This window comes from Arachis hypogaea, chromosome 14 (genome assembly GCF_003086295.3).
Source record: "Arachis hypogaea cultivar Tifrunner chromosome 14, arahy.Tifrunner.gnm2.J5K5, whole genome shotgun sequence".
In the NCBI taxonomy this organism is placed as follows: domain Eukaryota; kingdom Viridiplantae; phylum Streptophyta; class Magnoliopsida; order Fabales; family Fabaceae; genus Arachis; species Arachis hypogaea.
In genome coordinates this window covers 3,968,854-4,039,509 of record NC_092049.1, presented here as the reverse complement: position 1 = coordinate 4,039,509, position 70,656 = coordinate 3,968,854, and the positions used below count along the sequence as shown (strand labels likewise).

The window sequence follows — 70,656 nt, the reverse complement described above, 5'->3', positions numbered from 1 at the left end:
CATGGCTTCTACGCCATAGACTAGTCGGAAGGGTGTTTCTCCAGTGGCGGATTGGGGGGTTGTTCTGTAAGCCCATAGTACTTGTTGGAGCTCTTCAGCCCAAGCTCCTTTCGCCTCTTGTAACCTTTTCTTCAGCCCTGCCAGAATGACTTTGTTGGCTGCTTCGGCTTGCCCATTGGCTTGTGGGTGTTCCACCGAGGTGAACTGGTGTTTAATTTTCATACTGGCTACCAGGCTTCTAAAGGTGGAGTCGGTGAACTGGGTTCCGTTATCTGTGGTAATGGAATAAGGTATCCCATACCTTGTGATTATATTTTTGTAGAGGAACCTCCGACTTCTTTGTGCAGTGATGGTGGCCAGTGGTTCTGCTTCTATCCACTTTGTGAAGTAATCTATTCCCACTATTAGGTATTTAACTTGTCCTGGCGCCTGGGGAAAAGGACCTAACAAATCCATTCCCCATTTTGCAAAGGGCCATGGAGAAGTGATACTAATGAGCTCTTCTGGGGGAGCCACGTGGAAATTTGCATGCATTTGACATGGCTGGCACTTTTTCACAAATTCTGTGGCATCTTTCTGTAAGGTTGGCCAGTAGAATCCTGCTCGGATCACTTTCCTGGCCAATGACCTGGCTCCGAGATGATTCCCGCAGATTCCACTATGCACCTCCTCCAACACCTCGGTGGCTTTTGAGGTCGGTACACACTTTAGCAATGGTGTTGATATCCCCCTTCTATAGAGAACATTTTTCACCAAGGTATAGTGTTGCGCTTCCCTTCGGATTTTTTGGGCTTCTTTTTCCTCCTTAGGGAGGATGTCGAATTTTAGGTATTCGACTAAGGGGTTCATCCATCCGAGGTTTAATCCGACCACTTCAAAGACTTCTAGTGTGTCTTCCATTTTTACCACTGAAGGTTCCTGGAGAGTCTCTTGAATCAGGCTTCTGTTATTTCCTCCTGGCTTGGTACTTGCTAGCTTGGATAGGGCGTCTGCTCTGCTGTTTAGATCCCGAGTTATGTGTTTCACCTCGGTTTCTACAAAGCGCCCCAGGAGCTCCGAGGCTTTTTCCAAGTACCTTTTCATATTTGGGTCTTTTGCCTGATATTCCCCACTTATTTGGGAGGTCACCACTTGGGAGTCGCTGTATACCATCACTTTCATAGCACCGACCTCTTCAGCCAGCTTCAATCCTGCGATCAAGGCTTCGTATTCTGCCTGATTATTTGAAGCTGGGAATTCGAACTTGAGGGAAACTTCTATCTGGGTTCCCCTTTCATCTACCAATATTATGCCTGCGCCGCTTCCTATTTTATTGGAGGATCCATCCACGTAGAGTTCCCAGGTAGTTGGTTTGTCCTCTTGATCCCCTGCATATTCTGCAATGAAGTCGGCGAGGCACTGGGCTTTAATCGCCGTCCGAGTTTCGTACTTCAAGTCGAACTCGGAGAGCTCTATTGCCCATTGGACCATTCTTCCTGCAATATCCGTCTTTTGGAGGATTTGCTTCATGGGTTGGTTCGTGCGGACTCTTATTGTGTGAGCCTGAAAGTAAGGCCGTAGCCTTCGAGAGGCTATTACTAAGGAGTAGGTAAACTTTTCTAATTTGTGATACCTTAGCTCAGGGCCCTGTAGTACTTTACTGATGAAATAGATTGGGTGTTGACTGACCTCGTCTTCTCTTATCAAGGCTGCTGAGACAGCCTTGTCTGCCACGGATAGGTATAGGACGAGGTCTTTTCCGGCTATAGGTCGGGTCAAGATAGGAGGTTGGCTCAAGAACTTTTTGAACTCCTGGAACGCCTCCTCGCATTCGGGAGTCCACTCAAACTGGTGCCCCTTTTTCAGTAGGGAGAACAGTGGAAGGGACCTTAATGCTGATCCTGCCAAAAATCTGGAGAGAGCTGCTAGTCGGCCATTCAGCTGTTGGACTTCTCTCAAACAAGTCGGGCTTTTCATCTCTAGGATAGCTCTACACTTGTCGGGATTGGCTTCGATCCCTCTTTGTGTTAGCATGAATCCTAGGAATTTTCCTGCCTCCACTGCGAAGGCGCACTTTGCAGGATTTAGTCTCATCCCGTGCAACCTTATGGTATCAAAGACTTGTGAGAGGTCGGATAGGAGGTCGACTTCCTCCTTGGTTTTTACCAACATATCATCGACATATGCTTCCATTAAGCTCCCTAAGTGGGGGGCAAACACCTTATTCATCAGCCTCTGATATGTGGCCCCTGCATTTTTCAATCCAAATGGCATGACCACGTAGCAATAGTTGGCTTTGGGCGTGATGAATGATGTTTTTTCCTGGTCTGGTTCATACATCGGGATTTGGTTATATCCTGAGTAAGCGTCCATGAATGACAGGTATTGATACCCCGAGCTAGAGTCCACTAGGGCGTCAATACTTGGTAGTGGATAAGGGTCCTTGGGACATGCCTTATTTAAGTCGGTGTAGTCGACGCACATTCTCCATTTACCGTTTTGTTTTTTGACTAGCACTACATTGGCTAGCCATGTTGGATATTTGACTTCTCTGATGAAACCGGCTTCTAGGAGCGCCTGCACTTGCTCTTCTACTACTAGGGTTCGCTCTGGGCCAAGCTTGCGTCTTCTTTGTTGCACAGGTCGGGACCCTGAGTAGACCGAGAGCTTGTGAGACATGAGCTCGGGATCTATCCCAGGCATGTCGGAGGCCTTCTAGGCGAAGAGATCGGAGTTATCTCTTAGGAGCTTAGTCAACGCTTGTCTTAGGGTTTCCCCTAGGTTGGCTCCTATGTGAGTGTTTTTTCCTTCCTCTTCGCCGACCTGAATCTCCTCAGTTTTTCCCCCGGGCTGTGGTCGCAGTTCTTCTTTAACCCTTGCTCCCCCGAGTTCTATTGTGTGGACTTCTTTGCCTTTTCCTCTCAGGTTTAGGCTTTCATTGTAGCACTTCCTTGCCAGCTTCTGATCTCCCCTCACCGTTGCTATCCCCGACGAGGTCGGAAACTTCATGCAGAGGTGGGGCGTCGATACCACCGCTCCGAGTCGATTAAGGGTAGCTCTGCCGATTAAAGCATTATAGGCCGACCCCACGTCGATGACTATGAAGTCTATACTCAGAGTCTTTGATTTTTCCCCCTTTCCAAAGGTGGTGTGGAGGGGTAAAAATCCTAGTGGCTTTATTGGCGTGTCACCTAATCCGTACAAGGTGTCGGGGTAGGCTCTTAACTCTTTCTCATCTAAACCTAGTTTGTCGAAAGCGGGCTTAAAAAGGATGTCTGCTGAGCTTCCTTGGTCCACTAGTGTTCTGTGTAAATGGGCATTTGCCAGGATCATGGTAATTACCACTGGGTCATCGTGCCCGGGGATTATTCCTCGCCCGTCTTCCTTTGTGAATGAAATGGTCGGAAGGTCGGAGGACCCCTCTTCGACCTGGTGGACTCTCTTGAGATGTCTTTTACGAGAGGATTTTGTGAGTCCCCCTCCCGCAAATCCTCTTGAGATCATATGGATATGTCTCTCCGGAGTTTGTGGTGGTGGGTCTCTTCTATCCGTATCTTCTCACTTTCTTTTTCCATGACCGTCCGACCTTTCTATGAGATATCTGTCAAGCCGACCTTCTCTGGCCAACTTTTCTATCACATTTTTAAGGTCGTAACAGTCATTTGTGGAGTGCCCATATATCTTATGGTACTCACAGTAATCACCGCGGCTCCCCCCTTTTTTATTTTTAATGGGTCTGGGGGGAGGCAGCCTTTCGGTATTGCAAATTTCTCTGTATACATCCACTACAGGAATTTTCAGTGGAGTATAAGAGTGGTATTTTCTTGGCCTATCGAGGCCGAGTTCTTCCTTCTTCTTCGCTTCCCTCTCCCTCTCTTTCGTTGAGGGAGGGTGCCCGATTCGCAAACTCGGGTCTCTTAGCCTAGCGTTTTCTTCCATATTGATGTACTTTTCAGCTCTTTCCTGTACATCATTTAAAGAGGCGGGGTGTCTTTTTGATATGGACTGTGAGAAGGGACCTTCTCTAAGACCATTGACTAGCCCCATGATGACTGCCTCGGTGGGCAGGTCCTGAATCTCCAAACATGCTTTGTTGAATCTTTCCATATAGGCCCGTAAGGACTCCCCGACCTCCTGTTTTATTCCCAGGAGGCTTGGTGCATGTTTTACTTTGTCCTTCTGGATGGAGAACCTCATCAAGAATTTTATTGAGAGGTCTTCAAAACTGGTAATTGACCTCGGAGGGAGACTGTCGAACCACTTCATCGCTGCTTTTGACAAGGTTGTCGGGAAAGCTTTGCATCGCGTAGCGTCAGAAGCGTCGGTCAGATACATCCGACTTTTAAAGTTGCTCATATGATGTTTTGGATCGGTGGTTCCATCGTAGAGGTCCATATCAGGGCTTCTAAAGTTTCTCGGAACTTTTGCCCTCATTATGTCCTCGCTAAACGGATCTTTCTCTCCTAAGGGAGAATCTTCTCTATCGTCGTGGGAATTCCGACCTTTGAGGGAGGATTCTAACTTTAAGAGTTTTCTTTCTAACTCTTTTCGTCGCTCCATCTCCTCTTTTAGGTTCCTTTCAGCTTCCCTTTGTCGTTCCCGCTCCTGTTCTAGCTGCTCGAGGCGGCTATGGATTAATCCCATAAGCTCACTAGCGAGAGGGGGTCCTTCTTTTTCTGACTCGCGCCCCTCCGAGGAGTTCACCTTCGGATTTTTGATTCCGGAGGTGCCTTCCTTATTTTGATCATTGGCTTCCTGGTGGAGGTTCTGATCTGCTTCATTGTTTCCAGTGTTCAAATTCTCTTGATCAGAATCTGTCTCCACATGACCTTCTTCAGGGGATCTTTCCGCCATCACTGGTTAATCTCTCGGTTCCCCGGCAACGGCGCCAATGTTACGGTGGGTAACCAGAGATTAGTGGGCCGGATGACGTTGGTTGGCCCAAACGCGTGAGGGAGGTGACTATCGAGTGAACCTGAAACTCGGTGTTCCTCCGTCCGACTTGTGCGTGTGGAAGAATGGGGGGTGGTACCTGCAAAGACACTCCAATGCCTAAGTTAGCAAGAGTGTGAGCAAGTTGAGAATGTATTGGAACTTAGTGATACCTGAGGGAAGTCAGGGTATTTATAGTGGTGAACCAATAACCACCGCTGAAGTAGTGCCACCTTTTTAGGTGGATAACCGTTCCCATATCTTAGGGAGGTTAAGATATGGCTCTATGAAGTGGTTAGAGAGTTTCTAGGGGCAGTTACTCATTTGAATGAGTGTTATCTGCCAGCTAACCCTCGTATCCGACTTCTTTGGAGCAGGTCGTGTTTAGTACCGACTTCTGGGACGAAGGCTGGTACTGGAGGAGGGCCAACCCTTTGGGTTGGGCTTCTTTGCTTAGATCTTGGGCCCTATTTATTGGGCCAGGGTATGAACATTATTATTATTATTATTATTTATCTTTGAGAAAAATGATAAGCACATATAATAAAGATATTTATCATGCGAATGGTATAAATTTGCACACTATTCTCAAAATCAATATTTATTTTACTTATCTTGTATCAAAAGAAAAATGTCTTAATATTATTATTGACTCAAGCAATGTGATTGAAAGTTTTGAAAGAGCTATAATTTAATTTTCTGATAAACGAAATTCATAAAATATAATGCACTATTGTCTACTAAGTCTCTAAATAAAATTGTTGAGTTTAACAAGTATTTGCCGAAATGGATATTATGTGGAGACAATGAATGAGAAAAATGATAAGTACCTATATTTTACAACCTGTGATTCAAATAAAATGGTTATATTGAAAAAGTTGCTCTTACTTTCTTATGGTAACCAGTCCGAGCACATAGTTATACATATATAGATATATAGGAACAGCCCAAAAGAAAACCCAAAATACAGAGTTACAAAACCTGAGTCTCCAAAATAACCTCTAAGAGGAGTTGATACAGACTACATGTAAACAGTGGAGATAATAAGTATCTAAGAAAGTACATAAAACCAAAATAGAGTTCCAAGAGCTAAGGATCTTTGCTAAAACAGAAGTCTCCAGCATGCCTCAGCGAGGAGCCTCACGTCCTGCATCTGAAAACCACAAAATCTGCATGGGTGAGAACCGGAGGTTCTCAGCATGGTAACAGTACCCAAATATCTAACATATAATGTCCTGGGAAAGCCGAAGGCAATCCTAGAACTCCCAATTCATAATTAAAGCGTATAAACATAACTAAGCCAAGAGAAATGAAAATAGGCAACTAACTAAGGATCTTCAGTCTAACTAAATCTCCCCTTTCCAAATCCTTCAAACCTCCCAACCGCTATCGGTAATTTGTTATCGCAAACACAATTATATCAAGCAAGGAAATTCACAAATAGGAAGCAGATATAGCAGTTAGACAAATAGCAAGTAATTATGCAGTCGATTAGGCATTCCAAATAAATCACATATAATGCATATGATGTATGCCTGTCCTAGTGGCTGATGAGTCTCATCTGTCAGTTATAAAGCTAACCCGACAAGTCCTGGTAGCTAACCATTGGAATGTCCCTCTGTCGCACATCCCCAACTCGAGTTATACTCAATCATAACTATCAACACACATATACACAACACCCACACTGGTGTTTATTCACGGGGGCGAGCTCATCCGAAACTTTCACAGTGTCCGGCCACACTTACGACATAGGGTCAGCAGAGTATCGAGTCTCAACTTGGAGCACGTGGTGGCTAGCCACTGCTTTCACCCAGGAAAACTCGTATCTCAGATAAGTGGAAGTGCAACAATCACAATATCAATTAATCAGCATATATGCATTCATACTCAGCCATAAATCAACATTTATCTCAGCCATCCAGCTTATAATCACAATTCATAACCAGCCATAATCCATCATCACATACAGCCATTCGGCTCATATCATACACAACACTCCCACCATCCTCCTCAGTAACTCATGCCATAATCAATCATGATTCATCATAGATTTCCCTTTTACTTCTTTCACAAGTTACCTTTCTTACAGCCCTCACTAAGCTTCATAACCCTCTAACCACCTATTAGGCTTTAAACAAGAGAAAACAGGGTTTTGAACGCTGGAGGACTGCATAAAATCAGAAAGCATAGTTGCTGAGAAACAGGGGATCGCGTACGCGAGGAGCATAGGCAGTAGCATATGCTCGCATCGTGTGTTCCTTCTCACGTACGCACCCTGGCCAAGCTGAACTTCTCGCGTACGCATCACTGGTTCGCGTACGCGAACTTATCAACCCGAATTGTTTGCTCGCGTCGCGCGCCAGGTGGTCGTGTACGCAACCTCAAAAATGCCATTCTCGCGTACGTGACCCACACCATGCGTATGCGAAACCTTAAGGCAGTAGCCATTGGTCGCGTCGGTGGGCGTATCGCGTACGCGGACTTAGCAGAAACCTGAAAAGCTGCTAAGTCCTGAATGCTTAACTTTGCACACCAAACTTTGCACACCAAACTTTGATCGAGCATATCTTCTTCATTTTAAAACATTTTTCTACCGTTCTTCGAACGACATAAACATCTTGGATCCAATTTCATTTCTAAATAAATTTGACACAAATTGGGGTCCAGAGACCAAGTTATGCTCCTTCAAAGTTGGGCCAAAAACCACTATTTTCACAAAATTTGCAAAACCTCCAAATTTCAAAACACATAACTTCCAAACCCTTTTTAAAACAACCAAAACTCAGCCACTTAACATCAAGCATGTTCCAACATCCCATTCAATCCCCAACCCACCAATTCTTCCACTTTTAACCAAATCTCAATTCAATAAATTCAATTCATAATCAACATTTCACATCTCAATCTCCCAATAAATGTTTAATTTAACCAATCAATATATATATATATATATATATATATATATATATATATATATATATATATATATATATATATATATATATATATATATATATATATATCAATATCACATACAATTTTCATACTCATCAACAAGAGCCTCGACCTTACCAACAAATAGGAATATCATTCATATTACTTATAACCTTACATGGTTTATCAACATTTAGCACCACTCACAACCAATCAACCATTATTCATATATTCAAATTAATCCATATCATCCAACAACTACATCAATATTTCAAAATCCTATCCTAGGGTCACTAGCCTAAGTTTTCACATTACATTACATTTTAGATACAGGAAACTGAAACCATACCTTGGTCGATTCCCCGCTCAACCCGGAACACTTCCAAATTTCAACTTTCAACGTTCCAAAACCTCACCGACAGGTTTTCAAGCTTATAGCTCCACTCCAAAGCTTTCTAAAACCATCAATCAAGCTCCAATATACATATACACACTACCTGTTCCACAATAGCACATCTAAAACATAACAACTCAATAACTAAACACAACACTTCAAGCATTTCACTTAGGGTTGAGAATCTTACCAAGCCCAAGGATCAAAGAGGAAAGACTAAGCTTTTCCTTCAGGCTAATTGGATCCTATAACATCAAAGAAGCCAAAATCTCAACATTTTTACCCAAGAATTTTGAATTCAAGGGATGAGGAAACAGAAATGAAATAATGGCTTACCTCTTAAATAAAGTTATGGACTTTGTAGAGCTCGACACTGCGGTCGCATGGTCGCAAACGGTGCGATGATCGGAGCTCTGAATCAAAAGTTATGGTGGATTGAACAAAGAGCAAGGGTTTGAACTCAAGGTTCTCTCCCCAAGTGTATGTGCAGCGTGTGTTTCACTTTGGAGAAGAAGAGGAAGCTGGCTTCTATGTGTTTAATGAATTTGGGTTGGGCCAAGGGCCCAATACGGTCCCGGTTTGTCCACTTTGGCCCGTTCAGCCCAATTTTGGGCCGAATTCTTTAAAATTGGTATCAAAATTCTCGTTTTGATTTTTTCTATCATATTAAACAATAAAAATTACATTTCTAATTCTCTAGGACAATTTTTTTAATTTGTGGGTTAATTAGTCATTAATTAACCGGGTTTTACAAAAAAGGCATTTGATATTACAGATTCAAATACTACTCCTGTTGAAAACGATAAAGACATAGCAAAGACACCAGGAATTGTCCAAAATTCTGATATATTTTTAATGCCAAAAGACATCAAGTACTTGAAAACTCAGAAAAAATTGTGAAAATGATGAAATCTCGATAAATTATGGCTTTGCAGAAGAAAAATCGAAGTGAAATAAGATAATTGTCAATGAAATATTTACATATAATGTGGAATTATACATCATGCATGAAAATGAGAATCTTTAATCAAGTATAATTGAAGAATGTTAACAAAGAAATTATTAACCAAAATGGGAAGAAGCTATAAAGGCTAAATTAGACCACTTGAAGAATGTGAAATCTTTGGACCTGTAATCCGGGATTTTTTCTGTTATAAATTAAAAGAAGTTATTATTTCCCCAAAAAAATTCAATAGACTTTAATTTCCACAATGAGTTTTTTTTTTTGGGTTTAGGGTGAGATCACCGCTCCCCTGGCGAACTTCACTCAGACTTCTCTTTAAATACCAGACTGGCTAAGAACGAAACTCAATACTAGTAGCCCATTTTCTCTTTAACATTTATCCTCTTATTTACTCTCTACAATGTATGGAGTTCCGTTGTTATCCATTCATTATGATGGTGCAATAGTGTACGATAAGGAAGGTTCTATCGTATTTAAGCCTGCTCAACCAGTAATTGCATACATGGGACCTGAAGTCAACAGTGTAATAGTGTTGAAGAATTTGATATTACATTCCGTTGAGCAACAACACATGAAAAGAGTCAAGAAAATTTACTACAGATATCTGTCGGAAGTAAATAACTCTTTGTTTTACAAAAGGTAGACCATAGATTATTGTTGTGATAGTTATTTTTGTCTTATTGTTATTAGAGTTTCGATTTTGATAATCTAATATTTTATACTTTTTGAATTAGGTATTGGTTATGTAATGACGAGGACATATGTCATATAAGGGTGTGGCACAACCATTGAACAAATATCCAACAATTCCTTGTTGAGTTTGGTGGACGAAGATTATCTGCAGATACTACTGATGAGTCCCCTTTAAGTGGAGCAGTTAGAAAAAATATTGGATGCACAATGGTTGACTTAAATATGCCACCCAAAGGTAGTCAAAAGGGGTCAAACATTGAACATTCTAATGATGGTATGATGCAATCAGATATTGAAAGTCACGACGGGTTTGCTATCGGGGACCCGATGATCGATCCCTATCAAGTTAATCCCAATGGTAGCAAAGATGTTGAGTCTGAACCAACGAAAATCATGAGGGTGAGGAGGAAGAAGAGATGAACTACTACGGTGACACACAAATTACACTGACATAGCCTTCTATTTCTCGACTATATGATTGGCCGAATCACTTTTCCACCTTGAATCTCAAGGCAATGACTTCAGATTATTTGTTTAGTCATGGAGGCCTTGAAGAGGATCCCACGAATGAGTTTGAGATTAGAAAACAGTTTGAGAATAAGGAGAAAGTCATGTTGGCGGTTAAGACGTACATCATTAAGAGGGCTGTAGAGTATAAAATACTACAGAGTGACCTGTTAAAGTATGATGTACAGTGTATCCAATTTGGGTCCGGTTGTAGATGGAACATATGCATATCTTATCGCCAAAAACAGGAAAAATGGAAGGTGAGGAGGTATAACAGTCTTCATACTTGCATGCAAACATCAGTGGGACAAGACCATCGAAGGTTGGATTCGAAGATGATTGCTTGACACATATTCACAATGGTAAAAGTAGACCCAACCATCATCATAAAGGTTCTGCAAGGAGGTGCGGAGAGTCATTTCGGATACAAGGTGTCTACAGAAAGGTTTGGCTTGCAAAGCAGAGAGTCATTGCTAGGATATATGGAGATTGGGAGGAGTCGTACAACGATCTTCCTCATTGGTTATTCGCTATGCAGATGTACTTACCTGGTAAAATTCATCACATTGTCTTCAGTTGTGTATGCTTAATCAAGTCATCCCTTATATTTTGTAACATCTTTAGTTATATAGCTACTTGGGTCCAACTTGTGGCACAACCTTGGCCTGCTTTAGCTGATACTGTCATGTTTCATCGAGTGTTCTAGACTTTTCCGTGTGTTGAGATGTTCAAGCACTACAAACTACTTATTTCCATTGATGACACCCATGTGTATGAAAATACAGAGGCACGTTGTTGATGGCTATTGCTCAAGATGACAATTCAAACATATTGCCTATTGCATTTGTTGTTATTGGAGGTGAGACGAATGAAGCTTGGTCATTTTTTCTTTCGTATCTGAGGCAGCATGTCACACCCCAACTAGGGATCTTAGTGATTTCAGACAGGCCTAAATCCATAGCTGCTTCGTTGAACGCTAATGGAAGTGGTTGGAAACTGCTGGATGCCTTCCAGGCATTTTGTACAAGACATATTGCTGCCAACTTCATGAGTCACTTCAAGAACAAGGAGTTGAAGAAGGTTCTTATCAACACAGCATATTCAAAGTCTCATCAGGAGTTTGCGTACTATTTTGGTCATCTGAGGAGCAAGAATGTCACAATCACAAACTGTCTTGAAGAAATGCCTTGTTCACAGTGGACGCAATATGCAGATGAGGGCCGTCGGTATGGGCACATGACAATAAACATCTCCGAGTGCCTCAACTTTGTGATGAAGGGTTCTCGTAATCTGCCCATCACCGCTCTTGTTAAGTCAACTTATTTTTGTTTGTGTAAACTTTTTGCGAGTAAGGGTTCAGAGGCCTAGGCACAACTTCAAGTAGGCTCTGAGTTCTCACAGATGTTGATGAAGGCCATAGAGTTCAATTCAAAGCACGTCAATACGATGAATGTTAATCAGTTTGATTGGTCGAGGACCATGTTCACGGTTGAGGAGTTAGCTGCAGTGCTCGGGTCGCGGCAGCAAAATTACCAAGTACTACTTGATGAGGGTAAGTGTGGTTGTGGGTATTTTTAGGCTCTTTATATTCCATGTCGTCATGTTCTAGCAGCATGCTCTTATGCACGACTTGATTGGAAGCACTTTGTAGATCCCGTGTATTGCATGGAGACCGTATTTAATGTTTACAGATCCGAGTTCAGACCCATAGACCACGAGGATGACTGGGCATCATACGATGGGTCACGCATTCAGTCCAACCCTAGGATGATAAGAGTAAAGAGAGGCCGGCCCAGCAGCACCAATATCCATAACAACATGGATGATGTCGAGCCTAGCGGGGAGAAGAGGTGTGGATTGTGTCATTAGTTGGGCCACACGAGAAGGAATTGTACTACTATCGAGGGTGGTAGGGCCACGTCGAGTCGGCATTAGATATAATTGTCATATCAGTTCAATGTTTTTCATATGCTTAACATAGTTTAGTCTTAGTGCGTAAAATGTTGTTCTATGTATTTCATTGCATTTTTTATATTATAACTTGGATTACATAAGTTTAATATACTCTATTCCTTTAGTTAACTGACACATATGATAAGCATAACAACAACCAGGATTGACATGGTAATAATAACAAAGTTAACACTTTCGACTAGTAAATATAATTACAGAAAGCAACATCATAATAAAATACTAACAACCTTTACTGTCTGCCCTCGCCTACCACCACATGGTCCAGGCCCTTGCCTAGGGGGTAATTAATACTGACATCCACCTGTGCCACATGGTGGAGGTCTGTGCTTGCGCTATCCTCGCCCGAGACATGGATCCGAAGCAGGTGGATCTGGCATAATACCAGATCCAAACGTGCTCATCTTGCCCCTCATCCCGTTCCTCAGTGCCCCCTGTGATGCAGTCCAAGATGACCCACTAGATGGATCCCCGATATGTCATGGCTGGTAGGCAGATGGTGGTGGGTGGTGTGCATCTGTGAATAAGGCTGTGTTGCCTGTGGAGCTGTCACACCGTCCATGTACTACTAGGCCAAGTCTGCCTGCTATGTGGTCAACCTAATCCAGTCTATAAAGGCCATCCTCGTACCCCAACAACTCTTGCTCTATGAAACTCTGTACTAATAGAATAAATTACAATAAAATAATTTCAAATTAACTAAATTGTTATCAAACATATTCAAACTAAATCTAATTAACATAATTAGTTGGAATTAAACAATAATCTAAACTAAAATTAACTAAATTATCAAACTAATTAACCTTTACCTAATAACTTAATCAAACTAACTACTCAAACATGTTAAGCTAACATAATAAACAACAACAAATCATACAGTCAATAAAAATAGAAGAACAAAATTACCTGAAACCGACGAACTCAAGAGATTAAAGACTTCAAGAATGTCCAAAGTCACAAGATAAGAGAAGAGAGGATGAAAGTGAAAATGGTATGGAAAACAACCAAATGAAGTGGTCCCCTTCCGTTTTTATATTTGGGTGAACTTGGAGTGAGTTCACCGGGGGTACAACGAACTCTATAATATTATAGAAGTTCGCTGGGGGGTGCGACGAACCTTATAAAATTAATAAGGTTCTCCTGGGGGTGCGGCGAACTCATCCTAAACCGAAAAAAAAATTATTCCGTAAATTAAAGTCTGTTTAATTTTTTGGAAAAACAATAATTTCTTTTAATTTATAATAGGAAAAAAGCTTGTAATCTGTATACTAGAAAATGTAAAATCGGTTGGATACAATGAGTAGTTGTGAAAAATTGAAATGAAAAAAATAAAGTTGTGTGCTACAAAGCTTGACTTAGAGTATAAGATTTTTTGAAAGACTTGGTATAGATTATGAAAGAACATATTCCCTTATATTAAATGCAACTACATTGCGTTATTTGATTTGTTTATCCACATACCAAAAGCTATATATGAACTTAATTATAAAGATCTTTATATGGTCTAAAACAATATGGATGAATGTGGTATTTTCGTCTCACTGAGTATCTAGCAAAAAAGGGATTCAAGAAAGATGATATCTATCTGTATTTATATAAAGAAATTTGTATCTGGATTTATTATAATTGATATATATGTTGATGATTTAAATATTATTGGAATTCCTGAAGAGATTCTAGCAATTATAAAAGCTCTAAAAAAATTTGAGATGAAAGATCTTGGAAAGTCTTAATTTTGTCTTATCCTACAGATCAAACATACAAATAATAATGAGATCTTTATTCATCAAATAACTCACACAGAAAAGATCTTGAAAAGATTCTATATGGATAAGTCAAATCCATTAAGTACTATAATGGTTGTAAGATCTTTAGATGTGAAAAAAGATAAATTCTGCCCTTAAGAAGAAAATGAAGAAGTTTTTTGTCCTAAAGTACCATATCTTAATGTCATTGGAATACTAATGTATCTTGCTAATAATACACGACCTAATAGATCATTCGCTGTAAATTTATTTGCAAAGTATAAGCTCATCTCCAACCAGAAGACATTGGAATGTAATCAAATAATTTTTTTGATATCTTCACGGAATAATTGATATGGGACTATTTTACCCATATGAATCTAAGTCACAGTTAGTTGGATATGAAGATGCAGGATATTTATCTATTCCACACAAAACAAGATCTGAAACATGATATCAATTTACATATAATGATATAGCTATATCATGAGTGTCCACAAATAAACCATAACAACAATATTCTCTAATCATGCTGAAATACTTCTGATGCATGAAGCAAGTCACGAGTATTTTTGGTTCAGAAGGTTGATTCAATATATTCGATTATCTTATGGATTGTCTAAAATAGCTCCAACTATTTTGCATGAAGATAATATAGCATGCATTACTTAAGTTAAATGTGGATAGATCAAAGTGATAGAATAAAACATATTTTTTCCGATTTTTTCTTCACTTATGATCTTCAAAATCAAGGAACAATTGATTTTCAACAGATTCTTCAAGTGATAATTTAACAGATGTATTCACAAAGTCACTTCTGACGTCTTCCTATAAAAAATTAATACACCAAATCAGAATTTATTGATTTTGAGATCTTAAATGATGTTGTTACCAAGAGGGAGAAATACTATACTTTTTTATTGATTAGATTTTTATTTCTATTGAATTTTTTTGACAAAATTTTTAACAAGACAGTTCTTATCACAAAGGATATTATACTTTTTTTTCTTCACTATGATCTTTTCCCATTAAATTTTCTTTAATAAGATTCTGATGAGACATCATTCTAATGGACATCTAAAGAGAGTGTTATAATATGGATATCCATAATTAATGATCCATGACTTTTTCAACCATTCAATTTCATCTTGGGCAGCTTAAGTTTTCAAAGGTGGATGGTTTAAATTTTTTAAGTTGGATTAAACATTAATGATGATAGGAATTAAATTTGTATATGCACAAAGGCCAATTCTATGATGAAGTAACTTTTGCATGCACAAAGTAAAGAGAAGTACTTACTCTTATTTTAAAAATAAAAGTATATACACTACAAGAAAATTATTAGAATAGCGACTATTTTTAGTGACCAACAAAATTGGTTGCTAATAGCAACTGATTTGGCGACCGATATAGGATTTCTAGGACTAGAAAAAAATTAGTCGCTAAATCAATCACTCAATTTCATTTAGCGACTATTTTAGCGACCAACAAAATAGGTCACTAATAGTTACTGATTTGGCAACCGGTAGGTCTTCTCTATGACCAGAATAAAGTTGGTTGCTAAAATCGGTTTCTATTTTTTGACATGGCGATGGAGTTAGCAACCAAAACAAAGAAGTTAGTCTTTGGGTCTATCGGCCATAAATCAGTTGCTATTTATTAATTTAGTGACGAATTTTGCAATCAATAGAGAAATAAGTTGAAAATGATTGGTCACTAAATAGGTTACTAATGGTTAAGAAAGCGACCAATTTAGTGACCAAATATAAAATACTAGTTTTAAAACAATTGATCATTATTTTTAAATTTAGCGATCGATTGAGCGACGAGCGTATATTTGGATAAACATAGCTGGTCACTAAATCGGTTGCTACATGTTTGGTTGCTATATTGGTCGCTAATTTAATCCTTCTCGGCTGAATTAGGTACCAGTGAAAAATAACGTTAAAAACTAGTCGGTAAGTATTTTAAATATAACAAAGTAGTAATTCCACCCTCACTAACCCTAACACACCTACACCATCTCAAAAGGTACCACATTTCTCACCCTCCAGCACCGATGTGACCAGTGACAACCGCCAGAAGAACCTCACAACACAGCATGCAGAGCCATTGTCTTCCGAGTTCGCAGTGCCATCACCATCTTCTCATGTAGCATTGTTGTCGTCTTCTGAGTTTGCAGCACCGTCGTTGTCTTCCGAGCTCGCAGCACCATCATCGTCGTCTTCTCATTTAGCACATCGTCGTCTTTTGAGTTCGCAGTGTCATCGTTGTCGTCTTCTGAGTTTGCAGCACTGTTGCCGTTGTCTTCTGAGTTCGCAACGTCGTCGTCGTCATCTTCTTAGTTAGCCTCGTTCCTCTTTTTTTCTCTATATTCTCTCATAAATTCCTTATGTGATTTAACTTTTCATGAATGATTCACATGTTGTTTATTTGTTCCGTCTTTAATTCTTATATTTCTAATTTCGTATTTCAATTCATGGTTTTATTAATTGAGATCTGTGGTATTTTTTTTTATTGCTCGCGTTGTTAATTTAGAATTAGGTATATATATTTGGACAATGTTTATTTAGAATATTTATTTTCTACTTCGATTTTTTTTAGTATAAATTGTTTGATGAAGGTTTTCAAACACTAACTTTATGTGTACATGGTGTTCGATCTGAGTTTGACTTTTTTAAACCTGTGTAAGTAGTTAAAGATTTGTGTTTTTGATTTTTTGGACAGCTATTGTTGATTGTAAGCATTTTGTTATGGACTTGGTGGCATGATTTTAGATGATCTAAAAAAGAGTAAGGATAAGTCAACAACATTATCAAATTTTCATTAAATGCATTCCTATGATTATCCGGTGTAAGTCTATCGAAGGTTTGCATATTAATGTTGAACCATCTATTACAAAAATAAAAGTTTTGCATGTATAATTAAATTTTTTTTTTTGAAAATTAATATAAGCATAAAAATTTGGAATTGTGTATACCCTAATAGGATGGAGGAGTTTGTTTGTGAAGCTCGGAGTAGTGCACACCCTAACATTATTAAAGGACACCCTAATAGGTTTGGTCGCGAATCACCGACTCGACGATTTTTCCGACTCGAACCAAGAGGAGACCTGTACATCACTTCCTTTTCCCTTAGGAGCCTGAATAGCTGGCCGAAGCTTACAGGCGAATGGGCCTGCTCACAAAGGGCCCACTCGAGTACAGAGTATAAAAGGAGGGGACTTATCTCTCCCAGAGGTACGTCACTTATTTTAACCCTAATTAGACATCTCTTAGTACGGATTCTGATTTTGGCATCGGAATATCCTTACAGGTGGCTCCACCCGCCATCCAACCAATGTTGCAGCCAGGCTCTGTCCTCCAGTTCGTGCTCATGTCCCGATTCCCCTTTGCACCTGCTCTGACACCCCTTTAATCCTATCCGTGAAGAACTCGAGCAGACGAACACAAATAAAATAGATGTATAGTGTAAAATAGCTAGAGTTAAAAAGGGAAGAATTTATAGACTCGGATTGCGATTGAGAAAAGGCCTAATTATCATGGCTCCAGTTCTCAATCATCCGATTGGTTGCGAAGGTTATAACATGAGAAAATAATTAAGAAAATAAAAGAGGAGAACAATGACTTAAAAATTAGGTTGGATAAGATAGAAAAGGATTTAAATTCAATAACCGTTTACTTCAACACATGATGAGAACAATAAATTTTAAAATTTCGATTCCTTAACAAGAAGATGAAAAAACAAATGTAGAAGATGATGAAGATGGTAATATGCATCTCAAGAGTGATTATTTTCATTGTAGTTATAATTCTATGTTTTATAATAATTAAAAACATTGTAGTTATGATTCTAGTTATTTTTATAATTTGCTGGGGGTGTTTTTTAAATTAACAAATCGCTTGGGATTAAGTGTAATTTTTTTTATTTTCCAAAAAGCGAATGTCTAGGGCAAATTGCATTTTATTTAATTTTTTAAAATAAAATTTGTCGGATGATTTACGTTTTTAATTTTTTTTTAAAAAAAGAATTCGTCAATACGAATTGTAATTTGTTTTCTTTTTAAAATAAAATATTTCGAGAAAAAATTGTAATACTTTTAAAAACAAAAAAAAAATCTATAATCCTAGAACTCATAATGAATTGGACAAATTAAACAAAAATTCAATTGCAAAAAATATGTCTAAGAACTGGTAAAACAAATCAAACTCATTATTTTTATTATATACAGTACACTGGTTTAAAATCTTTTGTATGATTGTTAATGGATATTTAAAAATGTTCAAACTGATTTATTACATTTCACCAATACTTTTAACAAGATCCAACAAAATAACAACATTTTACCAATGTTTTACAAGTTTTTACTTTTTTATTGATTTGACACAAAATACTCCAACCACTAACATAAGCATTATTACTAGGACAAACATGAAAAAAAAAAAACATCTTTACTACTCTGACTTCAGCTTTCAAACTACCCATTTTCCAACCTAGTTTCACTTTCCAATCTTCATAATCACTTTCAACTTCAAACTCTGCTTCTGCCCCACCATTTGCAACTTCAAAAACTTCATTTCATTATCATCTACCTAACTAAAGTAGTTACAATGGCTGTTTTTCTGCACATGTGAAGTGAAAAAATTGAATCTCATATTAATGGTGAAAGGGGGGTTCAAGAAACTTTGGTTCATACTAATTTAAACTCACCCGATATCTTGGACAAGTGTGAAACAATCTTTCTGGATTTTCTGGTGTTCTAGATTTCTTGATCACAGTTTTCAGCCCACAGAAACAGGTTCTGTCCATCTTCATCCTCCTTTTTCGCATGGAGGAGCTAGAGCCGAAGCTACCAAGCGATCGCGGTAATAAACCAACACTTCGTCCTCCACCGGCGCTCTGCATCCTAGCTTCTAAACCTGGGTGATGTCTTTGCACCACTGCAACACCACTCCTTAATGTTTCCGTTCAGTTTGGGGATTAGGGTTTATAAAATGGGAATATTGATATTTTGACATAATAAGGAGAACATATCTTGTTAGCTTCCAACTGGGTACACACCTGTTAACACACCTGTCACTTAACGGTCCACCTGTACTGCCGTTAACGGAATCTGTGAGCCAATAAACGGAAGGACAAATGCGATTGATGTCAAATATTTCGAGGATTAATTTGATTAAAAATTTCTTTCGAGAACAAAATTGATGATCGTGCAATCTTTCGGGGACCAATTTGAACATTAACCCACGTTAAAATATATAAGGTTGGAACGAATTCTGAAAATGATAGGGACATATTGTTAGTAAATAAAAATACGTTGAGAATATTTTATTAAAATAATATTAATTTAAACGAATTCATTTAGTTTGGTACATTTTCATGATTCACACAATATTTATGTATATCCTTTATGATTGTGTGATTATGTTGGTTTATCTAGTTTGGTGTATTTTTTTTTTTATGAAAAAGTATAGGTAAATAATGTAAATATTAAATTATGTGAACATCAATAAAAAAAAGATTAAATTAATTATTAAAATTAGATTCTTAATTTATTAGAATAATCAATTTTTGAATTTAAATTATTAGGGTTAGGCAACGTAACTTCCTCTTAATATATCATCACATCACGTTCATATTCCATCTCAATTCTTATCCCCTTTCTCCAATCATATCGTCGTTCATCCCGATGGTCCTCCCCTTCACGCCCAAAACTTGCCGTCCGTGTTAGAGATAGTCGTTCCGACGCATCATAATGTCGCCGTCCCCCCTAACGTCGTTCAGACACAGTCGAAACACCGCTGCCTGTGCATGCAGCTGCCAGCCTCACCCCGCGCCACTATTCCCTCACAACCCATGCCGACGTCACCGCATCCCACGCCAATATCGCTGCAGCCTGATCGCGTGGAATAAAAGGGTACATTTTATTGAGAACTCGTTACATTACGTATCTATCCAACAAAAACATAATCTTCAAATCTGTTCCAAATGGTGTCTACGCCAAAAACCTTGACATCGGATGGAGCTTCTTCAACATTAAGAGATTTTGGCCTTAAACTTATCAATATTTCCGGTGTCCTTCCGCAGTCCGTGCAGACGCATCCGAGAATAGCAACCTGTACCTTTCCCTGACATAGTCGTTGATGGAGTCTTCTATGAGAAATTTAATGTACATGTTAGATGTTGTAGTCAATCTATAATATGCTGGATGGTCATTTTAGTAGGTATGCAGCTGGTTATTTTAATTTTTATGTGGATGGTTTTTTGATTGGATTGAGTTTAGTTTGATACAACTAAAATATGTTGGATGTTCAATTCACTAGGTATACGGATGATTATTTTTATTATTAAGTGGATGGTTATTTGATTGGATTGGAGGAGGAAGAGCTCGGCAGCGCCGTTTGTTTTCGGTCTGGAAGAGAGCGATGTCAATGAAGGTCCTTGTTGACGAACCAGCGACAGTGAGGAGGATCCCAGCGGCAACAATGGGGCTGGTTGGTGACCAAGCGATGGCGTAAAGAATCCAGGAGGTGACGATGATGTCTCGTGAGGGAGAGATGCCGATGGCTGGTTGATAAGGCGGCGACGGCAGAGAATTTAGAGAAGAAGTTGGTGCTTTAGTAAATTAAAATATAATGGATATTTAAAATTTTTGAATTACTAAATGAAATTTTTTGGTTAAATAATTTAGATAAGATGTATTTTTTTTAATTTTATTGGACTAAAGTTTTAATTCATTGTTTACATTATTTAAATTCTCTATTGTTTATCTAGTAAAACTCTTAAAAAATACAGAAACTAATATATAGAAATGAAAAAGTTGAGGGAACACGTATATACTTGAGTTTGTATGAAAAATTCTAGCCAATTGGATTAATCATATCAAATGAATAATTAGTAATTTAGTACTAACAGTTTTATAAAAATGTTGGAGGTCATGGCATCCATTGTCTATGCAAAGATATGCTGCTGATGCTATCCATTTTTTTGACTTTTTAACCTAATTAAACAATATGATTTAAGAATTTTAATAATTTTTTTAATAATAAAAAATAAATTCATAATGATATAGTTTTTGTATTTATCAATAGTCAAATTAAATTCTTATATTATTAAACAAGATGAATTTGATGGCGAAATAGAAGAAAAAAAATTTAGTACACTCTAAGACTAAATATAATAGTAGAGATAGAAGAACTTTAAGAAGTAAAATATTAAAGTATACTTGATTTATGTTTTTATTTTCAGCTTTTATTTTAACTATTTTTCTTTGTACAAAAATTTGTGAAAAAAATAAAATAATAAAAATTTACACCACATATTGAAATATTTAGCCATCTTAAATAGAAAATAATGGACAAACTAAAAGTGAAAAGAAAATGAAATGCATAAGTAAAAAATTACACAAAGTATTAAGATTAATTATAAAATAGAAAATATTTGAATGCCCAATTTCTCTAGATATGTAGAAAAAAAAAGAATAATACTACACATTAAATTATTTTTTATTAACCAAATCTAATTAAATTGGTCTAATATAATAAAAATTAATTATAATTAGTATTATTTTAAATTTTATTATTTAATTTAGTTGAATTTAATTTATAAAAAGACTTAAATATTTAGTATTACTCAAAAAAAATTCAAAGAGATAATATGAATGAATCTTCAAATAAAAATGTAGATGTGTTTTTTTTAAATAAATTTAATGTTATAAAAATGTTAGGAAATTATTTAATTTCCTAACTTATTTGTGGGGAATACATATATTAATTATAATCACAAATTATGCTATTTCAAATTAAATGACTTATATAATGATGATCTCATTTATTGTTTTAAATGCTAATTGAATAAGTCATTATTACTTTTGATTTGGAATTAAATGAGAATAAAACCGGATATTATCTTTTGTTCCTTAGATAATTATCTTTTTGGATTTTAGATATATTATCTTTTGGGCTTTAGATACTATTTTATTTGGGCTTAAGGATTTAATGAGTGCCATGCTCAAATATAAATAAACCTTCAGGGTTTCGGTCCCAATATACCAAAGCCGCCTTTGTTACTCTTTTCGCATAAAAAAAGTTGCAGTTCAGCCACTTAGGAATACAGAAGTCTTTGGTTGAGGAAGATCGAAAGAACCACAAGATTCAAACTCTTCCAATAGTATGATTCATGTTTATGAATTCAGGTACGCTTCCGCATTATGATATATATATTTTTGGTGATTCAATATGGATGATTTGGGTTATTAAAATTAATTTATTTCAACAAAAAAATGTCAATATCTTATATTTTTGATAGTCTTTATATATATATATATATATAATTTTTTATCTCATGTGTTTTGTGCTTTTGATTTGTTCTATTAATAACATATATTTTGCATGTAAGTTAGATTTAAAAAAAATAATAACATACTTTATAAATAATATTTGTAAATTTGTATATTGATTTTTTTTATACATGACAAATAATGATTTTTAATCATACCTTATTTATTTTAACTTTATTTATTTGATACTTTATAAAAGTTAAATAATTGATGAAGTTTTTATTTTTATTTTTAAATAACTTATTATTTTAAATTTTTTGCCTTATTGATATCAAATTAATAATTATAGAAATAGAAATCTAAATATTAATTTCGTAAAAATAATAAAAAAGCAGTTGAGCCGCTAGTCCTCTTCTTAATTTACAAATTTTCTCACGTAGTTTCTTTTTGAATGTTTCTTTTTTTTTTTTAAATTAAATCTATCCAAGATAGCGAGTTAGCGACGACTTACAGAAGAAAAAAGAAAATAAATTGAATTGAAATTTTAATACCAAAGATTAAATTTAAATAAAATCTGATAAATAAAAGAGAGAGGGAGAGAGGGGCCGCATCATAAGGCAGAAAAGATATTTTTGTATGCAAGTTTGAAGGTTGTGTGTCTCTCTCTGTCTTGTTTGTGTGTGTGGCGTCTCCAAAAACATAGAAACCAGAATTAGGGTTTCTCCATATTCTCCTTCAATATTCCTTCCTTCCTTCCAATTCAGGGTTTTAATAACTCTTTCAAGTTTCAACAATACAGATACAGGTTCCTTCTCTTCTTCATTCAAACTCCATTTGCTTTTGCTGCATAGCGTTTTGCACCTTTTTTTAGGGTATTGAAACCGGTCCTAAGCTTTCTCCATCTTGTCCACAAATGCGGACGCCAGCATTGTTCTTCATATTAATACCTTTTTCTCCTCAATTGCTCTTTACTTGCATTATTTGATTACCGTTCCCGTTTCTGTTGGGCTTTGCGAGATCAGGGTGCTGATTTGGATTTGTTGAATGCAGGGGCTGATTGTTATAAAAGAGGATTTCTGTTTCTATCGAGGGTTTTTGTTTAAGCAACTAAGGTCAAGAGAGAGAAATAAGGGCTTTTCTTTTCGTGTTTTGTGGTTTGTTTGTGATTGACTATGCGAGCTTCATGGGCTGATTTGGCTGCAAATTCTGCAGCTGAGGTTGCTGGTTCTGGTACTTCAGCCAACAATGCCGGGGCTAGTAACAGTTTACCTCCATCCCGGTCTACTTACGTGCCTCCGCATCTGAGGAACCGGCCGCCATCAGCTGAACCATCTGCCCCGCCATATAGTGGCGGTGCAACTTCTGGTTCTGGGGCTGATGCAGTTAATTCTGGATCACGTTGGGGTGCACCTCGTGGCGATTACCGTTCAGGGGGGAACAAAAGTGGATGGGGGAGCAGAAGTGGGGGTTGGGATCGTGGGAGGGACCGTGAGGTCAATCCGTTTGGAGATCAGGATGACACAGAGGAGGCATTTGGTGAGCAAGAGAACACGGGGATAAATTTTGATGCCTACGAGGACATTCCGGTGGAGACTAGCGGGGATAATGTGCCACCACCTGTGAATACATTTGCTGAGATTGACTTGGGTGAAGCACTTAATCGTAATATAATGAGGTGCAAATATGTTAAGCCGACGCCTGTTCAGCGGCATGCCATACCAATTTCCCTTGCTGGAAGGGATTTGATGGCCTGTGCTCAGACTGGTTCTGGAAAGACAGCTGCTTTCTGTTTCCCAATTATCAGTGGAATTCTGAGGGGCCAACCTATGCAAAGGCCACCTCGTGGTGTGCGTACTGTGTATCCACTTGCCCTTGTTCTCTCACCAACTAGGGAGCTATCAATGCAAGTGAGTTAGTTATATGTACTATGTATACGTTTTGCGACTTAATTTTAAATTAAAATATAGCGGAAATGTTGTGATTTGGTTTCAGATACATGACGAGGCTAGGAAGTTTGCATATCAAACAGGCGTTAAGGTGGTGGTTGCTTATGGTGGAGCTCCAATAAACCATCAGGTTTCTTTCCTATCATTTATATTTTTTGGTTCTCCGTTTTGTTTTGTTTTACCTGGGATAATTAAAGCTATTATTGATGCTATTTTTGATAGATGCTTGTATTTTAATCATAGTTACTCCATTTGTTGATCTATGTAGCTTAATCAACCTAATGAGATAAGGTTTGGTGTTTGTTTCTCTTAATGGGGTTTCTATTTCTAGTGAATTTGAAAGTTTTCTCATATTTTGGTTTAAGATCTTGGTATTATAGTTCACACTCAAGGTTCAGAGGACGTTGATGAATCCTGTGGTATAAGTGTTATTGAACTGTTTCTGACCTCGGAAATGTGAAGTTATGCTAATTGTCCATAAATTACCAGCATAGTTGGAGAGTATCTGGAAATCGTATAAACATATCATTAAGCTGCATGCTTTGTTCCTACTGCAAATTTAGCTGACTTGGTCCAATTTATGATTTTGATATATACCAACCAATTTATTATTTTCCAGCTAAGAGAGCTTGAGAAGGGGGTGGACATTCTTGTTGCAACTCCTGGAAGACTGGTAGATTTGCTGGAGAGAGCTAGAGTTTCACTTCAGATGATAAGATATCTAGCCCTAGATGAGGCAGATAGGATGCTGGATATGGGTTTTGAGCCGCAAATAAGGAAGATTGTCGAACAAATGGATATGCCTCCTCCAGGTGTAAGACAGACTATGCTATTCAGTGCCACGTTTCCTAAAGAGATACAGGTTTAGTTCATTATTCAAAGTACATTTTTGAGTGAAGCATCTTTCATCTAACAGTGTTTCTGAAATTAATTTAGAATTGTATTTATTGATTTTACTAGCTTGCCTGTTTCATTTGTTGCATCAACTTTTAGGTAGTGTTTGTTTTCAGAGACTGGAACTAAAATTTCAGTTCTCGGACAATTTCAGTCCCTTTATTAGTTAGTACCTTCAGAAAGTGGAGGCACAAGGGACTAAAATTTCTGGGGACGAAGACTCAAAACTCTAACATTTTCTTTAATATTCTTATTTCATCTCCATATTTATCTTGAACCAAACAAGATACTAAGACAATTTAGTTTTGTACATTTTACACCAAACATAATACAGAGACTAAATTTAGTCTTAGTCTTCCGGTTTCTGTCTCTCAGTCTTAGTCTCTCTTTCAAACATAGCCTTGTTTCTCTTTTTCTTTCCCCATTGTCTCTAGGGATGTGTAGTTTCTGCAAGCTGTTTTGCTTTTAATTTTGCTTTATCTATCTTAGTGAAATGTGCTTTATGCATTTGAGTAGCATATTCGTGTCTAGGGGTATTTTGACCCCCAAACTTCCTTTATCTTTATTAATAGATAGGGTAACTACCTTTTGAGTCGAGCATTAAAGGCAAGTTCTGATTCAGTTGAGATCATTGTGGCTTAGAGGCAAACTGCAGAATATCTGAATTATTGTTGTAATTTATTGTTGACATGCAGAGACTAGCCTCGGATTTCCTGTCAAAATACATTTTTCTTGCTGTTGGAAGAGTTGGGTCAAGTACCGATTTAATTGTCCAAAGAGTTGAGTATGTTCAGGAGTCTGACAAGAGAAGTCATCTCATGGATCTTCTTCATGCACAAAGAGCAAATGGCGTGCAAGGAAAGGTATTATCTTATTATCATTTCACACAAAGTGAATTTCTACTCTTTTACTTTTATCTTTGCTCCATCAGATGTGATGGTTATCTCTGAACAATGGCATACATATTTTTGTGTGTTGGATTTAGAGGATTGTTGGACTATTATGCTTTTGGACTATAGTATATTATCTTTATATTCATGATTTAACTCTAGCTGAATGGCTCATTAGACATTAAGACTATTTCATGCTTGATTTCCTGTTTTGCAGCAAGCTTTGACATTAGTTTTTGTGGAGACAAAGAAGGGAGCTGATGCACTGGAACATTGGCTGTGTATGAATGGTTTTCCAGCTACTACCATTCATGGAGACCGGACTCAACAGGTTAGTTTGTTGTAAACATGTATTTGTATCTTTGTTTAGGGTGTGTTCATGAGTTGAGGGAAAGGAAAGGGAAGATTTTTAATAGTCTTATTCATGCGTTTAAAACAAGTAAGAAGGTGGGTTTTGAAGGGTTTACTATATATTTGTACAATTTTACCGTTTATCAAAACAATTTACTGTAATTAATATATTTTGTAATATTTTTATAATAATTTAGTTTAATTTAAAATATTAATTAAACTAACATTTGATCAAACCCCCAATTTGGGGACTTGAAAATGGGATTTTGGAGGGTTAACAAAAACCACCAAAATACTTATTCTCTGAATGATAAAACTCGGAGGCATTTCAAAGCTTTTTTCTCCCCTCTAAAACCCTCCTAAACTAAACTTGCGAAAACACCCTTAGGTGTTAAGAGATGACATTTTTTAAGACCTACAACATCTTCATTTTAGAATTTGCTTTTCCATCATATGCAAGTTTCAAATTTCTTTCTTTTTGGTGCGTCTGTTCTTGTTGATCAATTCTTCTCTATTCTGGCATAACTTTTTCTGATTTATTATTAGTTTGTATGAAGGTGAAACTTGCATTTATTTTGTTTTCTCTTGCTTTCAAAGGCCGACTTACTTTTCAATTTGTTACAATCATTAGTTTTAAAAGTCTTTTACATCAAATTGTATTCTTGTTATTTTGGTTTTTTGGTGAGAATTGTATTGGTTGTGTCATATCTTGTTTGTATGCTTGGGATTTGTATATATGGTTAGCTGTTCGTGAATGTCTGCAGGAAAGAGAAATGGCATTAAGGTCATTTAAGAGTGGCAACACGCCCATATTGGTTGCCACTGATGTGGCTGCACGCGGTCTTGATATTCCTCATGTCGCCCATGTTGTTAACTTTGACCTTCCCAATGATATTGATGACTATGTACACCGTATCGGAAGGACGGGACGTGCTGGAAAGAAAGGCCTTGCAACTGCATTCTTTAATGACAACAATGCCTCCCTTGCAAGGTCTTTAGCAGAACTAATGCAGGAAGCAAATCAAGAAGTGCCAGCATGGCTCTCACGGTATGCTGCTCGATCTTCATTTGGAGGTAGGAACCGTCGTTCGGGAGGAGGGCGTTTTGGTGGCCGAGACTTTCGAAGAGAAGGTTCTTTCAATAGGGGTGGTTCTGATTACTACAATGCCGGAAACAGCAGTGGTGGATATGGTGCGTCTGGTGGATATGGTCCCGGTGGAACCAGTGCATGGGATTAACTTCCACCGCCCAAAGCATTATACATAGAGATTAGGTGCGGATGTACACCCATAGGATGATTTTTCTACCCCTCTTCCCCTTTTCCTTTCTTCTCAATTCTTCTTTCAAATTTATTGTTGCCCTTGTAGTATCCTAAGCCAGTATCATTTTGAACTGTTATGCTAATCATTGAAGGAGAAGTGGTATTGTTACCACATCAATAGAGGTTGTAATGTTGTATAATGTTAGTTGGTGTTGGTAACGGTGGTTACTAACATTAGGAGTTATTTTTACAACTTTTCATCCTGGGCAGTAATTTTGTTGGGGACTGGTTGTAGATTATGCAGTGGGGAGATGTTTACATTCCCTTGTTAAATTTCTACAGATTATGTTTGCCATTTTAACATTCCCTAATCAGCTGAGCTAAGATTTTGTACTATTGGTAGTGAATGAAATTAGAGGAAGTTTTCCTGCTAAATGATTTTGGGGGTGATATTGATCTATTACGTCATTCTATAGCCTGATGAGAACGTTGCCACTCGTTCAGTTTTTAGTTTCGTCTCTTTTTTCTGGGATTAAAATGGATATACATTCTTTGAAGGCTTAGGTGTTAAAATCCGTTAGAAAGTAGAGGTTTTCAAGAATATCTACAACTTAATGAACTTTTGGATTTGGGGGCGGTGGGTTACGAATTTACACGGTCTAATAACCAAGCTTATAACATTTTGATAATATAGGAAAATGAACGAATTTACACGGTCTAATAACCAAGCTTATAACATTTTGATAATATAGGAAAATGAACGGAAAAATGAAAACCTTGTGAAGCATTTTTGTTGTGACCAACGACGCTAATGATGTGAAGGTGGAGTAGGTGGTCGAACTAAAAAGTGTGAAGGTTGGTTTTTAATTTGATCAAAAGGTTAACGGTAATCAATATCACTCTATATTTAAAGAGAGTGATGAAAGGTTGCATCTGGCAGCCATGAGAGGTGGTTTTGTGAGAGGGGGAGTCTCTCGTCCTCATGGACCATCAAGAAAAGGGAAAGGAGGAAAACATAGAAAGGAGGAAAACATAGAAACAGTAAGGAGGCTAACAAGGCCCACAATGAGGAGGATGAAGAAGGCGATGAAATAGATGATGATGAGATGAGATTACTATTAAGAAAATGCCTAATAGCTTATACAATATGGTCATTGGAGAGGGAAGGATAAGAGATCTGTGAAAAGACTGGTGGGATTGCCTTATTGTCAAATTATTGGGAAGAAGAATTTCACTTTCAATTTCGAAAAGGAGGCTAGAAATCATGTGGGGTAAACAAGGTAGCATTGACAACCTTTCTCATGCTATTTACTAGATGATGCACCAAAAATACTCCCACCATTCTTTATAAAACATTACTATCTCTTTGTGCAGTAAATATGAGCAACTTATTCATTATTGGCATATATATTGAGGGATCTTAAATCCATAAATACAATTCTAGAAAGAGAGAGAGTAACTGGTCTTAAGAAGGGAAGCGAAGTTAGTCTTACAACACTTGTTCTTAGCCAGACAAGAAGGACTATATAGCCAAAGAATGATAGCTAAGGGCACAACCATACTTGTACAGGATTTGTTCTATAGGCTCGTACAACTGTTCCTTGAGTTTTAAGGAGACAGAACCGAAGTCTGGTTGATGAATCTGTGTGATCAGAGCGTGATTAATGGTTCAGATCTTTAAATTATATTAATTCAGCTTTAATTTTAGTTAACCATATAAATCATATTGCTGCTATGTTTGGGTGACTACAAAAATTAGTTCTTCTCCTTTTAAAATTTTTTAAACGAATGAAAAATAGAAAACTAAAAAAATTTTTGTAATTAACCTTATGTACTCGTTATGTATGTTAAAGATAGTATTGTAAAACAAGCTCAAGATGAGCTCAAGAAAAGTCAAGAAAGTGTAACCTAGCTGCTAAGTGATAAAGCAGATATTTAAGTGTTAGTTATTGAGTCATTTGATTTTTCTTCTGAGCTTATATAAATTTGAGAACACTTGTGTATATGTGACTTAGGACAAAAATAATCCAATAATTCTAAACAAATTATGTATTTTACTATTTCTCTAATTTTGAGTTCTACTCACCAAGTAAAAATTATGTTTTTTTTTTTTTTTTAAATGCAAAAAACAAAGTCTTATCTTCAATCTTAACATGAAAGATTTATTTTTGAAAATTCCAAACCCTAGTACGAGCGAGTACATAAGAGTACGTGAAATGGAGAGTGGGGAGAGCGGGGGAGAGTTTTTGAGAGTGGCACATAGCGAGGCAGCCGGTCATGTCGGCGGAAGCAATAAGGGGGAGAGCGGAGGGGGGCATGCATCAGGTGAAAAGGAGAGGATTAAAGGAGATGGTAACAAGACTCAAAGTGCGGATATCGTTCAGAGATAAAGTTGTTGGTGCCTCAGCAAGGAGAGCTTTGGAGGTTGCTGATTCTCTTGATGGGGATAAGATGGCTACCGTAGTTGGTAAGCAAGGTGATTCGGAGATACCAACTGTCACTGAGGAAGCAAAAGAGATATTGGCAGAGCCCTACAAAGATGCCATCGTGATTAAAGTTCTTGGAAAAAATTTTAGCTATACAGCGATCACGCACAAACTTAAAGGCGTCTGGAGAACCAAAGGAGGATATGAGGTACTAGATGTCGGTTTTGGCTATTTCTTAGTCAAATTTGATCTATTGGAGGATAGAGAGAAAGTTCTCCTTGGAGGACCGTGGATGATTACTGGAAGCTATGTTGCGGTTAAACCTTGGAGTTCTTCATTCAGACCTTGTGAAAACACTTTTGGGTCTACCATGGTTTGGATAAGAATCACAGGTTTAAACATTAACTATTATCAAGAGAGAACCATGAAAATGATTGCGTCATCTGTTGGCAAACCGATCCGCATCGACTTAGCCACCAAGTCTGTAGAGAGGGGAAAGTATGCAAGAGCATGTGTGCAAATTAACTTGGGACTTCCAGTTATAAAAAAAATTCAAGTTGACGGTCATATGTATGACATAGAATATGAGCACTTGAATTTAATTTGTGAAAAATGTAGCTGCTTTGGGCATGTCACAAGAGAATGTATGAAAGAGAACAACAATGGCATTGGGAAGGAAAGCACAGTGAAGGAGAAAAATTTGCCGTCACTTTTTCTGGAGATAACAACGAGAAAACGGTGGAAGGTAGTCAAATCCCAGTAAAAAATCAAAATTTATCTTTTGAATTTGGAATTAATGCCAAATCAATTCCAATTATGGAGAAGCATGGTGCATCAGATCTTGTGCATGATAATTTGCAAGACTCACATATGGAAAGGGATACTCGTGCAAAAGAGGGTGAATGGGTCACAGTTAGTAGAAAAGGCAAGGAAAAAGTGGGTAAAGGCCACAATGTGGTGCCAAAAAAATCCAATGTAGCAATATGCTCCAATTTGGTGAATAAGAAATTTTCTTTTGGGTCTAATAACATGCATGCTGGATCCTCATCAAATGCAAAGGTGAAGTCCTTATCAAATGCAAAGGTGGGGCCTAAGAAAAAGAAAGATCCTCCATCCACGCTTGGCTCTTTGGGAACAACTCAGGTGGCTTTCAAGGATCAGAGTACTCCCTTTTTTAAAGCAGGGCACAAAAGGCAGCGTCCTATTTCGCTTCAAAACTCACCTACTGAAGCATTGTCAATGGATTCTCGAGTACAAAAAGAGCTTGATAAAGTTAGTGCAACAACAAACTTGGAGACCCAACCTCAACAGAAGAATGATGGTTCTGCGGTGCAAGTCCACAAGGAGACACTTGGAGACAGGGGTCCATCAACGTGAGGTAGAATGATTAAACATTCCAATTATTTAATTTATTTTTTATGGATTGTGACCATTTAAATATTATTAGTTGGAATATTAGGGGGCGTCAAATAAGATGTCTCGGGTGCACTGTAAGGAGTTGGTACGAAAATTTCAACCAACTTTTTTTATTTTGGTAGAAACTCATATTGGGTTTGAAACTATGAAAGAATTTTGGGGGAGATTAGGCTATTATCCTGTTGGGATTGTAGATGCTGTTGGACACAAGAGAGGAATTTGGTTCCTCTCTGCTAATTTAAAATTTTCTTGTAAAATTCTTTGGGCTATGAATCAATGTGTAACTTTGGAAATTGATGGTGGTGGGCGAAGATGGATCTGCAGTGCGATTTATGGCAGCCCTCAAGCCACTAATAGAGTAGAATTATGGAGTCATCTGCTTGATATTGGTTTGTGCATTCAGGACCCGTGGGTGGTGTTTGGGGATTTTAATGATATTTTGAGTGTTCATGAGGTGAAGGGGGGTAATTTCTGTAAATCATGTTGCTTGTATGCGAAGTTTGTATTCGTAGGTTTTGATGAATGACAAACCAACAAACGACATGAAAAACAAACCAACAAACAACTTGAATGAAAAAGCATGTTGAAAGATCAACCAACATTCAACGTTGAGGAATGAAGAGTTGAAAGCAACACAACAACAACAAGAAACTCAAGTCCACAACATTTGAAGACAAGTATAGTGTCTTAGGACTTAGGTAACTTCTTGTTAAGAACCAATTGCTAAATCTCTCAACACACACTCACAAAATGTTTTGATGCACATCTTGCAATTCGATGCTAGCCAAATGGTTTAAAAACTTGTTTTCAAAGGTACAAAAGCATAGGAATTGACTCCAACAAGTTTGAGATCAATCCTAAGCATTTTGAAGTGATTTTAAGCCATTCTTTAAGGTTTGCATCGATGCACACTCATCTTGCATCGATGCAAAGCATGCGACGACTTGTTGCATCGATGCAAAGATGTTTGCATCGATGCAACCTAGCTGAAAATTCAAATTTCAGCTTCAAAGACACATTTGCATCGATGCAAAGTGTTATGCATCGATGCAAATGATTCAAAAACATAAAAAACGGCTAGTTTTGACAAAACGGCTCCATCCCATTAACTCCCCAACATTTCTAAGGTTTGGGGAGTCTATAAATAGATGGATTGAAGCCTTATTTCACACACGTGAGTATTTGCAAACTATCTTGTTCATATTCTTTCATTCTACACATTTTTAAGGTGTTATAATACACAATTTGAGAGAGCAATATCAATTGGTTCAATAGTGCTAAAATTGTAATCATACACTCTTCTAGAGAGTACTCATTTCGTCTCAACAATTCTTTGAGAATTGTTTTCTTGTACACTTTGTAAATTGGAGTGTGATCTCCAAGGTTGAGTCAAGAGTTATAAACACTATAGTCGGTGAGGATACCAAAGAAGTATACTAAGTACTCAAGGCAAATCTTAGAGAAGGTATCTCTAAGTGGAGTAGGTTAGTATACGAGTGGTGATCATATACCGTGAGGTGTTAGAAACTAAGGACTCGGATTGTAAAAGGTTTTGCGCGAGCACCTTGAAGCTTGGCAATAGTGGAACTTCTCAATAGCGATTGAGAAAGAAAGTGGACGTAGGACAAGAATTGTGCCGAACCACTCTAAATAGCGTTTGCATCTCTCCAAACTCATCTCTTCAATATTATTGTCTTTTACCTTTGAGCAAATAAATTGTGATCGAAAAGTAGCTTCGTAAGTACTTAAGGAATAGCTTAAGTCCGATTGGTGAAAAGCTTGATCAATTTATTTGTGTTGGTGTCTATTGGAAAGTAAAAGCTCCTTATAAATGCTTAGCAATTGAGTTAAGCTCTTGGAAAAATACTAGTACAATAACACTTTTGTATATTGTCTTTAACTTTCGCAAAAAGATTCATTGTTGTTGCAATACTCAATTCACCCCCCCTCTTGAGTAATTGTGCATAGGTTCTACAAGTGGCATCAGAGCTTAACCCTTTGAAAGACTTAACCGTTTAAGGGAAAAGATCATGGCAAGCACAAGCTTTAACAACAACAACACTAATGAAGGTAACTCAACCGCTAGACCTCCTTTTTTTAGCGGAACAAATTACTCTTATTGGAAAAATAAGATGAGAATTTGGATCCGTTCTCAAGATGTGAGAATTTGGAAAGTGATTGAGAATGGAAATCACATTCCAACAAAGACAACAAGCGCTAAAGAAGGAGAAGTCTCCGTCTTAAAGCAAGTACCAAAAGGAGAAGATGAATATAGTGACGATGATTGGAAGAAAGTGGCAATGAATGATAAAGCCATCAACTTCATTCATTGTGCACTTAACGAGCATGATTATATGAAGATCTCTACATGTGAAACCGCTAAAGAGATTTGGGATAAACTCCAAATCACTTACGAAGGAACCGACCACGTTAAAGAATCAAAGGTATTCATGTTGGTTCATGAATGGGAAAATTTTAAAATGAAAGATGAAGAGAGCATTGAAGAAGCTCTTGAAAGACTCTCCAAGATCTTCAACAACCTAAGCATGCTTGGCACAAAATACAATGATAAACAAATTTTGACCAAGGTGCTTACAAGCCTTACACCAAAATGGAACTCCAAAGTGAACGCCATTGTGGAAGGAAGGCTCTATGATCAACTTACATTTGATCAACTACGAGGTAATCTTCTCACCTATGAAATGACTATGCTAAATAGACAAAAAGGTGAAGAAAGCAAGAAGAAAAGTCTCGCCCTTAAAACAATATCACTACAAGAAGAGAGTGATGATAATGAAGAAGAAGGAGATGAAGAATTTGCACTCTTATTAAAAAGATTCAATAAGTTTGCAATGAAGAAAAACTTCAAGAGCAAAACAAAGGTACCAAAATGCTATGAGTGTGGAGAAGTTGGACACATTAAACCCAATTGTCCAAAACTTCAAAAGGAGGACAAAAACAAGAAATTTAAGAAGAAGGAGAAAGCATACATATCATGGGAGAACGAGGATGAATCCGACTCCGATGACGACGAGGTTGCAAATCTTTGCTTAATGGCAAGCGAAGAAAAGGTTAGTGATGACAACTCCACTTCTTTTAATTTACAAGATGAATATGATGCCTTACTTGAGGTGTACACAAAACTTACCCAAGATTATTCTCTCCTAAAGAAAAAGAATATGGATCTTTTAAAACAAAATGAGATGTTGAAAAACGAGAATATCAATCTTGGAAAAGATAAGTGTAGCACAAGTAGTGATCCATACAAATCTTGTAAAATGCATGAAAATGAAATTACAAATCTTAAGAACACTTTAGCTAAGTTCAATGAATCTTCAAAGAACTTAGATAAAATGTTGAAAAACCAAAAGCATGTTCATAATAAGGAAGGTTTAGGTTTTGAAAAAGGAAAATTTAAAAATACTAAAACTCCTATTAGGCAACCGCAAGCCCAAAAGGCAAGCATGCCTAAAAGGAATGAAGCCTTTAAACATCCTCCTCAACATGCTTCATTTAGAAATTATAATCACAATGCATATAGATCAAAAGATGTTGCATTTAGGAAACAACCTAGGCAACCATTTAGAAACATGCATAGGATGCATAATCCAAATGTCGTATGTCATTATTGTAATAAAGTAGGTCATATAGCACCCGTATGCTTTACTAGAATTAAACATATAAACTTTCGTAGTCAAGATACGAGATGGGCACCTTATGGGCATTATGCTCATACTAACCATCAAGGACCCAAATTCACTTGGGTATCTAAATCCCAATTTTAATTGTTTTGTAGGTACGTGTTGGAGCTAAGGATACAAATTGGTATGTTGATAGTGGATGCTCCAAACACATGACCGGCGATGAATCAAAGTTCACCGCAATAGAGCCTACAAACGGAGGAAACGTGATCTATGGAGACAACAACACCGGCAAAGTAATCGGCGTTGGAAAAGTTGGTAAAAATTCTTCTACCTCCATAGATAATGTTATACTTGTCAAAGGTCTCAAACATAATCTCATTAGTGTTAGCCAACTTTGTGACAAAGGAAACTTAGTCACCTTTGATTCAAAATGTTGTTTGATAAAAAGGCAAGACACTAATGAAATTGTGCTAATTGGGCACCGTGTTGACAATGTATACATGATTAATCTAGATGAAGTTTCCTCAAATGATGTGAAATGCCTTGTTAGTAAAAATGATGAAACTTGGTTATGGCATCGTAGAGTAGCTCATGCTAACATGGACCATCTTAGCAAGTTGGTCTCTAAAGAGTTAGTAATTGGCTTACCAAAGCTACGTTTTGAAAAAGACGTCCTTTGCGACGCATGTCAAAAGGGAAAACAAGTAAAGGCCTCTTTTAAATCCAAAAACATTGTTTCAACAACAAGGCCATTACAACTTTTGCACATGGATTTATTTGGTCCTTCCAGGACTATGAGCTTTGGTGGCAATTACTATGCCTTAGTTATTGTTGATGATTACTCTCGATTTACATGGACCTTGTTCCTAGCAAACAAGAGTGATGCATTTCGAGCATTCAAAAGATTAGCCAAAGTTATTCAAAATGAAAAGAATTTGCATATATCATCTATTAGAAGTGATCATGGTGGAGAATTTGAAAACAATCTTTTTGAAACTTTTTGTGAAGAAAATGGCATTGAGCATAACTTTTCCTCTCCTAGAACACCACAACAAAATGGTGTGGTTGAAAGGAAAAATCGTCATTTAGAAGAAATGGCGAGAACTATGCTCAATGAGGCTAATATTCCTAAGTACTTTTGGGCGGATGCGGTTAGTACCGCGTGTTATGTTATGAATAGGATTATCATTCGACCTATTCTTAAGAAAACACCGTACGAATTGTACAAAGGAAGAAAGCCAAATATTTCCCACCTTCACGTCTTTGGCTGTAAATGCTTTATTCTAAATAATGGAAAAGATAACTTAGGCAAATTTGATGCTAAGGCTGATGAAGGAATCTTCTTAGGCTACTCTTTAACTAGCAAAGCTTTTAGAGTATATAATAAACGCATCATGACTATGGAAGAAAGTATTCATGTCGCTTTTGATGAAACTAACCGTTGTTGTGCTAGAAAAGATTTTGATGAAAATGTAGAAAACTTTGATTCACTAAATTTGAATGGTGAAGACAAAGAAAAAGATTTAAATGAAGCCTCTACAAGCTCAACAAAGGATAGTGTTCAAGTTGAAAAAATTGAACCATCACAAGCACAAATAAATGCACTTCCAAAGGACTGGCGTACTTCAAAGGATCATCCTCTAGACAACGTCATTGGTGATGTTTCGAAAGGGGTAACAACTCGATCCACTTTTAGAAATTTATTTGCATATAGTGCTTTTGTTTCTCAAATTGAACCATCTACCATTGAGTCCGCAATTGATGATGAACATTGGGCTATGGCAATGCAAGAGGAGCTTAACCAATTCAAACGAAATGACGTTTGGGAATTGGTGCCTAAACCAAGTAATCAAACAATTGTAGGAACAAAATGGGTTTTTAGAAATAAACTCGATGAAAATGGTACAATTGTTAGAAACAAAGCTAGATTGGTAGCTAAAGGTTATAATCAAGAGGAAGGCATTGATTATGGCGAAACTTATGCTCCCGTAGCTAGATTAGAAGCTATTAGGATGTTACTTGCTTTTGCATCCTCTTATAACTTCAAACTTTATCAAATGGATGTTAAGAGTGCCTTTCTTAATGGTTTCATTCAAGTAGAAGTATATGTTGAATAACCTCCCGGTTTTGAGGATTATGAAAATCCTAATCATGTTTTTAAACTCAAGAAAGCTCTTTATGGTCTTAAACAAGTTCCAAGAGCTTGGTATGAACGTTTGAGCAAGTTTTTAATAGAAAAGGGTTTTAGAAGAGGGAAGGTTGATACAACTTTATTTATCATGATTGAAAACAAAAATATCCTTTTGGTACAAGTTTACGTCGATGACATAATATTTGGTTCAACTAACGAATCACTTTGCAAGTTTTTCTCAAACCTCATGCAAAGTGAATTTGAAATGTCCATGATGGGCGAACTCAACTTCTTCCTTGGTCTTCAAATCAAACAAGGAAAAGAAGGAACTTTCGTTAGCCAAACCAAATATTGCAAGGAATTGCTCAAAAGATTTGGAATGGACAATGCTAAGGCAATGGACACACCAATGAGCACTACTTGCTACCTTGACAAAGATGAACAAGGTAAAAACATAGATGTAAAGAAGTATAGAGGCATGATAGGATCATTACTTTATCTAACGGCAAGTAGGCCAGATATCATGTTTAGTGTATGCATGTGTGCGAGATACCAAGCTAATCCTAAGGAATCTCACTTAAGTGCGGTGAAAAGGATTATGAAGTATCTCATAGGAACATTAAATGTTGGATTGTGGTATCCGAAAGGATCCACTTGTGATTTGATTGGTTATTCCGATTCCGATTTTGCTGGTTGCAAATTGGATAGGAAAAGCACTAGCGGCACTTGTCACTTGCTAGGAAACTCTCTTGTTTCATGGCATAGTAAGAAACAAGTAAGTGTAGCCTTATCTACCGCCGAAGCCGAGTATGTAGCCGCCGGTAGTTGTTGCGCCCAAATTTTATGGATGAAACAACAACTTGTGGACTATGGACTCATGCTTGATCACATTCCTATCAAATGTGATAATACTAGTGCAATAAATTTAACCAAGAATCCGGTTCAACATTCAAGAACCAAGCATATTGAGATTAGACATCACTTCATAAGAGACCATGTTGAAAAGGGTGATGTGGTTATTGAATTTGTCGAAACTAGTAAACAACTAGCGGACATCTTCACTAAACCTTTATGTAAAGAAAGTTTTTTTAACATCCGAAATGAACTTGGTATCTTGGATTCTAATCTAATATGATTTGTTTGAATTCATTGTATTTATATTGCTATTTTTGTATCTCTTACTAACTTAAGCATTGGAGATATCCAATTAGCCATTGTTTTGTAGGTTTATGAGTTGATGAATGAGTGATTAATCTTGAGGTAGATTGAAGAATTTGAAGATTATAAACAATGGAGGATCAACAAATTGAAGTTTATAATGGTTTAAGTGAGTATATACATTATGGAATTCAAAGGATTGAAGAAAGAACCACCAAAGGATGAAAATTTGGTGATTTTGGGCAAAATGATGCATGTTGCATCGATGCAAGGCCTATTGCATCGATGCAAACACGACCAAATTGCACAAAAACACGTAAATTTGGTATTTTTGAGCAACAAAACCCCACTTTTTCATCATCTTCAACCTCACAACTCATATCCCCACATTCAAACCTCCATAACCTCCAAAACAAGCTCACATATAGCTTCATACAACTCACAAAACTTTGATACCCACTACAAACAAATTACATATTTGAAGTCCCCACATTCTCCTCTACAAAACCCATAAAACAAAATCATCCACAATGCCTAGAATCAAGAGAACCATCAAGAAGTCAAAAGGCTCTTCAAGTGTGGTTCCACCTCCAAATGATCATCCTTTGGCAAGGTACTTTGCCTCTAATGAAGATCTTCAATTCTATGAGGCAAGGCTCGCCGGAAGAAAGGAAATTCCTCTGAGGTATTTGGATCCGACCCTTCTTGTCATTCATAACTTTGATACTTTAAGGCTATTCTAGTTCATCAAGGCCTCATGGATTTTGTTCAAATTAAGAGTAAATTTTATCCGGATTTAGTTGCCATAGCCTATAGTACACTCATGATTGAGATTGATGAGGAAGATGAATCAAATTTCACATTATTCTTCAAGATAGGAAGAAAGGATTATAGGCTAGATGGTGATGAGTTAGCCACCATTTGGGAGTTGCCAAATCAAGGTGACTTGTTTCAAGGTGGTAAAACCCCAATTGATGAATGGGGTTATTCAAAGGACAATGCCATGCATTTGTTCAATCTTGTACAAGGAGCTCATTCCAAAATTAGTTGCAATTCAATGAGTGCGGAACATAGAACTTTGTTATATCTAGTCACCTATGTATTGCAACCTAGAATATCCGGGCATGCGAATGTAAATGATGAAGATTTGATTGTCATGTGGGCTATGATGAATGGGATTAAGATTAATTGGCCATACTTTATAGTACAACATATGATTAGGCTCAAGATGAAGGATAGGAATGGTGGATTAGGATTCCTTTGCCTATGGTCTAAAGTCTTTGATTATGTTGGTATTAATATATCAAATGAGATTGCCAAGGAAGTACCACCTCAATCTTGTATCAACACTCATATTCTCAACAAAATGGGAAGAAGAAATGTTGATGAACAAGGTCCTCAAGAGCAAGCTCCTCCACAAGCACCTCAAGCTCAAGAACCACCTTCCTTGGTTGATGTAATGAGAGAATTACAATCTATCAACCAAAACATCCAAAGGATTGAAGTAGAGCATGGTAGGCAACTTGAAGCACTTAATCGTCGTGTGTCTCGTGTAGATCATCGCACGGGTCGCTTGGATCGTCGTATTGATGACTTATATGAGCATTTCGGCATCCACCTACCGTATGAAGAGGATACTGATGATGATGAAGACCAAGATTGATTGTCTCCTCTTCATCAAGTCACTTTTTATTGCTTTATGTTTATTTGATTATATGAACTGTTAAACTAACTCCTAGTAAGCTAAGGATTTCTATTATGGTTTAAATACTTTGATATTTCCTTCATAATTTTGTTTAATGATTAATGCTTGTATGCTTATTTGGTGAATAACTCAAAATAGGATTGGTACCCCTATTTTAAGTTAATGTGCATGCTTTAATATATTTCACTTCTTTAGGGGAATTATGCATGCTTGTTTTATATATAAAAAGAGGAAATCAAATTCTTTTTGAAAGGGGGGATATCTCATCCTTGAAATTAATAGAGAAATTGAACTTAAAAAATTCCTTGTTTTATGCATGCTTCTATGACACATTTCAAACTCCTTTCTTTTTGATAATGTCAAAAGGGGGAAGAGAAGTTTGAGGATATTTGAAATCTTGAACTTTTGAAAAAGAAGAAGTTTGAGGATTTGAAAAGAAGAAATAAGTTTGCGAAAAAATGATTTCAAAAAGACTTCCGCTAAGCAAAAACTTCTTGATATCTAAATCGTTTTCTTTGATAAACGCCCTTTAAGGGAACAAATGCACATATTTAGGGGGAACTCCTGCAAAAATTTTTTTTGTGAAGTCTTCTCCAAAGCTTTCTATAAAACAAAGTGCATTATTGTTGCTTTCAAAATCATTTATAAATGCATATCCTCAAAATTGGTTTGTCACTATCAAAAAGGGAGAAATTGTAAATCATGTTGCTTGTATGCGAAGTTTGTATTCGTAGGTTTTGATGAATGACAAACCAACAAACGACATGAAAAACAAACCAACAAACAACTTGAATGAAAAAGCATGTTGAAAGATCAACCAACATTCAACGTTGAGGAATGAAGAGTTGAAAGCAACACAACAACAACAAGAAACTCAAGTCCACAACATTTGAAGACAAGTATAGTGTCTTAGGACTTAGGTAACTTCTTGTTAAGAACCAATTGCTAAATCTCTCAACACACACTCACAAAATGTTTTGATGCACATCTTGCAATTCGATGCTAGCCAAATGGTTTAAAAACTTGTTTTCAAAGGTACAAAAGCATAGGAATTGACTCCAACAAGTTTGAGATCAATCCTAAGCATTTTGAAGTGATTTTAAGCCATTCTTTAAGGTTTGCATCGATGCACACTCATCTTGCATCGATGCAAAGCATGCGACGACTTGTTGCATCGATGCAAAGATGTTTGCATCGATGCAACCTAGCTGAAAATTCAAATTTCAGCTTCAAAGACACATTTGCATCGATGCAAAGTGTTATGCATCGATGCAAATGATTCAAAAACATAAAAAACGGCTAGTTTTGACAAAACGGCTCCATCCCATTAACTCCCCAACATTTCTAAGGTTTGGGGAGTCTATAAATAGATGGATTGAAGCCTTATTTCACACACGTGAGTATTTGCAAACTATCTTGTTCATATTCTTTCATTCTACACATTTTTAAGGTGTTATAATACACAATTTGAGAGAGCAATATCAATTGGTTCAATAGTGCTAAAATTGTAATCATACACTCTTCTAGAGAGTACTCATTTCGTCTCAACAATTCTTTGAGAATTGTTTTCTTGTACACTTTGTAAATTGGAGTGTGATCTCCAAGGTTGAGTCAAGAGTTATAAACACTATAGTCGGTGAGGATACCAAAGAAGTATACTAAGTACTCAAGGCAAATCTTAGAGAAGGTATCTCTAAGTGGAGTAGGTTAGTATACGAGTGGTGATCATATACCGTGAGGTGTTAGAAACTAAGGACTCGGATTGTAAAAGGTTTTGCGCGAGCACCTTGAAGCTTGGCAATAGTGGAACTTCTCAATAGCGATTGAGAAAGAAAGTGGACGTAGGACAAGAATTGTGCCGAACCACTCTAAATAGCGTTTGCATCTCTCCAAACTCATCTCTTCAATATTATTGTCTTTTACCTTTGAGCAAATAAATTGTGATCGAAAAGTAGCTTCGTAAGTACTTAAGGAATAGCTTAAGTCCGATTGGTGAAAAGCTTGATCAATTTATTTGTGTTGGTGTCTATTGGAAAGTAAAAGCTCCTTATAAATGCTTAGCAATTGAGTTAAGCTCTTGGAAAAATACTAGTACAATAACACTTTTGTATATTGTCTTTAACTTTCGCAAAAAGATTCATTGTTGTTGCAATACTCAATTCACCCCCCCTCTTGAGTAATTGTGCATAGGTTCTACAATTTCTATTCAAATCACAGTAGTATCTTTGCAAGTACTCTAGATTCTTGTGGTCTTTTTGATCTAACAACCTCTGGAAGACGGTTTACTTGGTTCCGTAAAATTCAAGGAAACAAAGAAATTGCAAAGAGATTGGATAGGGCTTGCTGTACTACAGAATGGCGCCTTCTTTTTCCAGAAGCTTTTGTTGAAGTTCTCAGTCGTTCCCACTCTGATCATTGTCCCCTACTTATCCGATGTCAAGGAGTTCCTATCAAGAAAGGAAACCGGCCTTTTAGATTCCAAGCGGCATGGGCAACGCATCCTGATTACAAGGCCATTGTTCAGAAATCTTGGGATAGTACAGACTTTGGCATCCATAGGAAGTTGCTGGGGGTCCAAGAAGCTTCGTTGGAATTCAACTCTACGGTTTTCGGCAATATTTTTATTAAAAAGAGGGAATTGGAGGGTTATTTGAATCGTATTCAACGGAAAATGGAAGCTGACAATGATCCAATTCTGAAGCACAAAGAGGAAGAATTGAGAGCTGAGTATAATATAGTTTTGGCCCAGGAAGAATTGCTTTGGTACCAGAAGTCAAGAGATCAATGGGTTCGGTATGGTGATAGAAATACTAGCTTTTTCCATATGCAAACCATCCTTAGAAGAAAATCTAACAAGGTTCATGGGTTGCTAGTTAGTGATGGGTCTTGGTCTGATGATCCGGAAGTTTTGCAAAGGGAGGTTGTTCATTTCTTCAAAAATATTTTTTGTTCTACTAAGCCTGTTGAGGTTAATTGCATGGGAGAAATTCCTATGCCATCTCTTAGCCAGGATGCTTGTGATAATTTGTCTAAACCAGTAACAATGTTGGAGGTTAAAGAAGCTCTGGATAATATGAGCTCGTTCAAAGCTCCTGGGCCGGATGGTTTTCAAATTTTTTTCTTCAAGGAATATTGGGATGTGGTGGGTCATGAGGTATGGCGTACTGTTCAGAAAGCATTCTTAGGGGAGACGTTAAGCTATTCTTTGTTGGAAACTTTGATTGTTCTTATCCCTAAGTGCGACCCTCCAACTAGATTGAAAGATTTTCGGCCAATAAGCCTTTGTAATGTAATTTATAAGCTAGTGACTAAAGTGCTGGTTAATAGATTACGACCATTTTTGGATGAGATTGTTAGCCCAACTCAGGGAGGGTTTATTCATGGTAGAGGAGCACTTGATAATATTATTGTCGCCCAAGAAGTTCTTCACTTTCTTAAGTGGACAAAGTCTAGAAAAGGAGCTATGGCTTTTAAGATTGATTTAGAAAAGGCTTATGATAGAGTTGATTGGAATTTTCTTGAGCACACTCTTGAATCTTTTGGCTTTCCTTCTCTAATTATTCGGCTTGTAATGAATTATGTTCAGGCCTCAAATCTTTCCATCCTTTGGAATGGGAATAGATTGGACAGCTTCCAACCTCGCAGAGGACTCAGGCAAGGAGATCCAATTTCTCCGTATTTATTTGTTTTGTGCATGGAGAGATTGGCGTGCTTCATTTCCAAACAAGTTGACGAGGGTATTTGGGATGGTGTGGCTGTTTCTAGAGGGGGACCTAGAGTTTCTCACTTGATGTTTGCAGATGACCTCCTCCTTTTTTGTAAAGCGAAGAAAAGTCAAGTTCAGAATGTTGTGCACACCTTGGAGTTGTTCTGTAAAGCTTCAGGTATGAAGGTTAACATTGAAAAATCTAAAGCTATTTGTTCTAGAAATATCTCTAATAGAAGGAAGGAAATGTTGTCTGGTGTTTCTCATATTCCTTTTACTAGTGACCTAGGCAAATACTTGGGGGTGAACCTTAATCATCCTCGAGCTGCTAGATCTATTTTTTCGGACTCTTTAGAGAAGATCAAGAATAGGCTGGCTAGTTGGAAAGGTCGGCTCCTTAACAGAGCAGGCAGGCTTTGCTTAATTAAATATGTTGCTTCTTCTCTTCCTATTTATCAGATGCAAGTGACTCTTTTTCCTACTTCAGTTTGTCAAAAGATTGATTCTGTGCTTAGACAATTCTTGTGGAAGGGAAAGGTGGGGGAGCGTTGTTTAAATTTGGTCAAGTGGAGCAAAGTTGTCACTCCAAGAAAATATGGAGGCTTGGGAATTAGAGATACTCAATGCGTAAATTTTGCTTTACTCGGAAAGCTTGTTTGGCAATTATTGTATAATAAAGATAAGCTTTGGGTAAGAATTATGTTGGCAAAATATTTATCTGGGAGTTCTTGCTTTTCACCCAAATTTTCTAATAATGTTTCAAGCACTTGGCGAGCGATTTATAAGACAATAGAAAAGCTTCGTGATGGTTTTGATTGGTGTACAGGCAGGATGTCTCAATCCTTTTGGTATCATGCTTGGCGACCATGTGGAACGCTAGCTCCTTTGGTTCCTTTTGTGCACATTTCTGATTCTCACTTGAAGTTAGAAGATGTCTGGCACCTTGGGCATTGGCGGTGGGATATTCTTTGCACAATGATTCCGGAAGAAGTTAAACTTGATTTGATGCTCTTTGATCCTATCAAGCAGGCAGGAGATAAAACAGGTTGGTTTTGGACAAACTCAAATACTCTCACCTACTCGACTAAAAGCGGGTATGAATGGCTATTGAAGAAGAAATTTGGCTGGAATGATAATGAAAATTGGTTTTGGCTTTGGCGCTTGAGAATACCGGAGAAGATAAAGTGTCTGCTCTGGCTTTGCCTCAACAACGGAGTTTCCACAGCTAGTTACCGGTTTCAAAGAGGTATTTCTACTTCTGATTTTTGTCAGAGATGTTATCTTGCTCTAGAGGATATTAACCACTGCTTTAGGACTTGCCAAAAAGCTCGTCAGATTTGGATTAGCTTAAATTTGGGAATGACCGCTGAGGACTCTAGTTTGGATTTTGTGTCTTGGATTCGTTCTAACCTCAACAAAAATGAGTTTCTCTTTGCAGCGGCTTTTGGTGGATTTGGAGGGATAGGAACAATGACATCTTCCACCAAGATGATCCATGGAGTAAGGAGAAAATTGTTCACTTAGTTAAACATGCTGCTCGAGATTTCTCTAATGTTGTTATCAACCAAAAACATATTATTCCTTCTTCTTTGAAATATAACTGGGAACCACCTCCAATGAATGTCTGTAAAGTGAACTGCGATGCAAGCGTTTTTGAAAATGAGCAATTAGCTGGCTTTGGATGTATTATTAGAGACAGCATGGGAATTTGGATAAAAGGTTGTTCTGCCAGTATACCTCTTTCTAGTGTTCTCTGTTGTGAGATTCATGCTATTTGGAGATGGCTTGTTATGGCTTGGGATTGCGAGTGCAAAGAGGTCATATGTGAAACTGATAATCTTGATGCGTTTCTTCTTGTTTTGCGAGGCACAACCAGCATGATTAGGAATGACTCTGATCTGCTTGACAAAATCAAAGAGATGCTCCAGCGCAATTGGACAGCTACTTTAGTGCTCATCCAGCGAACAGCAAATAGAGCGGCTGATTTAATGGCTAAGACTGCTGTTTTAAACAAGTAGGTGTATTTAGAGTGGTTAATGCCTCCTAATAATTTAGACATTATTATTAGAGAGGAGTACTACTCTTTTTCTTAAGTCTTTTTTCTTTGTGTTATGTTCAATCACCAAAATATATATATATATATAGAGAGAGAGAATAATTGTAACAATAGGTAATCGTACTGAAAGACCATAAAAAATTAAATTTAATTAGGAACCCTCGTTATATAATTAATGGAGTAAAAATATAGATAGACTAAAAAGAATGATGAATTTTAATAAATTAAAGTGTCAATTTTGATTAAAAAGGAAAAAGAAGAATATGTTATTAACTTATAAAGTAGTTAAAGAATAAACAAAAATTGAATAACTAAATAAAAGTCTATTCATATAATATTCACAAAGATATAAAAAAGAATCAAAACAAAAATTGAAAAATCAAAACAACAAATCTTAGATCTAGAATTTACAGTCATAAATTATAAACCAAACACTTTATATTTAATATTCATAGAAACATAAAAAAGAATTAAGATAATTATTAAAAACATAAAATAAAACATTATGATTATTAATAAATATCATCATAAATAATAAACTTAGGTTAACATATTTAGTTATTTAATACATAATTCTTTTCAAAAATTAGAAAAAGAATAGAGATGGATGCATAAAAAATAAATAAATAAATAAAAATATAAGTCCAACAAAAAACATAAATGATTGTTATGTGTATATAAAAATTAATTATTAAAGTATAAAATATATATTAAAAATAAATAAAATTATATATATATTTAATATATAATAGTTGATTTTAATATAGAAAGAGTATTTTTAATAAATAAATCAACAAGTATTGTGCATGAAGTCATCAACTTAACCATATCTATATTTTTTTTAATTTTTTAATGAATGATAAGAGCAACAGAAGACTTGCGAAGTAAGATTCATAGATCAATCATCCATAGTTCCATACCAAAAAGAATGCCAACCACCCAAAATAGTTAATGATTAATTTTATCTTATGATTGTTTTTAATAAGTCATTTTAGCGAATTAGTTAAAAACATAAAGATAAATCAATTTTACCATATGTAATATTTTCTCTTATTTTATAAAAATTTAATAAATTTATTATTGGTCAATTCACGAAACACAGGAACGAGATAAATAATTAAATGTTATACCGTGAAAATGAGATAAAAATACACGTATATCAGTTATAATTATGCTCACCGTAAATTAGATAATAGATAATAATAGATATAACGAAAAAAACACCTATTTCGTTTTAGTCGAGATGAGTACCATATATATATATATATATATATATATATATATATATATATATATATATATAATTTCTCTTGTTTACGATACAAATGAAATACATGTATATTTATTTTTTATTTTCTGTAAATGAGATAATTAATATTATGTAAAAATTAATAAATATTACCTAAGCAGTAAATAATGTATTTCAATAATAAAATATTTAATTTATGAGTTTTGTTAATATGTATTTTAATGATACATGATAAAATTATTAATTAAAAAAATTATAAAAAAGAGATAAAATTTAAATTCTTAATGTATTTGTTTGTATTTATTAAAATAAATTATTTAAAAAATTTTATTATTAATAATATTAATTTGTCTTTAAAATAAGAATTTATTTATTTTATGTTCTAAAAATATATGTTAAGATTGTAAATTAAAAATTTTTTTATTAGAAATATAAAAAATTTAAATTTTTAATATATTTATTTTATATTTATTAAATGAAAAAGTTTTAAAACCTTTTACTAATAATAATTTTATCATGTGTCTTTAAAAAATATATTAGCTAAATTCTTATAACAATTGTTAGTTAAATTCTTACTAAACTCCTAATTAATATTTGGGAATTGATAAGAGTAATCATTTTGTTTTATTTGGTAGGTTATTGACACTATATAATAGCATTAAGTAATGATTTATGTTAAGTGTATATTAAAATACTATAACCAAGTTAGTCTTACATCGCTTGTTTTAAGCTAGACAAGGAGGTTTATATTGTCAAAGAGTGATACCAAAGGCTACGACCTTACTTGAACAGGATCTGTTCTATAGGCTCGTACAACTGTATCCTTGAGTTCTAAGGAGACAGGAACCAAAGTCTGGTTGATGAATCATGACCGTGTGATCAGAGCGTGATTAATGGTCCAGATTGAAGCCTCTTGGAGGCTCTCATCTGTGACAGTGGAGGATCGTTCTCACCAAACTGTGGTGGGATGGTTGCACGGTTGTCTGACAGACCACATAAAAATATTTTTTTCCCTCTTCTCTTTAGCGCTCAATTTGCCATTCTCACCTACGACTCACCATCATCACCCTCTCCTTCTCACCGTTCGCCATCGACACTCATTGTCACCACTGCACTGACCATCGCTCTTCTTCGCCGTTCTGCACTAATCGTCGCTGCGCCGCCCTCGCCATCGTCATCTCCGTCCTTCTCATCATCGTCTTCTCTGTGCTCAATAGGTATGTATTGATTTCTATTTGGTTCTGAAATTTCTGAGGTCTAAGGTTCCGATTTTAGGGGTTTTAATTTGGGGGTTTTAATCTGTGAAATATGGGTTTGTAAACTGTGGTTTGATAACATGCATGCTGTTGTTGATGAAGATGCGTGGTATTTTTGTTTGTGAGCTTGAATCCAAATGGCATGTCGAGGATGATTTTTTCATTTTTTTCCCCTCCCCTTTCAGACTTCAAGTGTAGTTCAAGTGTAGTTTGTGAGACTGAAACCAAATGGCATGTCGAGAAATTTGTTGAAATATAAATTAAATGAAATTTTTACTTTTATATTGATTCAGGCGTATACTTTATCATACATTGTCACAAAATAACCTACCTGAAGTTTGTAACAATCGGGAAGTTTTGAGTTTGGAGCAAAACCGAATAAGATTAGTAGCTCTATTCAGGAAGGTTCAGGAAAGAAGGTGAATACCAAGTCCTCTTGGGAGCAATCGGTTGAGAGGTTAGAGAAAACAGTAGTTCATGATCATGAAGGTTTTTCTAAGCCAGGACCATCATTAGCAAGTAAAGAAAGGAATAGCGGATTGGCTGAGAAAGTGAGAGTTCAGAGGACTGAGAGAAGTGATTATGGAACCAGGTATGGGAAGTTTGATAATCATGATGATGGTGAAGTAGGTGATGGTGAAATAGAGGAAGCCATTGATGATCCAAGGTGGGATAACATAAAGAACAGGTACAGGGGATGGGGGGAGCAAAAGTTGGATCAGAAAGGCCTGAGTTTAGAAGATGGAATAAGCAGGAAAATTGGGGTAGAAAGACTTGGAAAGAGGCCACAGAATCCACTGTGCCTAAGATTGTTGGTGAGGGAATCTATGGGGTTGGACCGGTTTTGGCTGCACTGTCGGCTGAACGTAGGGAATTCTATGCATTGTACGTGCAAGAAGGTTTGGATTTGAGTAGTAACAATAGGAAGAAAAAGGAAAAGAAAGGATTTGAGAAAGTTCTGAAGATTGTGGAAAAGGTTGGTTTAACTATAAAAGATGCATCAAAACATTATCTAAATAGTTACAGACAGATGAGTTTGGAGTTTGTATGCTATATTGTATTGCAGCTCTGTTACACTTAAATAGTTAACTGCGGTGGATTAGCCATATAAGCTCTTTGCTTAACTACTATTTCTTACAAATAGAAGTTGGTAAACTGACTTGATTGATCCCGTCTTTGAAATTCTCCAGCCCCTCTGTTTATTTATGGTCTGAGAAGTTAAGAAATATTAAATATATAACCCTAGGAAACTTTGCCTGAGCAAAATTGATCAATTTTTCATGCCCATTGTGTTTAGGGTTTGAAAAGCTATGCTTTATAGATGAATCCTTTGTTTTGCTTTTTTATCATATTATCCATCTCCTTAAATCTTACTGAAATTATTCTTTTATAAAAAAGATAAAAAAAAATGTCTATTGTATTTAACTTATAATATGTTTTATTAATCCATCATATTTTTTCAAAAACTCTGCTGATCTGAGCTTATTTTCTAATGTGCAGTCTCAGAAGAATACACATGTGTTGCAGAAGCTGATTTTCCGGTATTTCTTATTAGAAAAAATACCATTTTTTTTTTCATTTTCAAGTTTTCCCTTGTTGACTTTAGTAATATTAGTCTTGTAAATTTATTAGAAATTTTAAAATTTTAAATTTACAAACTGCAGATAAAGGTTGAAGACTTCTTTAGGTACTTTTTCTCAGATGATGCTGTAAACTTTAATGAGTCTCTCCATAAAAGATGTGGTGATAAAGGTAGCCTGCATGAAACAACTATGAAACCTCTGCATTTGAAAAATCATCTTTAATTTTGTATGCTTTGCTGGTTGTGAGTATGGCACTAAGTAATAGTTTATGCTACGTATATACTAAAATCAGTAACCAAAGTTAGCTATTAATATAAAATATATGATGGAATATAAATACATATTAAAAATAAATTAAATTACATATGTATTTATACACAAATATATTGATGACTGATTTTAGTGTGCGAATAGCATTTTTGCTAAATTACATGTGGCCTTTACCCTTTTTTTTTTTATCATTTCCTTCTAGTTAATATCATAATTTTATATATATATATTTTTAAATTTAATTATATGTATGTGGCTAGATAATCTATGAAAATATCTAAATGTTCCTTTTTTTTTCCTTTTTCCAGAAAATCTATGCTTATGTGACATTTTGATGTCTGCTATTTAAAGAGTATGATGTAAATTTGGAGTTACAATTTACATCACTTTGTTAGAAAGCAAGAACAGAATCTTAAAATGTTATATGATATCCCATTTGCCAGATGATCATAATGCTAATATTCATAGGAATTAGTTGCAGCATTTTAACTTCTTGAACTTGTCCTCAACCTATTTTTTTAGAGAGAAAATATGGTGTCTGAAAAATTACTTTCCAGAAACTAGGTCCATTATCTTTATTTATTCATATTGTCTTATGCAGAAGACAGCTACTAATACCAGAATTTGAGTGCAATGAAAAGTCTATTTCTTCATATGGTTGGTATTGAAAACAATCTCTTGTTGGCTCTTTTTGGTGTATACATCAAATGCCGTGGGGTTATTTTCTCGATCTAGCGGATTCAGAAAGATTAGAGTAGTTTGATCCATAAGGAAAACCAAATTTTATCTTAGTATGTGGTTATTTTCTGAAACATGTCTGTACATATCACTCAACACACAATATATAAATTTGATCTCTTAGGCTATGTTTAGAAAGGAGACTGAGATTGAGAGACAAAGACGGGGAAATAGAGATTGAGAGATAGAGACTAAATTAAGTCTCTGTATTGTGTTTGGTGTAAAATGTACTAGACTGAGTTATGTCTAAGTATCGTATTTGGTTTAAGATAAATGTGAAGATTGAGGAGTAGATTTAGGATTTAAAAAGTTTCATGAGAGTATTTTTGAAAAGAAATGTTAAAATTTCAATCTCTAATCCTAGAAATTTCAGTCCCTTCTGTCTCCACCTTTTGGAAGTACTGAAGAAACTAAAATTTTGTATCTTGGAACTGAAATTTTAGTTCCAGTTTATAACCACCAAACACAATACTGAGTCCTAGTTCTTCAGTCTCAATTCTAGTCTCTAAAAGTAAATACTACTTAAGTTGCATTTGGATACTGTCTCTAAGATACAGTAGATACAGAATTTTTTTGTTGTAGAGATACTGATAGAGAAACAAATTTTTCTTTCCTTCCCAGAGACCGAAAAATACAAGTCTTGGTGTTTTCTATATCTGTATTCTTGTCATAGAGATAGAATTCAAAGGCAATCTTATTGATCTTACTTTTATGTGATTGATATCTCCTATAAGAGATGTGTTTATATTACCAGCTTCTGCAGGTCTTAAATTTCAACTGCTGTTTTATTTCTTCTGCAGTTTCAATGTTGTATTTGTGAATCAAAAGTTGAGTGGGGTGGTAGAAAACTTGTAATTCAATAACTTGAGTATTAATTACACATCTAGAGTGAAAAATGTGTAGCATACTGCATCTTGGAATATGTCATTCCACTTTTTCAGTATGTTAGAGTGAATTGTAACCTTACAAGCAAAGAATAAGGGAAGAAATCATATAGATCATATTAAAATCCACTAAGTAATATTCTCTGTTTTTTTTTTTTCTTTAAAGTACTGTTTTAGTTCCTAACTTTTAGATTAAATCCTAATTCTGAGTCTAACGTTTAACATATCCTATTTTTATCCTAAATATCTTATTTTGTCCTATTTGAGTTATCTGGTCAAAATTAAACTTTTTTTTCCCCCAAAAAATACTCCAAAAAAAAAGTTTTAATTTTGACCAAAAGACAAAAATAAAACGATTTAAAATATTTGAAATATGAGAAACTAAAATAATACTATACCTTTTTTTCTGCGGGGGATTTCACTATCGGCTTTGTTATGTCTTTGGATCAATGCATTCAGATATAAATTTATATTTGGATACATTGGTTTAAGAATGTGAAGTTAATAATGACAAATTCAATGTTTCTGAAAAGAGTCCCGTTAGGGAGATAATGAGGTATCTATACAATATGTACAATGGGCTGTTTATTTGTCCCAATATGTATTAATAATGTAAATTAAACATTATTATCCCTAATTTCTAGTTGCTTTTTATGATTTCTACTTCCAATCTACTCCAAATTCTTTCATATTAACCCTTCATCACCCACTATTACCTACCCTCTAAAAAACTCTATTGTTTGTTCCGCAGAAAAACCCCCTTTCTTCGCCGCCCCGCCGTGTGCGCAGCAACCTGCGTTCTACCGCTCTGTTTTTGCGTGACGTGTAGCTTCCGTTCCTGCCGGCCGGAACTGTTGCGCTCCGCCTCCTTGCGCCAACGCCCTCGCCGGAAGAACCTCCGTCACTCCTCACGCGGCCGAACATCCGTGACCTGCAACTGTCAATGTCGTCAACGTGAGTTGCAGCCCCGAACCCCGCGCTCGCATCATCCTAGCACTGCTGCCTGGGTCTTGTTGAATTACTCGAAGAATAAACATTCACGAAAACTGAGAAAGTGAACATCCAAAATCATACAAAAACGAACATCCAATATGAACATGTATAAATCATAACCAGCAATCATTGTCTACAACTAAGCACCCAAGAATAACCATCCACGTTCACAAAGAAAGTGAACATCCGACGACAAAGGCACAAACCGGCTGTGATGGAGGCGCTGGACGTCCGGGTTGCTGCAGTGCTGCGAGCTTGACTCACACAATATGCGCGTCTTCCCTACATACGGTGGCCTGTGCGGACGACGGCGACTGGTAACCATGGCAGCACTGTACCAGTTTTTGCTTCGAGGAGAGATATGATCATACATGACCAATATTAAGTTATTATTGTAATTGAGAAGAGTTACTTTACTTATATAGTTATATTGCAATAATAGTTCTTTTGTAAATAAAATTTATTTGTGTTGGACAAAAAATTCTAAGGACTAACATAAACGCCACCTCAAATGAGTCAAATCCCAATAACATGGTGTCAATTGCTTGGATAATTCGACAAAAAAAAAAATCACTTATATTTCACAACACCGCCATCTGCCATGTGAAAACTATATATAGATAAAAATTCCATTTTGCGGCAAGATCATGCGAAATGCTTTGAATCGTTTAGCCACAACACGATATTACAAAATATACACTGATGCACATTTATGTCAAAACTTTTGTTTTTGCGTATATCATGAAAGAATATAATTATTTAAATAAAAAATCTAGAAAAAAAATCTAAATTTCTGAGTGATTTGTTATAACAAATAGCAAACAAGATGTAAAGTAAAATTCACCTTAGTAATACTTATTCCCGTGAGAATTTTTACTCGTCATAATTTTCTTCCGGTATTGCTTATTTTTGTTTCTGATTTTTTATAGAAGCACAAACGCAAAAAAAGAAACAAGTACATATTTTTCAAAAACATAAACTACTTTTTCCTTTTTGGGATGACACACAAACGAGGTGCAAATCGCCTGTCGAGTGATGTAATTATTAGGGCAAGTTACTTAAATAAATAAATTGGAGAAAATATTTACCTGAATGTGCAAAACTGTTTCTTGTTACCTGCATGTGCAAAATGCCATTTCTATGTAAACCGTGGCAACCCACCACGGTTTCTAAACGTACATAAACCGTGGAGACCCATAGCGGATTAGGGTTTAAAAAAATTGAGTGTAAACCGTGGTAGGTCACCACGGTTTACTAAGGAAAATTTGCATGCATAAACCGTGGAGGGTCACCACGGTTTATGAAGGAATCCTTCTGCACGTAAAACCCTGTGGGTCACCACGGTTTACGTGTGTGTGGCTATATAAGTAATCCGTGGAAGGTTAGGACGGATCATTTGGTAAGGAACAAAAAAAAGGAAGTTGTTGTGTTGAGAGGATTTGGCAAAACTTTGGAGGTTTGAAGGAGAAGTGGGTGGTGGAGCCAATGGAGGGTGAGGATCGCTTGTACCGACTAAATGGCGTCGCTCACGTGGCAGGATATATCGACGAAGAGGTTAGTTACTGTTTCTGTCGTTATTATTGTTATTAAAATTCATACTAATGTAGCAATTGATATTATTAGGGATATTGTTAGTAAAAATATTTTATTATGTTTATTTGTATTGTTATTCTGATTAATGTTATTTACATAAATATTGATATTATTATGGTTACTGTCAATCCAAATGTGAGGCATTTATTAATATTGTCTACTGAATAATGCATATTTTATTATGCTTATTTATCTTATAAGTCTGGTTAATAGTATTTGTCTAAAATATTTTGTTATAAATGTAAATATTTTATTGAATAATATTTTTTTTCTGTATTTATATTGTTATAATGAGTGCATAGTATTCGTAGCTTCACGGTGTATTACACACTAAGAGAATCAATGAATTTAATGTGACGAGTCTAATAATTTTTACGAAAATTATGTTTGGTGTTGTTTGTAATTGTTTTATGTTAAGGGATTTTGTTACCCACGTTTTGCAGCCTAGTAGGGTTATTAGCGCCGTTAGGAGGCAGCAGAATATGCCCTTACATGACCGGATTATACCGTATCTGGAGACTGCCGGCTTGTATCATCTGGCTAGGCTAAACAGTCAGTGGTTCTGGGTTGATGAGTCTCTCCTTAGCGCATTTATTGAGCGGTGGCGTCCGGAGACCCACACGTTCCATATGCCGTTTGGTGAGTGCACCATTACTTTACAGGATGTTGCGTATCAGCTGGGTTTGCCGATTGATAGTGTGCCCGTTAGTGGGTGCTTGAATGAGTTTGAGAATCTGATGGAACACGGTAGACCGGCATGGGTGTGGTTTCGAGAGTTGTTCGGGGAGTTACCTCCACAGAGTAAAATCAAGCAGATGACAGTGTGCTACACATGGTTCCACGAGAGGTTCCGGGTTCTCCCTGCAGATGCTACTGATGAGACCGTGCGTGTATACGCACGCGCTTATATCCTGATGTTGTTGTCGTCTCAGCTGTTTGCGGACAAGAACGCAAACAGGGTTCACCTTCGCTGGTTGCCTTATTTGGCATCGTTGGACGAGTTGGGCAGATATAGCTGGGGCTCCGCTGCACTGGCCTGGTTGTATAGGTGTCTTTGTCGTGGAACAAACAGGAACGTCGTTAACTTGGCTGGGCCGCTACAGCTACTACAGTCTTGGATTTTCTGGAGGTTTCCCACTCTGAGGCCCACTGGTTTTGACCGGTTCGGGTTTCCTCTTGCTTCCAGGTAGGGTTTAGTATTATCCGTTAATAAATATTAAATACATCATGTGTTATGGTTTGTTTTGACATCATTTCAATTAAAATTGTACGTGGGCTGAGTTTGTGCCGAGGAACGATGCAGGGGCACAGAGATTACTTTCCGCACGCCTTGCACTGGATCGGCTGCGTCCCCACGATGTGAGTCATTTATTTATTACTGATACCTGTACTAGTTTTTGTTAAATGTCACTGTCTCAGCAAACTCTTACTGTTTCTATGCAGTTTGTGTGGGAGCCTTATTCTTTTGTTGATGTTGGTGCTGTCATTCATCCGGAGATACTAGCTGACGAGCACCGACGGCTATGGACGGCCGTCACTAGCCTGATATATTTTGCTGCGATCGAGTGGCACCAGGTCGATAGGGTTCTACCCCAGTTCGGGGGTGTTCAGCATCTCCCAGAGCCAGCACTGAATATAGATTGGCTACATGCGAAGGACGGTAGGGGTGGGGACCGGTGGTTTCCTTCATATTATCAGGAGTGGCACCAGCATTGGGAGGACAGGCTTCGGTCAGTCATATGGGTCGATCGAGTCATGGACCCTGGTCCATCAGCAGAGTACCTGGACTGGTGGTGCCGTGTGGCGCACAGGTTCCTATCCCCAGATGTAGCATTTCAGGATCCGAGGCCGATTGTGCTGACTGAGGAGGCGCGTCACAGAGGGTCGTCGCAGGCACCTCCTAGAGTGCACGTTTATGACAGACCAGATAACAGACGAGTCGATCGGCGTCGCCGTATAGGGACCCGGACCACCGATCGCGAGTGGAGGGAGTTTGCGGACCGTTTAGAGGAGGATGTTCCTGGAGCTGAGCCTGCGGATGCAGTGGACTACCGTGTTCCTCGACGTAGAGGCAGACGGCCACCTGCGAGGCCTATCCGTCGAGGTGCGCCTGATAGAGGACCATCGGAGCAGGGGGACGGCAGTCATCACGTGCCCGGTGAGGAGGTAGTTGGATCACCATCAGCTATGGATCGGCCGACGTTCGAGGTGGGTTCTAGCTCTCAGCTCTTTGGACACGTTAGCCCACATGATTTTGCCGAGTTTACTACCGCGGCTGTCGGGATGGACATTGATGATCCTGTTACTTAGTCCGAGTTCTACATGGACATAGCAGACATGCTTAGGGATGATGATACTCATTATAGGCCACAGATGCCTGAGGAGCATGCCCAGTTTGCTGATCAGCAGCCCAGGAGTGACGATGTTCAGGCTCAGTTGCCAGTGGACCTCAACGAGCCTGCAGTTTCTCCGTCTGACCCATGGTTTGCGTGAGGAGGGACACCTGCCTCTGCTTTCAGCGTCGTTCCCGCACAGCCCTCAGCACCAGAGGCAGATCAGAGACCTAGGCGTGTGAGGCGTCCTCCTTTGTGTGGTACCGGAGGTCACCTGCTTGGCCAGTTCGACGATGATGACAGTGACACCATTGAGGATTCTGATTAGTTATATTATATGTACCTGTCCGTTAGGGACTTTGTTAATTTATGTATTGAGCATGCTACTTAGTGTTTATGGCTTTCAGACTTATGTTAAATGTTATTTTTCTTTTGACCAATCAGTTTGATCGGTTTCAGCTGCTTTGATATTTAGCTCTACGGTTTACATTATAATGAACGATACATTAATAGGTAAAATAACAGGAATTATTACATCTGAAATTTTTGCATTAGATAAACATGTTGACAGTCACAGACTTAACCAACCATACATTACTAACATTATCTAGACCCTGATGCAACTGAAACATCATAGACTGCATGATACACGACATGAGATCTACGCATCCCCTCCACCACTCTGGCTTCGCTGGTGACAGTTCCTCCGCGTATGCCCCAGCTGACGGCATAGTCCACATCGCTTCGGCTGGTTCTCCTGAGACTGATCCATACTTCCACGGATCCTGGTTACCCTTGGACGACCTTCCTTTGCACGCCGCAGATTAGGGTCAGGAATGATGGTAGGCCCAGCATATGGAGGCCATAGTCCTTCAGGGATAGGTGGGAGAAACCCCTCCTTGTAGACGTTGAACACCTCACTCATACGATACACCTCGTGAACATATGACGCCCAATTTAGCCGGGAGTAGGCGCAACACGCAATGGCGTGGCAACAAGGATAATGCAGCGCCTGAAAGTGGCCACAGTCGCATCGGTGATCTTTAAGGGAGACTCTATAGCTGCCCAGGGAGAACTTGCCGGTTGGTGTTGTCTCCGCGACGGTGTACTCGGACTGCTACCTGTCATATAATGTCACAGTGAAGCACCTCGAGTCTCTTAGGTTCCGATCAATAGACTTTACCAAGGCCTGACAGAATTCATGCCCAGAACCGAGTTGTGCCGCTGCTGTCTGTCCCCGTACCACAAATAGCTGAGCAAGCCTCCCGTAGGTTGACTTAACCAAAGATGTGACCGGCAGGTTGCGAGTTCCCTTTAGCACGGAGTTCACACATTCACTGATGTTTGTGGTCATGTGCCCGAACCGTCGACCAGCATCCTGATGTTGGGTCCATTTGTCATACTCCATCCGGTTGGCCCAGTCACACATTGCTGGATTCTCAGTCCGCATGATGTCAAACCAGTAGTAAAACTCAGCCTCAGTCTTTGCGTAGGCAGCATTCACCAACAGCCTCCTGGAGTCCTTACCTTTGAACGTTAGGGCGAAATTCGCAGCCACATGCCTAATACAGTAAGCCCGGAACGCCCGAGGAGGCAGCCACCCAGTCTCAGGTGCCTCAAGCGCTGCCTTGATGCCATTATGCCTGTCAGAGATAACAAGGATACCCTCCTGAGGAGTCACATGCTCTCGGAGATTGGACAAGAAGAATGACCACGACTCTGCATTTTCGCCCTCCACAAGGGCAAATGCTATCGGGAGGATGTTCGAGTTCCCGTCCTGAGCTATCGCCAACAGCAGCGTCCCTCCATACTTCCCATACAAGTGGGTACCATCAATACTGACGAGGGGCTTGCAATGCCGGAATGCCTCGATACAGGGTGAAAATGTCCAGAATAGCCAGTGAAAGTACTCGGTGGACTCATCAACCCCACCACCAATCCGAACAAGAGACGTCTTCAGCACCGTGATTGTTCCCGGCATTGTCGCCTGGATCCCAAGAATCCAACGTGGCAACTCCGCATAAGACTCTTCCCAATCTCCATATATTTCTGCCACTGCCTTCTGCTTAGCCATCCAAACCTTCCTGTAACTAGGCCTGAAACCATAATCAGCTTCTGTCGCTTGTTGAAGTACCTTTACCGTAACCGCAGCATCTGCCCTAACCATAGGAAGAATCCTCGCACAGATAACGTGGTAATCCAGCTGACGGTGATCACTTGAAATAGAAGTTGCGAGGCATGTGTGTGGCCCGTTGTACCTCCTAACCTCCCAAGTCCCCTTTCGTGCACGAAGCGCTACACGAATCAACCAAGTACAACCCTTGCCGAATTCCTTGCATTTTCCATGATACTTCAAATGATCCGATTCGACGACTCTGTACTCAACACCTCGCCGGATGCTATAGTCTTTTACACTCAGCACAGCTTCATCTTTACTCTGGAATGATTGCCCAATCTGAAATTCTGCAGAAGATCCCCCCACTCTATTACCACTGTCTTCCTGTTGACCAAGAGCTTCCAAGTTTAGTGTCGAGAAGTGTGGAGGGTAGTGATGAGAACCAGAACTTGCTGGCCTATGCTGCGCATGTGGATCGCCTCGTCTGTCATCGTCGCTGTCACCATCGATATCAACAGGCTCCTGGTCAGACTCTTCGTCACGCATTGCATTCTCTACTTGATCATGTCCACCAAAGTCTTCGATATAAGGTACGAGGCCACCACCGGTGCCCACAACGTGCGGAGGCTCAATGACTGCTGCATTCTCCAAAGGTATAGAACCAACAACCTCTGTTCGGTCTAAATCAGCCGCAAACGAAGGTGATTGAACCGGCGGAACATACGGTCTGACCGCAGGCATCGAACTAGATGCACCACCCGCGGCAGCTGGGCAGGGAACTGGCGCGGATGCCCCAGAACTATCGACACCAACCTCCAACTTCGCGAACAACTCATGGATTCTGATCTCCGGAAAACTCCGTACACAGTAGAACAGAACCCTAATATCTTCATCAGCCTTAACCGCAAAGGTTTCATACTGAACACCGGTCGATACAACCGCCATGGGAATCTTGTAGAATAGTTTCTTCACCCACTTGCTACCCAACACGCCAAGCTTCTCCAAGATGCTGTTCTTCAGATCTGACAAAGTCATCGACGACCTGATAAAAACACTTAGTGGTTCTCTGTCGGTAAACTTCACACCTTTGCTTTTGCTTTTTTTTATTTTCCCAGAGCAATGCACTAAGGCAAGAAAACTCTCTTCCTCACTAGCCATTGTGAAAATGATCTCTTATGGAGCTTGATTCACCAACATATATATAGACTTCCTGTCAACATAAACCGTGGTGACCCACAGGGTTTTACGTGCAGAAGGATTCCTTCATAAACCGTGGTGACCCTCCACGGTTTATGCATGCAAATTTTTCTTAGTAAACCGTGGTGACCTACCACGGTTTACACTCAATTTTTTTAAACCCTAATCCGCTATGGGTCTCCACGGTTTATGTACGTTTAGAAACCGTAGTGGGTTGCCACGGTTTACATAGAAATGGCATTTTGCACATGCAGGTAACAAGAAACAGTTTTGCACATTCAGGTAAATATTTTCTCCAATTTATTTATTTAAGTAACTTGCCCTAATTATTATATGCCGTTTTCCTAATAAATCATGTACAGCCGCAAATCATGCCAAACAAGGCTTATATCTAATTGTCTATCTAGCAAATAGCAAGAAAGGAAAATGGACAGCCTTAATTCATGATTGTAAAGGACGGACTCCATTCATTCTATTGCCAAAATAACAATTAAACTCATCTTTACAGGAAAAAAACCACAATTTTTCCTACATTCCCCCCAAAACAAAGTAGATAGAACCTATTTCAATCAATTTCAGACGAAACCATCAGTTCTGCTAACAGTATAGCAAATGTGATACTAAAGAACTTTTGAACCTCACGCTTGAAGCACTTGACAATGAACAATGTGACTCTTCAAACCACCACGCCCTGCTATAGTTGACCATAAATTTCTAACTAATGTCCTGATGTGACCCTCTCCGGCAATATTTTCCCATAGGTGAGGATTTGTTTCCACTTGCCTGTTTGGACTAGAAACATCGACTAGACTGATGCTCATATTGTTGCGGATGATGCATAACTTTCCATTGAGGGAAACAAGTGCAGCAGCATCGAGAGCACGGGAGCTACCCAAATGAAGCTTGCTGTCAATAAACTTTTTCCATGAATCTGTTGCAGTGTCATATACTGTGAGCTTGCACCCATCCTGGCAATCAAGTGCATACAGTTGTCCATTAAGCGAGATGCTAGGATTACGCCAGCCATTCACCATCCCATTACTAACTGGAGTCCAGGCATCGGTTTCAGGGGAATATGCTTCGCACATGACATTGCGACGCGACCCAAGTCCCTTCAGAAACCATGTTCCATTATGAACAACGCCAATAAAGGGCACCATCGCTGTGCTCATCTCTGAGATAAAGTTCCACCTACTCCGATTTGGATCATAAACTTCAGCAGACCTAAGAGTTCTTTGAATTCCTTCGCATTCACCACCAGCCACATAAAGACAATTATTTATTACACATGAGCCAAACAGATGACGTTTCCGCAGCATATCTGGTGCCCTATGCCATTTATTTGTTCGGGCATTATAGAAAATGACGCGTCTCATAGATCCCTTCAGAGGATCCCTTCCACCAAATAAGTACAAGTGACAACCGCTAAGAACTGCACAGCCAAATCCTAGTGCTTCAGAATATTCCACAGGAACAGGGGGAAGGGGTTGCCACAGTTGGTAGGTGGGATCAAATGCATGCAATGAAATTCTTCCATCACGATCTCTTTTGATGACATAAACCCACTCTTCGGCCATTCCAAGACTTTTTCTCAGTGAATAAAAGAAGTTTCCAGACAAGAGGCGGTGCCATCTTTTGCAAACCAAACGCAGTTTCCTGTGCTCTACCCGGGGTACTCGAATCAAACAAGCAATAGCAAGATCGTCAGGGAGGCCAGGTAGGAGAGGAGGCTGAACTCTTGTCCTCTCTCTCCGTGAGTTTTTTCTCCTATGTGCATTCGGATTTATGTCAGGTTGGATACATAGCTTTGATCCCGGAACAAATTTCCTTGCCCCAGCAACTGTTTTTAGGCCCGAATCTACTCTACAGTAGCATGAAACAGAATCAACCTGAATAACTTGATATATTAGTATTCTAACCATAACCGAGCAAAAGAAATATTTCATTTAACAGAATGTAAATGCCCAGATTAAGCTCTACGTATTGGTTTTAAGACTTCTAGTACCCAAGCAGTAACTGTTTTGGCATATATTTTCCAGCGACTAAAAAAATAAGGTTTACGGAAGTAACATCACAATGTAATAAAAACCTTCATCATACTGGAATTTTTCACATTTTCTTTATATAAGTTACCTAATCTTACCATTATTTATGAAAATAGCTATCAAACTGCTGATGATGGTAGGACATTGAGATTCAAAAGAAAAACACCGAAAATAAGACAACGGAAATTTAAGAAGGGACATTGGTAAGTAAGAACATTAAAAATGAAAAGAGCACATTAAAAGAAAATAGATACAAATCGTTAATCATGGACATTTCAAAATTAAAAACAGAGACAAATGCTACAATCAATGTTGAGAGGAAGTCGAGTCAGACAAACAGAAGAATATCAGGAAGGAAAACAGCAGCGCAAAGGAGAAAGTTGTATTGCTTAGCAACTCATAATGGTGCTGAACAGCTCCAGAAAGGAGGGAACTATTGAGATTCAGAAAGATCTGAAGGTTCTGAAAGGAAACAATGTTGTTTCCTCCAATTGAGAAATGAGCACAACGTCTTGAGTCTTGCCTGTCAGGGGTTTTGATCATGAATAGATGGAAATAGTGATTGACGAATTAATTCCAACTTAAGAAAACGGTATCAAGGGAAAAATCTCCTTTGGCCCATCGCAAAAGCGTTTCAGAATGAGAAAAAATACCGACACACAATAACTATCAAGAAGCCAAGTAGGAGTGACGAGGAGGGATGGTGAAGACACTTCTCTGTCCCCACAATTACCATATTTTTCTAATCAAGATACATAGGAATTAGTAAACTTGCGAAACAAAAATGTAATTAAAGAAGAGCATAAAAACATGCTTCAAGAACATAATGAGTAAGCAATGCCTAATTAAACCAAATGTATGTAAGTGATCGTTAAGAAGATGGGGAGGTTGAGTCAAAATATGACTAGGAAGCTATCATTATGAAATTTATGATATTTTTGAGCTTAACAAGCCTGTGTATCCAGATTCTGAGAAGATGTAATGAAAAATGGAGAGAACAATCATTAGCTCAACAGAGCTCTCCATTTCATCAGCATAACAACTCTAGTAACCATCCCTAATAAAGAAACCAAGTGATAAATCCATAAAGAGCCAAGAGAAAAACCTCAAATCAAAAAAAAAAGGAGAGAGAAAAAAGAGACATGATTATTCCTGCTGATACCACTGCCAACAAACACGCTTAACCTTCAATCCAAATTCATTCATATTCCAATAAAATAAGGGGAAAAATTGAGTGGCAATCCCTAAAATAGTGTGAATTACTGATAAGACTATAGGCTAAAGAGGTTGACATTCATACTTAGTTTAGCTATTAAGATGGAATTTTGACTAGGTCAGCACAAAGGTCAATCAGTTCAAGTTTAGGTGTGTCTCAGAAAATGCATGATATAAGAAAAGAAAAGGAAAAAAAAAATGATAAAATAGACGTGAAATTGGAGTGACTCACCAGTGGAGCTTGAACTCTATAGCCCCTATGACTATGAGCATTAGAAGAGTGTTCAACTAACTGGTTCATTGTGCATCAAAAACAGGATTTACTATCAACTTTCAGCTTTCAAGTTTCAACTCTGTATTGCTGTGTCCAGATGAAGTTCTTAACAGCACCTTTCACTTCAGTTTCAGCTTTACCATCCATTTTCGATGCTTCAAATCCAATCCTATCCACAAGACAAAAAATCTTATAAAAATAGAAAGTTAGAAGCCCATAAGACGAGGCAAACAGTGTTCCCTCCAAAAACAGTTACCATGGCAACCTCCCACAGGTCAAGACGTGGCATCCAAGCTTCAGTAATAATAAAATATAACAGTAACACTGAGCATTGAACGAGAATTTCCCCTACCAACATTTGCATCAAATCAAACTCCAACTTCTTCTATAAATAAGTTCAGATGTATCTTTGGCTGTCACTCCTCTCTTGCCCTCACTTCCGTACGCAAACATCCCAAAGAGCAGCACCACCATAACACATTCAAAGTAATAGCCCCACCAACAAACACAACCCCAAAATCCCAGACACAGATAAACAACCAACTAGCTGCAGCTGGCACAGAAAAGACCTCTGCCGAGGCAATTGTAAAGCAAAGCTGAATTGAAGAGGAATAAGATTCCTAATCTTCTCACATCTGGCTCTATCACTCCCCCCCCCCCCCCCCCTCTTTTTCTCTTCATTCTCTTATTTTAACCTCCTTTCGGTTTAGATTTCTCAGCCAGATAACATTTGCAGAAGCTTCAGCGATTATCTTCTTTTTTTTTATTTTTAATACATGCAAAAGTCCACATACGCTGGCTAATCACAAGTCCTTCAGCACTTACCACGTCAGCATAATAAAAGTCATTAACTCAACCACTTATTATCTCAAAACCTTTATCAGTTAATAAAATACCTTTTTAAATGCAAAGGAAACAGTTTTATTACATTGTTAAGGTTTGGTTTCATGATTCAAGACTCTTCAGCAAGCTATTGAAATCTATAGGCTTAAGGAGCCATGACACTGAGACATGTCAACAATTAAGATAATACCAACTAAATAGCATACACCGGATAATGAATTGATAACAATATGAATACCTTGATATTCCAGTTTCCAGAGCCACTAAGACCACCAATTCCAACCACACAATTTGAGTACTTGACACCCAGATCTTCGCAATACATCACAAATTTCATCAATCAGTTTTACATGAACCAAACCCTAGAAATTAAGAAACTAAACACAACAAAATCAGAAGGAAAAAAAAGAAAGCTAGAAAACCAAACCTGAGGCACGAAACGGCCGTGGCGCGGCGACGCCGGGAGGCTTAGGGTGGTTGGCGGAGGCTGTGAGTTAGGGTTAAGTGGTCAATGAGGGAGAGCAGCAGTGAGGAAGAGAAGTGAGTGTTTGTTACACACACAACTTACAAGTGATAGATGGTAGCTGATAGTGTTGGGTTGGGAACTGAAAAATATATGATTAGATATTAATAAATGAATTAATTTATTTTTTGGAAGTATGAGAATTTGTGTGTGGGAGTGAGAGAGAGAAAGGGGAGTGGGGTTGTTGTTCTTCATTGTGATTGCAAATTGTGATAATGGTCTTCTTTAATAAATGTTATGGGTGATAGGTCAAACCAACCCAACCACGAGGAAGGCAAAATTGGAGCCAGACAAGTCAAAAGCGACTTCAATTTGAGCGAATTTCTTACATACTTCCAACATTTAAGGTTTTTCTTTAAAAAAACGTATCATATGCATTATTAGACCATTAAAATCAGTAAAATTTTAATAATTATTTACTCAATTCTCTTTTAATTTATATATTTACTAAAATTATCTATCTATCTATAATATTATTATCGATGATATTATATGTAGAAATACTTTTTATAATTAAATCTAATTAAATTGGCACAAGTCTAATAAAAAAAATTATGATTATGCATTACTATTTTTTTTTGGGCTTTTTTAGCATAAAATTTTTTATTGGAGAACAAAAAACTAATTAACATAGCAAAAAATTTTTTGTACATAGCATATAAATTTTTTTGCAAATGTAATTTATTGGTTGGATGAGTCAATATTTTGAACACATGATCCTTCAAAAATTTGTATGGTGTACATAAAAGATTTTAGTGTTGTAAATAAAAAATTTTATACTGTACATTAAAATTTTTGTGTTATGTGTATATTGTTAGTTGGGTGTCAATATTTTAGATATGTAATCCTTCAAAAATTTATGTTGTGTACCAAAATTTCTGTACTGTAACCAAATTTTATATGTTGTATACTGAATTTTTTGTGTTATGCGTATTTTGTTGGTTGAATGAAAATATTCTGTGCATCTAATTTTTTAAAAATTTATGTGCTATAAATTAAATTTTTCTGTACTCCAATTTTTTGAACATGTATAATAGAAGAAGATGAAGACGACGACGACGATGATGACTATGATGATAATGAAGGAGGATGAGAAAGAAAAAGAATGAGGAGATGAAATCAAACAAAAGAAGAAGATGATGATGACGTTAAAGAAAAACAAGAGAAGAAGAAGACGATGAGAATGATGACGACAATGATGATATGAAAGAAGAGGAAGAAGAGGAGGAAGAAGAGGAGGAAGAAGAAAAAGAAGACGGAGAGTGCTAAGTAAATAATGACTATTTTGAACAATATAAACAACCACCAATCAAATAAAAATACACTACACTTCTAAATTACCTACTTAAATTTTAATATTAAAATAATTATCCATACAAATAATGAAATAAATATCCAATATATCTATTATTCACATTATTTAATATTTTCATTGTCTACCTATACTTTTCCCATCAATATTACCAAACCTCCAATATCCTCCCTTTGTTGAATACTCAATGTTGCAGCTTGTATGCTTTGCTATGTATAACCTAGGTTGAAACATATTGCTTTAAATAAATTTGAAGTTGGGAAGTACCTTGCCTTAAGAGATTCTGCCATGTGATTTCAATATCACTGAATTTGTACGCAAACTTTAATTTAGTTTTTAAAATTATAATTATTTTAATTTAGTTTTCAAATTTTATAAATATGCCTCACATTAGTTTTTAAGATAAATTTTAGTACAAAAATATTAATGAAATATTGATATCTAAAACATGTAAAATGATGCAATTTTAATTTTAGCATTTAAATATCCTAGAAACGATGTTGTATCACTTGTTTTATTAAATAAAATTAAATTTCAATAAACACCACTTATGATATTATTTATAGGTTATGAGAATGTCAAAATTAAAACTACATCATTTTACAGAGTCTAACGTGTCATCCAGTTGTCGATGACAACGCTCCGTTAACATCTGTATATTGAAAATTATTTCAAAGACTAACATATATGGGTCATATTCATAAAATTTGATGACTAAATAAAAACAAATAAAATTTTAGTGACTAAATTAAGGATTGCATACAAATTTAGAGACAAAATTGAATATTATACTATTATTTCATACAAAATTTTCATCATTCACCAGCCTAGAGCTTGCTTTGCTAGTAACAAGCTAGATTGAAACTTGAAAGCCTTAGACATGCATAATCTTCCTTTCCCAATATTGCTTCAATCTGATGCACAGTGTTGAGTGTGATAGCAAGAAACATCCCATTACACATAACCTTCTTCCATACCTTAAACATAGTAAAACTTGTGTCTTTATTTGTTCTTCCCACAAAAGTTGGTACATTGTAGTAAAGGTGAGCTCATAGTTATATAGAATGCAATAAGACATTCTAGACTTCTAGTAATAAGGGAATAGATATTTGGTATGCAATATGTCATATGTAAAATACTTAATTAGTAAATTTATGTCAGATAATTATGCGGGAGCTATTTTACTATTAGTGATTTTTTCCAATACGGGCCTGCTACACATACAAGTATACAAGCATCCAAGTTGGCCCAGTCCTAATCGAAGACACGCGCATAAGGAAGCATAACATGGCGCGTCAAAATCACGCGCTCAACACAAATGGTTACGTATGGCAGACTCTTCCACTTCCTCCACTTCTTCCACTTCTCAAAACGCTTCGAAAACAAGGAAACGCTCCCATTTTCGAGCAAAAATCAAAGTTCAAAATATACAAATCGTTGTTCGAAACCTCCATCAAAACAACATCAAACTCTCCGTGAAGAATCTGAAGAGAAAACGAAGCAACAACACTCAACGTAAGTTCATTAAGATTACTGTATATTTTAGTTTTCTTCTACGTCGTTCTTCTAGGGTTTACTGTGCTATTATTCTTGCTTCTTTGTTACACTGTTCTAAGTTCTACGTCGTTCTTCTAAGTTCTACGTCGTTCTACATTCTTGTTCTAAGTTCTCTTGCTACTGTTGTTGATTTTTGGGGGTTTATTCCGTAGATTGGGGGTTGTATACTGCTTGAACTTGTAATGTGGCTTGATATTGATGCATGTTTGACTGATATCTGACTGATATATATGAATGTATCTGAATAATATCTATCTCACTGTTATCAATGGGTGTATCTGATTCTTACATATGGGTGTATCTTACTGTTATCAATGGGTGTATCTGACTCATATATGCGTGTATCTTACTGATATCTCAATTAATTTGATATTGAAGCATGTTTGAGTGATACCTGACTGATATATATGGATTTATCTGAATCATATCTATGGGTGTATCTCACTGTTAACAATGAGTGTATCTGATTCTTACATATGGGTGTATCTTACTGTTATTAGACCTTGTAATGTTGCTTGATATTGAAGCATGTTTGACTGATATCTGACTGATATATATGAATGTATCTGAATAATATCAATGGGTGTATCTCACTGTTATCAATGGGTGTATCTGATTCTTACATATGGGTGTATCTTACTGTTACTAATGGGTGTATATTTGTGTGTATTTTTTGTTTCAGACAAAATGGTAGCAAGAAACCAAACAAAGGATCTTAAGTGTGCCACACATCTCCTGAGTGATAAGTTCAGAAACATGACTGAGGAGAAGAAGGCAATTGTCAGGGATCTCGGATTTGGTGGGTTGATGCATGTCCCACCTCTAAGGGTGGATCACCAACTCTTAAGGGAACTGGCAAACAACTTCAAACTTGGGGAGAACAGACTGAAGACAGGATATGGTTCTTTCCAAATAACACCAAAGACAATAGGTGATGCGCTTGGCATCAATGCAACAGGTAACTAGCTCAAAATTATAAGTGTATATTAAGTTCATGCATGGGTGTATTTAAGGTTGATGCTTGGGTGTTTTTGAACCGATTTTGATACTTTGTTGTTTTCTTTTTTGTAGGAAATATGTTTCCTGAGAGAGTTGAGTATAAGAAACTTTCTGATGATGACAAAATAATTTTTAGAAGATTCCAAGGTAAGACCCTCAAAAGTCTTACCGATGAAATGATGGAAATCGGCGTTGACAGCAAAGAGGAACGCCTGATGTTCAAGAGGATATTCATCCTCTACATACAGATGGCGTTCCTTTTGCCAACGACGATAAACAAAATATCACCCGTGCACCTGGCCACAATTTTTAAGATGGACGGCATATCGGAGAGAAACTGGGGGGGCATGTTTTGACCTTCTTGATCAAAGGCATCACAGACTACCAGGAGAAGAAGAAGAAGGCAATTGATGGCTGCCTCTTTGCCCTCATGATAATATACTTTCATCTTTCTGAAAACAAAGGCAAGAAGAGGGCTGAAAGACCACCAAAGCCTTGGATTGCCAACTGGACTAAGGAGCAGTTGGTGGAAAGAATGACTGCAGAAAGAGAATAAATTTTGGTAAGTAAACATAATATGTTGCTTGTATTTTATTTACCTGAATGCTGCTAGCTAAAATATCTCATGTTTCAGGGGATTGTGAAGATGGCGGAGACAAGAGCAAGAGAAAAAATGAAAAAAAAAAGAAAAAAAAGAAAAAAAACAAGAAATAAAAAAAAAAACAAAAAAAAGGAAGGCGAGTCCAACATCGTCTTCGGAGACAGAAACAGCTACTGACAGTGACACTTCTACCTCTGAGTCTGAGACTCAACAAGACTCAGAGGATTCAGCAAGAAAACACCCCATCAAAAAGGGGAAAAAGTAAGTACCATACTTGGGTGTAATTTCTTTTTCGAGTTGGGTGTATTTTGTTGATCACGTTGGGTGTATTTTTAGTATGTTCTAAATAATCACTGTTTGCCTTCCAGAATGGACTCCAGAAAAAGAAAGCAGAGGCAAGAGGAGGCAGATTCTGATTCAGAATCTGAATCTGAACAAAGTGATGAGTAATGTCCTGAAATTATTACTCCTTTCTTTTGGCTTCATTATAAAGATTTCGTGTATTAACTGAAGTGTCTATTATTAACTTATAGGAGCGAAGAATCATCACCTGCAGAGAAGGAGAAGGAGAAGAAAAAAACAAAAACAACACCAAAAAAGTAAGCACTTCTTTGCATAATATTATGTGATAAAATTAATTTTTTATTTCTGATTGGTACTCTTTTTTTTCCACCCAGAACACAACCAAAAAAGAAAAAAGTTCTCGTGGAGGATTCACCTTCTAAAGAAGACCAATACTTTGACAGGTACAGTACCTCGTAAGCTATATTACCGTCTATCGTCGTAATTATTTTTGTTAACATCTTCTTTTATGAATGTAGTGAGACATATGAAATATCAAGTGACGAACTGGATGAATGGCTAGGGCAAAACGTTGATAAATCTGCTGCAGAGGGGTATGTCTTGCTGGGCTGTCTATTTCATATTTTGTTGTGTTTTGTATGCTAATAATTGTTTCTTGTTTCGCAGCGAGAACCAACCTGACCTGCGATCGACAGAAGGTCGTTATGTGTCGTCTGAAACGTAAGAAGCTTTATTATTTAATAAAATCTTGTTATCATGATTTGGGTGTGTCTTGTGGAACCATTTGG

General features: G+C 37.2%; 7 protein-coding genes and 1 non-coding gene across 28 annotated transcripts; 7 read left to right on the top strand and 1 right to left on the bottom strand.

Annotated features, from left to right (window-relative positions):
* Positions 1 to 22,959: 22,959 nt before the first annotated feature.
* LOC112741018 (DEAD-box ATP-dependent RNA helicase 37) lies at positions 22,960 to 28,177 on the top strand. The gene is made up of 7 exons (XM_025789818.3): positions 22,960 to 23,205; positions 23,451 to 24,307; positions 24,393 to 24,476; positions 24,966 to 25,208; positions 25,936 to 26,103; positions 26,348 to 26,461; positions 27,246 to 28,177. The coding sequence occupies exons 2-7, from the start codon at positions 23,573 to 23,575 to the stop codon at positions 27,717 to 27,719; spliced, it is 1,818 nt and encodes a 605-aa protein (XP_025645603.1). The 5' UTR covers positions 22,960 to 23,205; positions 23,451 to 23,572; the 3' UTR covers positions 27,720 to 28,177.
* Positions 28,178 to 30,019: 1,842 nt separating this feature from the next.
* On the top strand, positions 30,020 to 30,931 carry LOC112742115 (uncharacterized). Its single transcript, XM_025791364.1, has one exon. It carries the CDS (start codon positions 30,020 to 30,022, stop codon positions 30,929 to 30,931), a length of 912 nt encoding a protein of 303 aa, XP_025647149.1.
* A 798-nt stretch (positions 30,932 to 31,729) lies between these two features.
* On the top strand, positions 31,730 to 45,452 carry LOC140178429 (uncharacterized). Its single transcript, XM_072215511.1, has 5 exons — positions 31,730 to 32,048; positions 42,463 to 43,376; positions 43,809 to 44,106; positions 44,755 to 44,973; positions 45,367 to 45,452. The coding sequence occupies exons 1-5, from the start codon at positions 31,730 to 31,732 to the stop codon at positions 45,450 to 45,452; spliced, it is 1,836 nt and encodes a 611-aa protein (XP_072071612.1).
* A 2,554-nt stretch (positions 45,453 to 48,006) lies between these two features.
* On the top strand, positions 48,007 to 53,438 carry LOC112741015 (uncharacterized). Of its 19 annotated transcripts, none has more exons than XM_072213630.1 (5): positions 48,007 to 48,450; positions 49,990 to 50,030; positions 50,154 to 50,241; positions 50,947 to 50,999; positions 52,716 to 53,438. In XM_072213630.1, the coding sequence occupies exons 1-4, from the start codon at positions 48,201 to 48,203 to the stop codon at positions 50,955 to 50,957; spliced, it is 390 nt and encodes a 129-aa protein (XP_072069731.1). In that variant the 5' UTR covers positions 48,007 to 48,200; the 3' UTR covers positions 50,958 to 50,999; positions 52,716 to 53,438. The 19 variants fall into 19 exon arrangements, 15 of the variants coding, with proteins under 15 accessions (XP_072069731.1, XP_072069730.1, XP_025645594.1 ...); XM_072213629.1 differs by having other exon boundaries at positions 50,944 to 50,999; XM_072213628.1 differs by having other exon boundaries at positions 48,008 to 48,450; positions 50,154 to 50,176.
* LOC112746382 (small nucleolar RNA U3) lies at positions 48,008 to 48,226 on the top strand. The gene has a single exon (XR_003174271.1). It is a non-coding gene; the product is annotated as a small nucleolar RNA U3 (small nucleolar RNA).
* A 1,004-nt stretch (positions 53,439 to 54,442) lies between the features above and the next one.
* On the top strand, positions 54,443 to 55,740 carry LOC112742114 (serine/threonine-protein phosphatase 7 long form homolog). Its single transcript, XM_025791363.1, has 2 exons — positions 54,443 to 54,511; positions 54,994 to 55,740. The coding sequence occupies exons 1-2, from the start codon at positions 54,443 to 54,445 to the stop codon at positions 55,738 to 55,740; spliced, it is 816 nt and encodes a 271-aa protein (XP_025647148.1).
* LOC140178240 (uncharacterized) lies at positions 54,994 to 57,327 on the top strand. Its single transcript, XM_072213627.1, has 2 exons — positions 54,994 to 55,909; positions 55,994 to 57,327. Exon 2 carries the CDS (start codon positions 56,306 to 56,308, stop codon positions 56,858 to 56,860), a length of 555 nt encoding a protein of 184 aa, XP_072069728.1. The 5' UTR covers positions 54,994 to 55,909; positions 55,994 to 56,305; the 3' UTR covers positions 56,861 to 57,327.
* Positions 57,328 to 60,636: 3,309 nt separating this feature from the next.
* Positions 60,637 to 65,423, bottom strand: LOC112741014 (F-box/kelch-repeat protein At1g55270). 3 transcript variants are annotated; one of them, XM_025789807.3, is made up of 4 exons: positions 65,001 to 65,423; positions 63,987 to 64,885; positions 63,689 to 63,899; positions 60,637 to 62,085 (listed from the first exon to the last, which is right to left on the bottom strand). In XM_025789807.3, the coding sequence occupies exons 3-4, from the start codon at positions 63,755 to 63,757 to the stop codon at positions 60,835 to 60,837; spliced, it is 1,320 nt and encodes a 439-aa protein (XP_025645592.1). In that variant the 5' UTR covers positions 63,758 to 63,899; positions 63,987 to 64,885; positions 65,001 to 65,423; the 3' UTR covers positions 60,637 to 60,834. The 3 variants fall into 3 exon arrangements, with proteins under 3 accessions (XP_025645592.1, XP_025645590.1, XP_025645591.1); XM_025789805.3 differs by having other exon boundaries at positions 64,812 to 64,885; positions 65,001 to 65,414; XM_025789806.3 differs by having other exon boundaries at positions 63,689 to 63,919; positions 64,812 to 64,885; positions 65,001 to 65,410.
* Between the last annotated feature and the right edge of the window lie 5,233 nt (positions 65,424 to 70,656).

What these genes read in the sequence shown, in the direction of transcription:
- LOC112741018 (XM_025789818.3), top strand. Translation starts at nt 23,573, where the DNA reads ATGCGAGCTTCATGGGCTGATTTGGCTGCAAATTCTGCAGCTGAGGTT. An exon ending in CTAGGGAGCTATCAATGCAA is followed by an intron (nt 24,308 to 24,392) that starts GTGAGTTAGTTA and finishes ATTTGGTTTCAG; the next exon opens with ATACATGACGAGGCTAGGAA. An exon ending in CGTTTCCTAAAGAGATACAG is followed by an intron (nt 25,209 to 25,935) that starts GTTTAGTTCATT and finishes GTTGACATGCAG; the next exon opens with AGACTAGCCTCGGATTTCCT.
- LOC112742115 (XM_025791364.1), top strand. Translation starts at nt 30,020, where the DNA reads ATGTCGGCGGAAGCAATAAGGGGGAGAGCGGAGGGGGGCATGCATCAG.
- LOC140178429 (XM_072215511.1), top strand. Translation starts at nt 31,730, where the DNA reads ATGAAAGAATTTTGGGGGAGATTAGGCTATTATCCTGTTGGGATTGTA. An exon ending in TGTTCATGAGGTGAAGGGGG is followed by an intron (nt 32,049 to 42,462) that starts GTAATTTCTGTA and finishes CAAGTACTCTAG; the next exon opens with ATTCTTGTGGTCTTTTTGAT. An exon ending in GCAGGCAGGAGATAAAACAG is followed by an intron (nt 44,974 to 45,366) that starts GTTGGTTTTGGA and finishes TTCTCTTTGCAG; the next exon opens with CGGCTTTTGGTGGATTTGGA.
- LOC112741015 (XM_025789808.3), top strand. Translation starts at nt 48,201, where the DNA reads ATGGTTGCACGGTTGTCTGACAGACCACATAAAAATATTTTTTTCCCT. An exon ending in GTCTTCTCTGTGCTCAATAG is followed by an intron (nt 48,451 to 49,989) that starts GTATGTATTGAT and finishes TCTAATGTGCAG; the next exon opens with TCTCAGAAGAATACACATGT. An exon ending in AAGGTTGAAGACTTCTTTAG is followed by an intron (nt 50,177 to 52,715) that starts GTACTTTTTCTC and finishes TTTGTTCCGCAG; the next exon opens with AAAAACCCCCTTTCTTCGCC.
- LOC112742114 (XM_025791363.1), top strand. Translation starts at nt 54,443, where the DNA reads ATGGAGGGTGAGGATCGCTTGTACCGACTAAATGGCGTCGCTCACGTG. An exon ending in CAGGATATATCGACGAAGAG is followed by an intron (nt 54,512 to 54,993) that starts GTTAGTTACTGT and finishes CACGTTTTGCAG; the next exon opens with CCTAGTAGGGTTATTAGCGC.
- LOC140178240 (XM_072213627.1), top strand. Translation starts at nt 56,306, where the DNA reads ATGGACCCTGGTCCATCAGCAGAGTACCTGGACTGGTGGTGCCGTGTG.
- LOC112741014 (XM_025789807.3), bottom strand. Translation starts at nt 63,757, where the DNA reads ATGAACCAGTTAGTTGAACACTCTTCTAATGCTCATAGTCATAGGGGC. An exon ending in ATAGAGTTCAAGCTCCACTG is followed by an intron (nt 62,086 to 63,688) that starts GTGAGTCACTCC and finishes CAAGTTATTCAG; the next exon opens with GTTGATTCTGTTTCATGCTA.